The sequence below is a fragment of the Vipera berus genome, assembly GCF_964194415.1.
Source record: "Vipera berus genome assembly, chromosome: 9".
In the NCBI taxonomy this organism is placed as follows: domain Eukaryota; kingdom Metazoa; phylum Chordata; class Lepidosauria; order Squamata; family Viperidae; genus Vipera; species Vipera berus.
Genome location: NC_138212.1, coordinates 23,696,138 through 23,767,435, shown reverse-complemented (window position 1 = coordinate 23,767,435; position 71,298 = coordinate 23,696,138). Strand labels below are relative to the sequence as shown.

The window sequence follows — 71,298 nt, the reverse complement described above, 5'->3', positions numbered from 1 at the left end:
TCAGCTGCCGCAAGCTCAGCTCCCCGCTCCTTCAGCAAGGAGCTCGGAGGCGCTGCCCCGCCGGGGCACTCTTGGGCTCTGCCCGGGCATGCGCAGGCGTGGTAGCAGCAGGGAACACTACCTATCTACAGAAATGCACGTGATCCAAGATAAAAGCCCTCCAGAATATATATGGGTCAATATAAAAGGGGGGAAAAGTGACATTGCCATAGGGCAGGGGTTGGCAACCTCGACTCTTAGTCATAAAAGCTATGCTGACTCAAGAATTCTGGGAGTTGAAGTCCATGAGTCATAAAAGAGCCGAGGTTGCCTACCCCTGCCATAGGGTATACCACAGGCCACCCAACCAATCAGAAGAAATAGATGGGCTCTTTGCCAACCAGTTAACAAATTTATTTATTTATTTTATTTTAATTCCATTTATATCCCGCCCTTCTCCGAAGACTCAGGGCGGCTTATGTAGGAAGCAGTAGTAATGGTAGGGCGGAGGTACAAAAACTATCCATATGGTGTAGTAACAACAACTGCACCTAAACATCGGCAAGTCGAAAGAGATGGTGTTAGACTTCCGGAGAAAAAAGGAGGAACCTGCCCCACTTTACATCAGGGAGGACTGTGTGGAGAGAGTTTCCTTCTTTAAATTTCTGGGAGTCTACCTCTGTGAAGATCTGACCTGGAAAGTTAACACAACCCAGGTGGCTAGAAAGGCCCAACAGAGGCTTCACTTTCTTAGGGTCTTGCGGAAGAACAGGGTAGAACAACGGCTAATGACCCTCTTTTACCGGTCTACTATAGAGAGCGTCCTCTCGTATGGTATCGTGGTTTGGTATGCTGGCCTGACAGCCGCGGACAGGAAAGTATTACAGAGGGTAGTGAGCACAGCACAAGACATTGTGGGCTGTCTCCCCTGACACCACTGGATGACATCGCCAGGGCTCGTTGCCTTGGAAGAGTGAGGAAGATTCTCAGGGATGACTCACACCCTGGACGGTATATACTCCTATATCTGGTAGGAGATATAGGAGTAGAGCCAGCCGTACCAACAGGCTGAAAAATAGCTTTTATCCATGGGCTGTTAGGCTTTTAAATGGAATATAATCTCTGTGAACTTATGCAGAATTGACTTGGGAGGCCGGTGTGTGGTGTAGTTGGTTCACATGGTGTGGTAGGATGGAGGGTTTGTTGTCACTGTGTGTTGGGGGGAGAGAGCAGGGGGGGGGAGGTTCAGCTAATCTCAATGTACAGATGTTGTACTTTGACAATAAAGGTTTATTATTAATGGGAGACTTCAACTAGCCAGTTATCAGCTGGGAGACAAAGTCTGCAGTGAGTGGGAGATCAAACAGATTCCTAACCAGCCTAGCTTTTGGATGCAAAAGGTGGAGGGAACTAGATGTAAAGCTATACTGGACCTAATTCTTTCTAATAGAGAAGAAGTGACACAGGGAGTTGAAGTTGGGTGAAAGCGACCACGTCATACTGGACTTTAATATAATGCAAACACAAAGCTCCGTCTTAGGCCCAGTACTCTTCAATATCTTCATCAATGACTTAGATAAGGGAATAGAAAGGGAACTCATCAAATTTGCAGATGACACTAAGCTGGCAGGAATAGCCAACATCCCAGAAGACAAGCTCAGGATTCAAAAAGATCTTGACAAACTGGAACAATGGGCCCTATCCAACAAAATGAGTTTTAAAAGTTTTACATTTAGGGAGGAAAAACCAAAGATATAAGTACAGATTAGGTGAGACCTCAAAAACAGTAATTGCGAGAGGGATCTTGGAATCCTAGTGGACGATCACTTGATTATAAGCTAGCAATGTGCAGCAGCCGCCAAAAAAGCTAATACAATCTGGGGTTGTATAAACAAAGGCATAGAATCAAGATCACATGAAGTATTAGTACCGCTTTATTAAACCCTAGTGAGACCACACTTGGAATACCGCAACCAAATTTGGTCACCATACTACAAAAAAGATGTTGAGACTGACTTCCAGTTTGCTGCCGCGGATGTCTGGAAGGCAAGCTCTGTCTTCCAGGTCTATTTTCACTTCACTGGGGGACTCTGGGAAGGGTCAAAAGTCGAACTGTAAGGGTGACGAGCAAGGAGGGGACCCCCGCGTGATCTGGGGCAGCCCTCCAAACTGGCAGAGGAAAGACCAGCCATAGCAATATGGCCCATCATTAGGCTGCAGACAGCCGAAGTAAAATCTATTATTAAGCGCTTCGAAAGCAACACAGATGAAACTGGGTGAGATTTGATCTTCTCTTTACCCTAAGTATTTTTTTCCTTGCAAAAGCTGTTTGAAATATATATCCCCCTGTGAGGAGAGAGGGAAGGGAATTTCTATCCCACCCTCTAAGAAAAGCGGCGTTTGACTACCCAGGGGAATCAAAGCATTAAAAAGGACAATTTTAATCTAATTGGATTTATATGCTCCTGAAACTTAAGGAACAAAAATTTCCCTACTTTTATTGGAGACTTTTGTTTTTATCTACAAAAAAGAAATAAAATTGGAAAAAGGACTAGAACAATTTCCAATTTAAGAAACCTTAAATGACATCAGTGACATCCTGTGGTGAAGTTTGGTATTACAATTTGTTATTTCCTAAAAGACAATTTGAAACTCAAATACTTTGGCCACCTAATGAGAAGGAAGGACTCACTGGAGAAGAGCCTAATGCTGGGAAAGATTTGAGGGCAATACAAGAAGGGGACGACAGAGAATGAGGTGGCTGGATGGAGTCACTGAAGCAGTAGGCGTGAGCTTAAATGGACTCCAGAAGATGGTAGAGGACAGGAAGGCCTGGGGGAACGTCGTCAATAGGGTCACAATGGGTCGGACATGACTTCGCAGCTAACAACAACAAAAGAGACTTGGCGTGTAGCCCAGACCTTAGATAAGACTTTCCTGACCTTGGTACCACCTGTGAGAAACTCAGCTGTAAGCGAACAGCTGGGCAGCATAACTGGCCTACTTGAACTGTGAATGTAAACCCTTACTGACTTTTGCTTGGCAAACAACTTTTACTAGAAAGGCTACTTATAAACACGTGAAAGAGGTGGATGAAGATCAGGAAAAGATTCTTTCCATGCTGAAAGCAATACATTAAACCATTCTTTCTTTCTTTGTTAGCAATCTAAAAAAAATAGCGGTGACATGATAGCAGTATTCCAGTATTTGAGAGGCTGCCACAAAGAGGAGGTCAAATTATTCTCCAAAGCATCAGAGGGCAAGACAAGAAATAATGGTTGGAAACTGACCAAAAAGAGAAGCAACCTGGAATTAAGGAGAAAGTTCCTAACAGTGAGGACAATTAACCAGTGGATCACCTGCAGAAATCGTGGGCGGTCCATCACTGGAGGTTTTTAAGAAGAGAATAGACAATCACCTGTCTGAGATGGTATAAGTTCTCCTGCTTGAGCAGGGGGCTGGACTAGAAGACCTTCAAAGTCCCTTCCAGATTCTATTCTATTCTATTCTATTCTATTCTATTCTATTCTATTCTATTCTATTCTATTCTATTCTATTCTATTCTATTCTATTCTATTCTTTTTGGAATTCGCACCCGGCACCTTCCAGGCTGCCCTCCCTGCCCGTCCCCTAGTTTGAACCACAGCTGCAGGTCTTGATGGATTTAGGGCTGTGGTGGCGAACATATGGCTGTGGTGGCGAACATATGGCACACAGAGCCATCCCTGTGGGCACGCATGCCATTGCCGGGCTCCTCCCCTCCCCTTCTCCATGCCTGTGGAGTCTGGGCAGGGTGAGAGAACCTATAAAAGGAGCAGTTTTGGCAGGAAAGTGAGTGAACAGCCTTTGGAAGTGACCAGTGGTGGGTTTCAAATCATTTAACAACCAGTTCTCTGCCTCACCTTCCCTCCGTATTGGTCAGGCTGGGCTTCTTGGGGGGGGCAGGAGGGTGGAGGTCATTGGGTCCTGGCTGGGGGAAGGTTAGTAGGTCTAGCTTGGGACCTCCATGGAGGAAAGCTGCCCCCCCTGCCGGCTGAGCCTTTCATCCAGACCGGTCATGTAGGATTGCACAGAAGGGGCACCGGGCAGGGAGCTGAGGGGGCGGCTGGCAGTGGGGAATCAGACCCATCTCCCGCAGTGCAGCTCCATTGGCGTGGGCGGAGATGGCCCTGGTACAGCCGGAAAGGAGCCCTCACCTGGTGCGGACCCTTTCTACACGGTGACTCTGACGGGGGCAGCAGCTGCTGCTCCTGCTGCTGCTCCAAGCCCCTTGACCGGCCAACCACACAGGGAAGTAGGAGGCGGCAGTGATCCCCATGTGCAGGGGCTGATGGTGTCAAGCAGCAGATCCGGAAGTGAAGCCGTGCCACCCATCCTTGCACCGTTGGGGGTGGCGGCGGCAGGGAAGGCGGGATCTGGCATGCACCCACCCTTTGCCGTTGCTGCCCCATATCGTCCCACGTGTGCCTCCACTGCTGCCTCCATATCGTCCCACCTTCCTCCGCTGCTGCCTCCACCAGCATGAGTATGGGCGGCACAGCTTTGCTTCCAGATCTGCTGCTGGCCAGGCTTGGCGAGCAGGGATCACCGCCGCCTCCTACTTCCCTGTGTGGTTGGCCGGTCAAGGGGCTCGGAGCAGCAGGAGCAGCCACCGCCACTGTCAGAGCCACCATGTAGACAGGGCTCACACCAGGTGAGGGCTCCCTTCTGGCTGTCCCAGGGCCGTCTCCGCCCATGCACCGATGGGGCTGCCATGATGCAGGACAGCCAACAGGCTGTGGCTGCTGACGGACACCGTCGACCCCCATGCTCTCACTGGCCTCTGTGTGGGGGCCGATGGTGTCAGGCAGCAGCTGCTCGGGCCCCTGCCTCACCTTGCCCCATGGCAATTGGCACACCATGGCAATTGGCACACCTGCCCTGCCTCACCTCACCCCACTGGACGAGCCTCCGGCCCACCGCCTCACCCGACAGAGACCCCCTGGATCTCCCCCATCCCTGCCCGGCTCCCACAGGCATCCCTCCCCACAAGCATCATTGAGGTGGCCACACCCACCAAGCCAGCCACACCCACCCAGCACCTGGCGATAAATAAATGGGTTTTGGGTTGCGGTTTGGGCACTCGGTCTCTAAAAGGTTTGCAATCACTGGATCAGGTTTAGGGGCAGGAGAGTCCATCTGTCTCTTCTGCTGCTTTGGGGAAAACTCCCTGCACAGGCCAGCTGTTTATTCGGGAGGCTTTTGAGTGGGATCAAGCACACTTCTGGAACAGTGTCAGAATCCATTTATATCACATTTCATAAATGTATAGGTAGAACAATGCGCTTATTCTGGGGATTCTGCCATCTCTCCGAGGGGGGGGAGAGGATAGTTACTTAAGGCGATCTTCAAACAACAGGGAAATGGTTGAACTGGGGGAGGGAGGGGGAGACACAGATTTGGATCGCATCTTCATTTACAACTGAAAAAGGAAGAAGCAATAACAATAAAAACAAGGAGAGTTCCCTTTCCCACGGAAGGGCCTGACACCTAAGCAAATGATGGGAGCCTGACCAAATGGATGAGGGGAGGGGCTGAAATGGGAATGCTTTATATAGGATTGAAATGTAACTTTGTTAGATTCCATCTTGTATTGCCACAATCGATTCCATCCTAGTAAACATTTTCCTTTTGGACAAACTTGCATTCAAGAGTTCTTATTTGCTAAGATGTGGATTGAGGTGGGTCCTGACAAACAGCGCTAAACCCAGCTCTTATTTCAATCAGGCTCCCAATGAATGTAAACACAGAATCACAAGTGAGTTTTGACACATGCTGAAGCCAACAAACTGAGCCAAACCTGCTTCCTCTCCAGCCCATGTTAAGGAAATTGAAGAATGTTTCCCATCTCAGTGATGGGAGAGGGAAAGCAATCCAGGAGAATCCACCAATCCCTCTCTTGAATCATCTAGAGGACAGCACTGTTTGCCTACCCTCTGTCTGTGGCAGGATAGGCACTGTTAGTAGACTCAACTTTGTGTTTCTAATCCTGTTACCTGTTCAGAATTGCAGTTTGAGAACCATATAAGTTGCATCCATGCATGTTACACAGGTATAATTTTCTGCCAATTTCAGGACTGAGAGAGCATTTTAACCCAGGTCACGAGGAAGAGCCTAGAACACGGGTCAGCAACCCGCGACTCCAGAGCCACATGCGGTTCTTTCAGCCATCTCCAGTGGCTCCCAGTACTCCTCCGCCATGTCGAGTCCCGGAAAAAAAGTGGGACTAAAAAAATTCAACTAATCAATTCAAACTTCTCACGGAAAAAAACTCGCGAAGTTTGAATTGATTGGTTGAACTGTTTTGGTTTGTGGGACTGCCCACAAACCTCTTTTCTTCTTCGGACTGCACATGGCAGCGAAGGAAGAGACTAGAGGACTGCTGGAAAGGTGAGTGGGCCCTTTTTCTGTCTGCTGCACCTTCCTCGGGCTCCCCTCCTCTGAACACACCGCTGCCGCCTCGCCCAACTCTCTCCCCACCTCACTGGGCGAAACAGTGGAGGAGGGCAGCCCGAGGAAGGTGCAGCAGGTGGAAAAAGGGCCGGATGGCTCTGCTGCAAAAGAGTGGGGTGGGGAGGGAGTCGGGCGAGACGGGATGAGGGGAGCCTGAGGAAGGTGCAGCAGGTGGAAAAAGGGCCAGACGGCCCTGCTGCAAAAGAGTGGGGTGGGGAGGGAGTCAGGCCGTCCACTTTTTGTGAATGGAATGGAGAAGTCTGCAAAGCACACAAGCAGAAGCGGCGGTTCTAGGCCAGTGTTTTGGTCACATGGGCGTTTGTAGTTGCGGTGTCCCTGGTAACCCACCCTTTCCTCTCCCCCCCCCACTACTACCCTTCTCCCTGCACACTTAGTTGGCCTTGGAGCCGCTGCTGGGCAATGCCGTTCATGCACTACTGAAAGGTCATGATCTTGGGATATTGCTCGGTCGGTGAGTGGTGCTCTGCCTGGCTGGAGGAAAGTGGAGGTGGCTGTCCGTGGGAGGCAGCATGTGGCAAGAGATGCCGGGTGGCTGCTCTGCTGCAAGCAGTGCCCCAAGAGCTGGGCGTGGGTGGGAGTTGGAAGTTCGGCGGGGAACAAACTGAGCACTGTGGAAAAGGGAGCCGGCTGGGCTGGGCATGTGCCGAAGTGATGGCCAGGAGAGAAGCGGAAAGGGGACCGAGGGAAGGGTGGTGGGTTTGCGCCATTCCTGAGTGGACCAAGTCTGGAGGGCAACTCACGAGTCATATGGGGGTTGGCAGGTGTTGCGTGGCAGAGAGGCAGGGGCGATGGGAGTTTGCAGATGAGGGAGGGGAGGCGGGCGAGTGCCAGAACGCCAGGGAGATTTCCACCTTGGTTGCCTCTGTTGCTGGGCAGTAGCAGGGCGTGAAAGAGCAAGTGGTTGCCCGTGTGAAGTTGCAGAAGACACGAAGCGGGAGGCAACCCTCGGACCTCAGATCTGGATGCAGTGACTTTGGAGCGGTCTTATGTAGTAGTGTTAAGCTGCAAAGAGGTCCGGCTGCAAGGATTGATAAGAGTACTATTGACTACATCCATATTTTGGCCGCAACAATAGGGCATGCAGGCTTGGCTTGCTGAAGGATTTCCTGAAGAGAGAGGTGTGAGCTGTGAAGAAAAACTCCTCGCACTCCGATTCTTCCCAGAGAGGGAGAGCGCGGGGTGGTGGGAGAGCAGTCTTTTCCAAGGGGAGAAGCCAGGATGGCGGAGCCATCCATAACAGAGCTGGATGCATGTCTCGTCTTAGGCTCCACCCTTCAATCAAGCCCTGTTCTGTGCATGTGCACCTGCGCGCGCATGTGCATGTGCATTTTGCAGCTCCCAGGTTTCTTTTTTTGAGGGAACTCCTGGCCTAGAACCTTCCTTTCTCATTTAAAACCCAACAAAATAAAATGGGGAATTTAAGAGTAAAAGTATCACATACAGTTCAAATTTTAATTGGCATTTGCTGCCACAGACTGTGACACCTGACAACTGTAAAGGATTAGGCACTGTCAGAATCCATTTATATTTCATTTCTAACTATCTCCTCTGAGCTAACCCCAAATCTCATCTCCCCCTGGATTCTGCCATTCCGAAGGACAGGGAACAGGCATGGAGCTTTATGGCTTTCACTTCCTCCCTTAAATGTTTATTCCGCCTGCCTGCTATCCATCACAATATAATCAATTGCTTTCTCACTAGGAATTCCCTCTCATCTTACGGGCAACTAGGAAAGGGGGTGGAAAAGGGAGGAATGAAACTCTCCGGAATCTGGTTTGTTTCTCCCAATGAAGTGTGAGGGGGGTGGAAATGAACCTGCTGCAAACACTGTTATCTCTCCCATGATGGGCTTCCCACCTGGAGCTTGGCTGATCCGGAACTCCACTGTGGGGTGGAGTTTGCTTGGGGACACTTTAAAAATATCAATCTGTGAGGGGATTCCTCAGATCCTGTCTATTATGCCCGCTATCTCCTATTTCGTAGTAAAATCTTGGAAAATCTTGTCTCCAAGACTCCTTCTTTCTTAAGATGTGGGTTGAAGTGGGTTCTGACAGGCGCCCTCAGAAATGAAGAAGCCTTGCAGCCTTTGATACTAGTCAGCTAGGCAGGAAACAGCTACAGTTTCCAGCAGCAACAGCTCAATCCCAACAGCAAATAAGATGCAAGAATATTTAGGCCTTTCATCTGACCTAACATAATTTTTTTCTTTACTTAAGTCAATAGATTACAAAGCTTTTTATCAGATGATTGCACATGAATTGAAAAAAAAGTTGAGAAATTACTAAATGAGAACATTATTGTACAAATTTGTCAGTTTTTTTCTCTTCAGATTGTTTGCACCCAAGATCTTGGATATACTCAAAGGATTTGTATGCCAATTAGTATTTTCCTGAAACATAGGGCAAATAACATTGGAATATTCTTACGCTTTCCTCACACAGCTTGTTAAGGTGACTTGAGGTAATCAGGAAGTACTCACTAGAAAATCTAGAACTAGTTGTGCTACTTTATATGGACTCCCATATAAAGCTACCTGAATGATCAAACTCTTAGACCAGTTGCTAGTGGTGTCCCAACAAGAAGGGCCCTTGAAGAGTTTCAAATCAGTTCAATGTGGCTGCATCAGAATCCCACCAAGGACTGCAGATAGACAGGCAGCAATTTCATAAAATACTTCTATTTATTGATTTTGCAAATGGGATTGTCTGATTAGAACCAAGTCCAAAAATGTCATTATCCCACATGAAAAAACAAGATGTCCACCTTTTGGCCAGGGCACAGGTCGGCAACCTGCGGCTCCCAGTCCTCCGCCATGTGCAGTCCAAAAAAAAAAAGTGGGACTAAAAATGTTCAACCAATCAATTCAAACTTCTCATGGAAAAAAAAACTTGTGAAGTTTGAATTGATTGGTTGAAGTTCTTTGGTTTGTGGGACTGCCCACAAACCTCTTCTTTGGACTGCACATGGCGGCAGCGGAGGAAGAGACGGGAGGACTGCTGGAAAGGTGAGTGGGTCAGTCAGATGGGGTATGCAGGTGTGGTGGTGGTGTTTCTGAGCAGCATATGGAGTCTCGGGTGCTGCCAGATCCCCTCCTTCTTTTCCCCCTTCTCTCTCTCTCTCTCTCTCTCTCTGTGTCTGTGTGTTGGACCCACGGGGAACGGCTAGTAGGGAGGTGGCAGTCCAGCATTTTTCCCCCCTTTCGTTTGTGTGTGTGTGTGTGTCGCACCCGCGGGGAATGGCTGATAGGGAGGTGGGAGTCCAGTATTTCCGCCCTCTCGTTTGTGTGTGTCGGACCCACAGGTAACGGCAGGTAGGGAGGCAGCAGTCCGGCGTTTCCCCCCCCCCGGTGTGTGTGTGTCAGACCTGCGGGAAATGGCTGGTAGGGAGGTGGCGGTCCAGCGTTTCCCCCCCCTCCTGTGTGTGTTGCCCACGGGGCTCGACACACAGAGACGCAAACACTGGACTGCTGCTGCCTCTACTAGCCATTCCCCATGGGTCCGACACACACACACCAGACCGCCGCCTCCCTAGCAGACCTCCCCTGCGGGACATGCTGCCAGGAAGCCAGGCTGCCTGATGAGCGGACTGTGGCCCAATGGCCGAGGCTGGACCAGCTCCGTGATGCCGCCAGAACTTTGTTTACTTTGCCCGAACATACCGCTGCTCCTGCCGCCAGTCGCCAAAGATGGCAAGAGTGGTGGCTCCCCACTGGGGGGTTCCCGTATTCCGCGATCCCTTGGCAGTTGGACATAATAGCATGCAGGCACAGTGCTACCAGTCGCACCTGCCGCATACTTGTGAAGTAAACTGGACAGGGAGGCGAGAAGTGCCCGCCCGCTGCCACCAAGGGAGGCCGCGCCTGCCATTGGCTTCTCCTGCAGCGGACACTGGGCTAGGCAAGCTGGGAGGGATAGAAGCAGGGGCAGGGAAAGTTGCTGGCAGTGCCATGCAGTTCTCACTCGGCCTGGGAGTTTGTGCAGGACTGGCGGAGCCGGAAGCCAAGGCTCAAGAGATATGTAAGCTGATGCCGGCTGGGCAAGTGCGGTGCACGGTCCGGGACGAAGGGCTCTTCTTGCGTCCATGCCTTTCCTTGGCTGAGCTTCGCAGGCTGAAGTCTCTCCTCAGAGTCCTCGCCCTCCCAGCCCAGAATGCAGAGTGACAAGTCCGGTCTTCTGTCAAGTCCCAGGTTGAATCAGCTTCCCCCAGCTTACACCCGCCTGAAGGGGCAGGGAGGGATATCTGGCCCGACAGTTCAACCGCGTGCAGCTTTCCCTGGAAAGGCCAGCCCTGGGGCTGGCAGGCTTCGCTGTCCTAGCATGGAAAGTAGCCAGCGTAGGGCGAAGTGTGTGTGTGGGGGTTGTTCGGAAGCATTGAAGCGCCAGAACCTAGGCATGGAGCTTGTTTTTAGGGTGTGGCGCAGAGCTGTTCATTGGAAAAGTTGGAAGGGGATGGGATGATTAAGGAAAGCGAGGGCTTGCCGTCTGGCGGATGTGGTGGCAGGAGCAGCAACAGGAAGGCGGCAGTGGTTCCTGTTGGGGCGGCCTAGTGCCCTCACTGTGCCTGGCAGGCAGTACTCGGCAAGTGGGTGTGGGTGATGCGCTGGCAGCTCCCGCCCCTCCAAGTACCAGGCGGTGCTGCCTGGACACACCGCTGCTCCTGCCACAGCCGCCAAAGACAGCAAGCCCTCGCTTTCCTTAATCATCCCCTCGGCGGTGCTGCCCAGACACACCGCTGCTCCTGCTGCCACAGCTGTCAAAAATGGCAAGCGCAGCTGCTCCCACACTGGGCCTGGAGCACCTGCAGCGTCTCTCGATGAGGGCACTAGGCCGCCCCAACTATAGCTGCCGCTGCCACTGCCACTTTCCTGTTGTTACTGCCCGGCAGGCAGGCGGTGCTGCCCGGATACACCGCTGCTCCTGCCGCCAAAGACGGCAAGCACGGCGGTTCCCAATCTTTGCTTTTTTCACTCTTCAATTCAGTCTCCTGTTGTGCGCATGCACGCGCATGTGCACATGCTTTTTATGGCTCCCATTTTTTTGCTTTTGTGAAAGAACCGGTTCCAAGTGGCTCTTTGACCCATTCAGGTTGCCAACCCCCGGGCCAGGGGTATGAATTCTTGCAAATGGACTTTACTTTTTTTAAGTATTTTTAAATAGGCATGTTAAGAGCTTTACACACTGAAAATTATTGAGATATGTTGCATTATATTGAAATACGCAGAATGAGATGATTTCTTCAGATAGCCGTTTTTCGTTTACAAGACCTAGGGGAAAAAAGAGAACACTTTAGATGCTGGAGCAACTCTCTGGGAGCTTCCCATTACTTGCAGACATGAGGAGGCAGCATCGCACCAGAAAGAATCACAAATTTTAGGAGGACTCTATTCAATTCTATGGATCTATTCTCGGCAGTAAATTTAAATAGAGGAAAATTCTAAATTTTGGATAATTATTTAAATCATTGGAGATTCATTATGACTTTTTTTAATGGCAGAAGGCTAGCCGATGAATAATGTATTTGAAGGAACAGCCCCCACTCATTTTCATGAGCAGAAAGTATAGGAAAGTATCCAGAAGCCAAACCGTATTTGCCTTCTTGATGCTGCTGCTTTTCCACACAAGAGAGACCTTAGCAGGCCACTGACTGGTCAGGAAAGTCATGGACCAGGGCTCAGAGACTTACCAGCATCCTTGGCTTACGAGGTAGCAGTAACGATGCCCACCTTTTGGGCAGCTTCCTTCTTTGCTTGGTGAGCTTGTAGCACTGCCACAGCCTCCTCCACCTAGGATGGAGAAATTGCATTGATGGGAGGGATATACAGCTACCTTTACCCCCTTGTATGAGTACCCAGTGTGCAAACGTGGCTGAATAATTCAATAAAGTAAAGTGCTTCAGATCTGGTGAGGGTGTGCTACTGTTCCTGTCAGTGGCTCCCTGAAAGAGCTGCACTCGAGATCCGATGAGATCTGTGGCCCTCCCTGATGGTCACACTCCAGCAAGCCAGCAGAAGCAGAGGATTGGGGACCACTGGTGCTTACCTTGGAGCGGAGGGATTCTGGAGACTCCAGCATGTGTAGCAGCTCTGAGTTGTCAATCTCCAGCAGCATCCCAGTGATCTTCCCTGCCAGGCTGAGGTGCATTGCCTGGATCAGCGGAAAGAGACGTTCTCCTGAAGAAGCAAAAGTCAAGAGAGTTGATGACTATTTTATTGAGCATATGGCACCCTGACTCTACTCATAGTGAAGTAGTTTAAGCCAGGAGATCACAAGAATTGTCTGCTGCTGTTGTGGAAGAATTAGCCAACTCTGTGTCGTTGCCCAGGGGACACCTGAGTTTAGGATTCCTACACTTTTCAGGGAGGCTTCTTTCTTGTTCCCCTATCCATAACTATTCTGCACCTGTGGCTAGGAGAGAAGAGCCATGCAGATGCTGAAAACCCCCTAGATGCCCCAAGGGAGAGATGAGAGAGGGACTGGCTCACCCAGCATTTGCTTTTGCTCCTGAGGAGGTGCAGCAGCCAGCATGGATGCTGTCAAAGGCTCTTGTCCCTGCACGTGAACAGCAGGCTGTGGGGCCTATGAGGAAACCAGGGATTTTGCCATTAGCACAGCCCACAAAGAGATCACGGAAGCAATTCTACCAAGTTTAGAAGACACGCGAAAAATAAAATGCTCAAGAGAAGGGCACACTTTCCTCACCAAAGTAAAAAAAGGCTTCTGCCTTAGCTGAGGAAATAGCTCACTGAAGTGAAAGAGCAACATCAGGGATCAAAATATACTAAATGATTTGAGAGTGTTCCCTGATATTTTATCTAAAATGGCAACATCTACCAATCAGTTTACTTGAAAACTCCTAGGAATGACTTACAGCAGTTTCTCACATTTAAGACGGGTGGACTTCAACTCTCAGGATTCCCAAAGCAAGCAAGGCCAGCCAGTTGAAGTCCATCTGTCTTAAAGTTGCTGAGTTTGAGAGACGCTAACCTAGAGCCAAAACTGCTTATCTTCTGGGCACATTATGCCAGAGACAGTACAACACTAACAAGCATGAAATAATTCTTTGGATTACTAGGTGCAAAGCTGAGAGGTTTACATCTGCCAGAACATGTCTATGTGCATGGCAGCACAAAAGTCATCATTCTTTGCAAGAACAACTATGGCTTTGTAGGTCAGAATGTAAATTGCTGCTCAAATATCGAAAGCATATTTAGTTGGAGCCTAGAAAACCACTGCATTTTCACAGTGGAGAAAAAAAAACCGTGGAAGAAAGAAATATCATTCCCGTTTCTATCTGAAACCCAAAGACTTGGCCAGTTGAAATCAGGCACCCGACCTGCCAGGGTTCTTCCAAGGCTTTGCGTTACCTGTAAAGGCTGGACTGCTGGGTGGGGGCTGTGGATGCCTGCAGCATATTTGTATGGTGGAACAGCCCTGGGAGCTTTGGTGACTACAGGTGGCCGAGGAGCCAGATTTGGGGCTGTGGCGGCAACCCCTGTTTATAGAGAGAAATTGAGGAGTATCAGAAGCTCATCAGAGAAGTTTAACTTCATTAGCATGCATTTAATCCTGTTTCAGGAACCACAGACAAATGTTTTATTTCATGTAAGCATGTCTTAAACCGATACTAGCAATTGTCCAGGCAGTTTATTTGAATTCCAATCTATTATTTTCTTTACTGATATAATGCTTGAATCAAAAAGCTTCTGTTACAATATGGCAGCCTTGTTCAACAATTTAATACTTTCCCTAAATATTTGGGGAAATATCTCTTAAATATTTCCCTAAATATCCCCACTCTATACATACACCTCAAGTTCCCAATCAGCATATTAGCCGAGTTGGCTGGAAACTCTGGAAGTTGCAATTTCAGCACCTCCAGAGATTCTGGCATAGACAACTGTACAGGTGAAACTCGAAAAATTAGAATATCGTGCAAAAAATCATTTATTTCAGTAATGCAACTTAAAAGGGGAAACTAATATATCAGATAGACTCATTACATGCAAAGCAAGATAATTCAAGCCATGATTTGTCATAATTGTGATGATTATGGCTTACAGCTCATGAAAACCCCAAATCCACAATCTCAGAAAATTAGAATATTGTGAAAAGGTGCAATATTCTAGGCTTAAAGCGTCCCACTCTAATCAGCTAATTAAACCATAACCTGCGAAGGGTTCCTGAGCCTTTAAATCAGGGGTATCAAACTCAATTTCATTGAGGGCTGCATCAGCATTGCGGTTGCCCTCAGGGGGCCGGGTGGGTATGGCCAGGGTGGGCGTGGTCTACTGGGTGGGCGTGGCTAGAGTGCATATGGCCTACTGGGTGGGCATGGCCAGCTCTGCATCGTTTGCATCAAAGGTGCCTATGGGGGCCTGGGCAGGAGTGGGACAGATCTGAGGGTCTCTGGCAGAAGGAGGGTCTCTGGGCCAGGGCCAAGGCAGTGGGGGCTGTTCCCTCACTGTTTCCAGGATGGCTTCGCGGGCCACATGAAACCACTTTGCGGGCTGGATCTGGCCCCCGGGCCTTGTGTTTGACATGTCTGCTTTAAATGGTCTCTCTATCTGGTTCTGTAGGAATCACAATCATGGGGAAGACTGCTGACCTGACAGTTAGGCAGAAAACCATCATTGACACCCTCCATAAGGAGGGAAAGCCTCAAAAGATAATTGCAAAAGAAGTTGGATGTTCCCAAAGTGCTGTATCAAAGCACATTAATAGAAGGTTATGTGGAAGGGAAAAGTGTGGAAGAAAAAGGTGCACAAGCAGCAGGGATGACCGCAGCCTGGAGACGATTGTCAGGAAAAGGCCATTCAAAAGTGTTGGGGACTTTCACAAGGAGTGGACTGAGGCTGGAGTCAGTGCATCAAGAGCCACCACACACAGACGGATCCTGGACATGGGCTTCAAATGTCGTATTCCTCTTGTCAAGCCTCTCCTGAACAACAAACAACGTCAGAAGCATCTTACCTGGGCTAAAGAAAAACAGACCTGGTCTGTTGCTCAGTGGTCCAAAGTCCTCTTTTCTGATGAGAGCAACTTTTGCATCTCATTTGGAAACCAAGGACCCAGAGTCTGGAGGAAGAATGGAGAGGCACACACTGCAAGATGCTTGAAGTCCAGTGTGAAATTTCCACAGTCTGTGTTGATTTGGGGAGCCATGTCATCTGCTGGTGTTGGTCCACTGTGCTTCATTAAGTCCAGGGTCAATGCAGCCGTCTACCAGGAGATTTTGGAGCACTTCATGCTTCCTTCCGCAGACGAGCTTTATGGGGATGCTGACTTCATTTTCCAGCAGGACTTGGCACCTGCCCACACTGCCAAAAGCACCAAAACCTGGTTCAGTGACCGTGGGATTACTGTGCTTGATTGGCCAGCAAACTCGCCTGACCTGAACCCCGTAGAGAATCTATGGGGCATTGCCGAGAGAAAGATGAGAGACATGAGACTGAACAATGCAGAAGAGCTGAAGGCCGCTGTTGAAGCATCCTGGTCTTCCACAACACCTCAGCAGTGCCACAGGCTGATAGCTTCCATGCCACGCCGTATTGAGGCAGGAATTGCTGCAAAAGGGGCCCAAACCAAGTACTGAGTACATATGCATGCTTATACTTTTCAGAGGTCCGATATTGTTCTTTGTACACTCCTTGTTTTATTGATTGCATGTAATATTCTAATTTTCTGAGATTGTGGATTTGGGGTTTTCATGAGCTGTAAGCCATAATCATCACAATTATGACAAATCACGGCTTGAACTATCTTGCTTTGCATGTAATGAGTCTATCTGATGTATTAGTTTCCCCTTTTAATTTGCATTACTGAAATAAATGAACTTTTGCACAATATTCTTATTTTTCGAGTTTTACCTGTATGTGCATTTTCCCTGACCTGAAATTCTGGGCATTTAGGAAAGACTCCATTTGTAGTGAAAAGTATACTTTTACTAAAGCCAAGTGGTTATAGCATAAGCAAAGTCAGATCTGAATATTCCTGTGTAAACTTAAGTGTTTTTCCCTTCTTCCCCCTCCCCCCAGTCCTTTCGTAACTGTATAGTGGTATTCAAAATAGGTGTTTTGGTAACAGTCCTAAAGTTTGGCATCTCTTTGGTGGATGTTTGCATTTCGTTCTCACACTTGTGTTCTTGGATCTGTCAGAATCCATTTATATCACATTTCATAAATGTATGGTTAAAATATTGTGCTTATTCTCGGGATTCTGCCATCTCTCCAAGTGGGGGGGAGAGGATGGTTATTCAGATTGCAGTAGGCTGTTTTCAAAGACCAGGAAAGCTTTTGATCTGGGGGGGAACAGGGGGGGAGAGAGAGATCTGGGTTGCATCTCCATTTGGAACTGAAAGGAAGAAAGCAATAACAATAAACACAAGGACATTTCCCTTTCCCACGAAAGGGCCTGACACCTAAGTAAATGATGTGAGCCTGACCAAATGGATTTGAGGGGAGGGGGTTGAAACGGGAATGCTTTATATAGTACTGAAATGTAACTCAATGTCAGATCCCGTCTCGTATTGCCACAACCGATCTCATCCTAGTAAACTTTTCCTTTTGGACAAACTTGAGTTCTTATTTCCTAAGATCTGGATTGGGGTGGGTCCTGACAGGATCTGCCAGGTTCTGTTCCTGGTTGGCACCTGTCATCCTATCATCCCCTTACTCCTCCCTCCCTCCTTTTATGGCAGGATGTCATTTATAGTGAAGCAGGGCTGAAGTGATGCGTTGACAAACTGTAAACTTCTCTGAACAGGAATTCACTTATGCTTTATGTTGCTCCTGTCACCTAATCATCACAATCATCCTGTCACATAATCATCACAATTATGACAAATCACGGCTTGAAGTATCTTGCTTTGCATGTAATGAGTCTATCTGATATATTAGTTTCCCCTTTTAAGTTGCATTACTGAAATAAATGAACTTTTGCACGATATTCTAATTTTTTGAGTTTCACCTGTAGTTTTCATTCATTCATTCAAAAGATTTGTAGGAAATGTCAGAAGGATCTGTCCAGCGGCTACTGGATTGCTGGTAGGTATATCAGATCCATCAGTTAATCAACATTAACTGATGCTTCTGTGAGGCTGTGTGTGTGTCTACATGTCTGTCTAAACCTAACAAATTATAAATTCAGAATTGTTTAAATTATACATTTGTTTAATAAATAAATGAAAAGATTCCATGGGAATATCTCTGGGCAACGTGCTTACCAATCCTCTGGGGAGCACCGGGCAAACCACGTGATGCTTGAGCAGCGCTTGTGGGAGCCAAATGCCGTAGAGGGGGCCGCGGCCCAGACTGGCGCATACTGTTGGGCATACCTTGGAAGCCTAATTTGGTTTTCAAGAAATGGGGTGGGAGGAGAGAAGGGAACAGCAAATTATTGGCCAGTTACATTTAGAAGAGCCTTATCAAGTTAAAACTGGATGGATGGTCATCCCTGGAAACAGGCCTGTGTGAGACCCCACCTCCCTAGAAAACATCCTTACTTGCCTTTTAGGATAACATGGCATTCTTACACAGGTCTTGAGAGAGAGGGGTCAGGGCTTACCAGGGCAAACTGCTCTTCCACACATACCTTGAGGCCTTCCGCCTGGCTGCCAGCGTGGACTGGGTCTCATCTGAGTTATCTGGTTAGGTGCATAGTACGTGGCTCTGTTCTGAGCCTGGAAAGTAAAGGGGGCCGCAACAGGATCAGTCCTGCAACATTTTTTCATTGCCCTCTTACACTACTACTGCCTTAATCCCAGGAAAAAAGCAGAAAAGTGCTAAATTGTATATCATCTCATCTCACAGCACAAGACATTGTGGGCTGTCCCCTGACACCCCTGGATGACATCGCCAGGGCACATTGCCTTGGAAGAGTGAGGAAGATTCTCAGGGATGACTCACACCCTGGATGGTATCTCTTTACTTTCCTACCATCCGGTAGGAGATATAGGAGTATAGCCAGCCGTACCAACAGGCTGAAAAATAGCTTTTATCCATGGGCTGTTAGGCTTTTAAATGGAATATAATCTCTGTGAACTTATGCAGAATTGACTTGGGAGGCCGGTGTGTGGTGTAGTTGGTTCACATGGTATGGTAGGATGGAGGGTTTGTTGTCACTGTGTGTTGGGGGGAGAGAGAACGGGGGGAGGCTCAGCTAATCTCAATGTTCATATGTTGTACTTTGACAATAAGGATTTATTAGTATTATTAACTCTTGGCTTAATGTCATGGTCTTCAAAAGAGCTTTGAGGCACTGTTTACCTTAAAGAATCTTTTATTCAAGAAACAAAGTATCAGCACTACATAGCTAAAGCCAAAAACTGAATTCCCCTCCCCTGGGCACAAAGTAACAAAGCACAATTCCCTCCTCCAAAAAACAGTCATAAATCACATTCCCCAATTAGCTTGAAGCACAGGCTTTCTCCCCAGCTCTCCAGCCTGCCAAATCTTTATCAACTCTGGGCGCAACAACCTTGGATTCCCACGGCTGAGTTATTATTGTTATGACTAACTGGACTCTCATCCACATCCCCCCTCCCAGCACCAACTAACTCTAAAAGCTAAAGAGAAAAGATGGCCGTATTTCCATCTGTTGTCAAAGCAAGAACATCTGATGTTAGCAGCGTTGACATCTATCTTGTGAAAAAAAAAGAAAGAAAGCTATAAAGGCCCCAAGAATCTTAGTCCTTCTGGGAAACAGAAACCACCTGCTTTGGTAGGGGTGGGGGGGGCAAGACCCTCCCCCCCAGGACAATTGTAAGGAGGACTCACCTGGGGCACTGCCGGCATGAAATACCCTCCAGAAGTTGGTTGGAACTGGCTGACAATGGTGTTCGCTGGCAGAGCTCTCATGCCAGCGATGCGCTGCAGGTACTGGTTGGTGAGGTGGGCCTTGCGCTCCTCCTTCCTCTGGGCCAAGGCCACATACAGTGGCTTGGAGCCTACAATGCGCCCGTTCATCTCAGTTACAGCTTTGGTGGCTTCTTCTGGAGAGGAGAAGCAGACGAAGCCAAAGCCTTTGCTTCGACCATCTTCCAGCATTACCTAATGAAAGGCAAGGACTGAGAAAAGGGCTGGCAGTTCTTAGTCCTTGGTGCTGATGTTCCTTGCCTCACCCGGGGAAATACTGCAGGAAGAGAAATACCCCAACATGGACTTCCCAGAGCCGGCTCTTCTTGCCCAACATCCAACAGCAGCACCGGGCATCCCCAAAGCAGCTTTTGCATTCCCCAGACCCACAGCTCCTCCCTCTTTCTTGGCCAGTTATGGGAACGGCATTGGCCCTGATCGGTCCCCAGCCTCATTAGCACAGAAGGCCAGGTCAGCCCTGGAAGACTGGGTGGTCTCCCCTTTCCCAAGCACCTGGTTCAATGCCCAGGAGGCTACCTGTAATGTTGATTCTTAACTGGTAAGACTACCCCCTTGATACATTTTAGAAATGTTGTATTGAAGGTGATTATGCCCCTGATGGGAAGTTATGATGGACACCCTCTCATGGTCACATGCTCAGCAACTGGGCTGCATTGACAGCCATCTGCAGCATGCTGTAGCCATGTGACTGCATTTTACAACAGTTTTGCTGAAAACTAGCATTTACTTCTGATTTTAAGCAAAACCATGTGCATAGTGAACTGTCAGCTTATATGGGGTTTGCTTAATGACCCTTGCAAAAAAGGTCATAAAGATGGGTTAGTCACATGACCCAAGTAAACTTATTTTAGAACCATCACAACTTACAATTGTCATAAGCAGGTTCCATTATGGTCATAAGTTGAGGACTACCTTTTGCTGAACTGGTATGTCTGTTCAAATTCTTATTCTTGTCTCTGGGGCCCAGCTGCTTCATTAACTATGGTGGCAGAACTAAATTCCCTCATATATTTTTTACATCTGATTTCCATTTACATGCTTTATTTCTACAAAAGATTCCAATTTTACACTTCCATCCATTCACTCATTGTCACAATAGTTCTAAAGCCTTATTTGGGCAAATGGCTTAAAAGTGAATCCCATGCAGGTGCGCAAGTCTTAGAACAGTTCAGGCAATGCTTGGTTCAACTGGAGGGATTCCTGGCAGTGGGACCCTTGCTCAATGTCTGCTTAATCCCCTGCTGTCTTTACCTTAGCACTTGTGATGGACCCAAATGGACAGAACTCCTTTCTCAGCTTCTCGTCATCAATTGTGTCATCCAGGTTCTTGATATAGAGATTAACTCCCTGAAAGGAGGACAGAGATGTTAGCATGAGTTGACAACAGTGCAAAATGTGATGTTTCGGTTGATTATGAGCAAAGCAGGATTTTCTTTTCTATCAGCAACCACCCCCACACATGCCATTAATTACACAGTCATTCGGAGTTGGACAGCCTAGACATCTAACAAATGAAAAGTTGCAGGATCCAATTTGGGTCAGTTTAGTTTTCTAAGCTTTCAGACTCATGCTGAAGCCCATCCTCCGGGAACTTCTCTCTAGCAGAATGTGGATCCTCACCCAGATTGGATCCTGCAATATTACTCTGTGACACATATATTTGCCTTCATTAGTAATAACAAATTAGGAATGCCATGTCCTTTGCAGAAATAAACGCTAAATGTTTCAAAGCCGTAGAGACAAGTTTCTTTATAAGAGAACTTGCCTGGATTTGCTGTGCATTTCTGTAGCACCATCTGTCCCCAGGCCTGCACTGCACAGCCAGGATCAGGAAAGATTCAGGTGCATCTCCCACCATGCCATTCCTTGGTCCTGTTTCCACTCCCTCCCTCTTGAGGGAGTTTGGAGAGTCCTACAGGAACTCAAAATTCACCGGGCTGCTAATCCAGAAGCTTCAGGTTTCAGCAGAGCACAAATTCATGACCTAACTTATCCCAACAACAGTCCCTCAAATTCACACACACTTTGTAACTTGGGAGCACTTTCCTCCTTCTAGAGCAGAGATGTCAAACTGCCTGCCTGCGGTCCGGACGTGCCATGAGGAAACCGCACCCACCCTATTGCCGGCAATGGGGTAAAAGCTCCGATACGTCGTGTGACGAGAGTTTGACATGTCTGTTCTAGAGGCAAAATACCTGGTAACGACTGATCCTCTCTTGCTTCAGCTGCTCAAACCTGCGTTTCAGCTCTGCCTGCCGTTCCACCTTCTTCTGTGCACGACCCACAAACACAATTTTCCCATTGATATCTTTTCCATTCATTTCTTCTACTGCCTGTAAAAGAATTAAAAGCAGCAAATCCCTTGCAGACATAGAATCTTCCTTAGACACATGGTGCTGACTATTATTATATTTTCCGATGTTAATTTGGGATTAATAATAATTTAGCACTCAACAAGCTAAAACCTGAAGCAAGTTCAAAGTGTTGACACAACCTTGGATAAATCTGGGACTTTCAGTTCTTTTCTGAATCACAGGATACTCTACTGCTCATTTAACTGAACAGCATTCACAGATCTCCCATTGAAAGGCAAGGCTAAGGCCATTCCCAGTCTTAGCTGGTTTGTTGAGCTGTTGCCTTTTGGTAATAAAATGGGAACTATCACTGACCACAGACTTGCCCTTTGCTTTATCCCAACAGGCATCTAACAGAAAATCCAAAACAAAGGGATTTGCTCTCATTTTATTTCTGCAACATTCACCAGAGCTCCATTTTTCAGTTCAAAAACAGATCATGCTGGATCCACATAGTAGCCTCACAGTTTATACCTTGCTGGCTTCTTCATGCTTTTCAAAACTCACGAAGCCAAAACCTTTGGATTTCCCAGCTGGATCAGTCATCACTTTAACACTGAGGGTCTTACCTGTTGTTGGAAGAACAGGGTTAGCAAATATTACCCAGAGCAAAATTATAAGGAGAGCTCTTCAGAAGGAAAAATATTACTGAATAGATCATTACATTATTGAAACTAGTCCACATCAGGATGCCCACCAGCCCACTGTCTGGAATACTAGATGGTGTCTATGCACTGACTCTTTTTCCCTTAATTACCTCCAGAGCAGAATGACATACTCTCTTAATAATGTTGCTAAATTCTGTTTAATAGCTGGCAGAATTCATTAAAACCTTGCCAGCAACAGTGTCAACGCTGTAACAATGGATGTTCCTGCTCTGACAACTGATGGAAATCGCAGCCATTTTCCTTTTGCTTTTTGTTCTGTTTAGAGATCAGGTGTTGAAGGGGGGATGGGGTGAATGCTTGAGCTCAGCTAGCCGTAGCAACAATGCATCTCCGTGGGAACTCAAGGACACAAACTGGTAACGTTTTGGCGGGCTAGGAGCTGGGGAGGGGCTAATTGGAGAATGTGAATTATGGCTGCTTTGGGGGGGGACTTGCAATTTGTTACTTTGTATCTGGGGGAAGGGAATCTAGTTTTGGGTTCAACTATGTAGTGCCAATACTTTTGTTTCCTGAATAAAATGTTCTTTAAGGAAGAATTCTTGCCTTGAAGTTCTTTAATGGGTTTCATCTATCGGAACCCATATGATAGGATTATGACTTTATTTGCCTTTAATCTATTTTATTTTGTTAAATCTTATTTTAGTACCGTTATTCTGCTCTGTTACCCGACTCTGATCGATGGTGAAATATAGGTGGTCCTGGGTTAATGACCCTAACTGGAACTGGCAACTTCACTGCTAAGTAAAGTGGTCACTAACTGGTAAATCATATGACTGTGACTGTGCTTTCCAGCGGGAAAGAGACGACTCAGTTTCATACCATCAACTTTTGTTGTTTTTTTATCCCATTTATATCCCGCCCTTCTCCGAAGACTCAGGGCGGCTTACAATCTAAGAAGCACAAATCAATGAGCTTAGCAATAGCCTTCATTCTATGTATATGTCTGCTTATTAGGGCTTTCAGCCTGCCCCAAGCGGCATTTTTTACAAAGTCAGCTTATTGCCCCCAACAATCTGGGTCCTCATTTTACCTACCTCGGAAGGATGGAAGGCTGAGTCAACCTTGAGCCTGGTGGGATGCGAACCTGCACTAATTGCAGGCAGCTGGTGTTACTTAAGGAGGCATTAGCCCACTGCTCCACCAAGGCAGTTTGCCTCCACCACCCACTGGAATGCTCAAGTCCCTGCTAATAATCTTGCACACATTGAAAGCAATATGATTGTTCTGGCAACAGGAGATGATCAAGCAAAGAAACTGCCTACAGAAATTGCTTGCTATTTTTCTCCTCCCTCCCTCCCTCAGCTATGATTGGAGAGAAAAAGATATCACTGTATCTCTTGAATAACACGCTTGTGACTCCCAGCCTTGGGTGGCCAGCACAACTGCATTGCTTTTGGTGTATAAAGGAGGAAAAAGGTTACTCTCTTGCAATAAGCCCTTTCTCTCCAACCTTTCTGCTTTCCAGGGATGGGGAGAAGAAGAAGAAAAAAAACCACAGATCAGGCACAGTGTCAACACTGCTAACATCCCCCCATTGATTCAACAGAAGTTACAGGAGAATTTAGCCTACCCAATGAGCGAGTGCACATGGCTGCCTTACGGCCACCTGGCAAGCCGCTTATCCCCAGCGAGTTCCAGGACCTAGCGGAGGCATTTAGTGAAGAAGAATGCAACACCTTGCCTCCTCACCGTCCCAATGACTGTTCCATTGAACTGTTACCAGGGGCCAAACTCCCCCGACCAAGAATGTACGCTATGTCCCCCCTTGAAATGGAGGAGATGCAGCGATATGTGGATACAAACCTAGCGAGGGGATTCATCGAACGGGCCAAGTCTACTGTGGGAGCCCGTGTTGTTCAAAGAGAAAAAAGATGGGTCTCAACGTCTCTGCGTGGACTATAAAGGCCTAAATGCTGTGAGTGTGGAAAATAAATAACCTCTCCCCCTCCTGAAAGACTTGCTAACCCACCTGGCAAAGGGGAGCGTCTTCACCAAATTAGACCTGAGAGAAGCATATTACCGGGTAAGAATAAAGGAGGGAGATGAGTGGAAGACAGCCTTCAATTGCCCCTTGGGAAGCTACCAATTCAAAGTGATGCCATTTGGACTGCAGGGCCCCCCAGCTGTATTTATGCAGTTGATTAATGAGGTCCTACATGAACACCTATACAAAGGGGTCCTAGTATACCTTGATGACATCCTGATATACAGCACGAATATGACTGACCACATAAAACTGGTCAGAGAAGTGTTAAAGAAACTATTGAATGCCAAACTTTATGTCAAATTGTTGAAATGTGAATTTCACCAAACCCGATTAGATTATCTTGGCTATAGAATTTCCAATGAGGGTATTGAAATGGACCCAGCCAAAGTAAAAACCATAACTGAATGGCAGCCCCCCCAAACCCGCAAACAGTTCCAGAGCTTCCTAGGTTTTGTCAACTTCTACCATCAATTTATTCCTTCTTTTGCCAAGATTGTTCTACCTCTTACAGAACTACTCAAAACGGGCAAGGGAAGGAGAAAACCGCGACCTGGCCAACCACTAGCATGGACTATGAGTTGTCAGAAAGCTTTTGAGAATTTAAAGACTATTTGCGGCTGAACTGGTTCTAAAGCACCCCTGCCCAAGGGAGCCCTTCATAATTCAGGCAGATGCCAGCGACATAGCAGTCGGAGCGGTGTTATTGCAAAAGAATAAAAGTGGGGTCCTGCAACCTTGTGCTTACACTTCTAAGAAATTTATTGAAAGCGAGAGAAGATGGACAGTCTGGGAGAAGGAGGCCTTTGCTATTAGGTGGGGGCTATTAAACTGGCAGCACTACCGTATTTTCCGGCGTATAAGACGACTTTTTAACCCATGAAAATCTTCTCAAAAGTTGGGGGTCGTCTTATACGCCCAGTCGTCTTATACGCCGGAAAATACTATTCACCTCTCTGATCTTTTCTCTTTTCTGCTGGACGGCGGGATCGCTGGGTGAATGGAGGTAGGCGATGGTGACCCGTGGTTAAGCAGCCGATGGCGAACGGGTGATGGAGGGCAAACTCTCGTCAGCTCCTGGGGCGGCTACTGCAGCCGCCGCCATTGCTCTCTGTAGGACTGGCCATGCTGGCGCTTCCAATGCTGGCTGTCAGGTCCCCGAAAAGAGGAGGGGCAGGCGGTCCCCAGAGGCGCGCTGCTCGACAGTAGGAAGGGAGCACCTTTGCTCCTGCCGAGGCACTGCCTGACCCGCGCCGACCGGAAGAATTGCTTGCCCGGTCACGGAGTGCGGAACAGCGGTACTTGGCGCCCCTCTTGCCCACAGACCATGCAGCGGCCCTCGCCAGCCAGCCTCAGCATGGCCGCCCCAAGCCCGGCTCTCTAGCGCGTCTTCCGGGCCCGCCTGGCCAACTGCCTCCTGGGCGCGGCTTGGCTCCAGACGCGGCGGCTGCTCCGTCTGCAAATGCTATCTCAAAGCCGGATTGCGCTTGGCTGTGCAGGCTGCCGAAAGTTCCTGCGGTGGTTGCGGCTTCTGGTGTGCTGTTTGCAGAGTCTGGCCTGGAAGAGCGCGTCGTGTGAATGCAGCTCTTGCGTGTATTCCAAAGGGTGGGTGGAAGGAAAAGGAAAAGCCCCTTTGGGCTTCAAAAAGGTGGCTTTGCACCATTTGCATCAGACGGGGTTGAATCGGGCTTGTGTCAGACACTTGGTAACTGGCATGTAAGTATTTTCCGGCGTATAAGACGAAAAATCGTGAAAATCTTCTCAAAAGTCAGGGGTCGTCTTATACGCCCAGTCGTCTTATACGCCGGAAAATACGGTACTTAGAAAGGAGCAAGGTGCCTTTTGAAGTATGGACAGATCACAAAAATTTAGAGGCACTAAAAAGTCCCCAGAAATTGTCCCTAAAACAAGTACGATGGGCACAGTACTTCAACCGTTTTAACTTTACTCTAAAGTACATACCAGGGAAAAAAAACCTCCTAGCTGATGCGCTCTCCCGATTGCCACACTACAAAAGCGAACGCGAAGAAGTTCACGAGGCAATTATCCTCGGTCCACAAACTGCAGCCCAACTCACACCTCACAGGACCCCTAATCCTGATGACCCTAGGGTAAAGAAAATAAAGCGAGAACTCCTCATTGATCCATGATTTAAAGACAATCAGACATCCCTAACATACAGGGATGGTCTGGCTTACAAGGAGGGAAAACTGTACTTGCCTGAAGCTCTTCGTCTTAACGCCCTCAAACACAGCCATGATGTCAAACAAGCTGGACATTTCGGATATCTAAAAACTCTAAATCTCACTCGCCGGCCATTTTGGTGGCCGGGACTAAAACGAGACGTAGAAAACTATGTCAAGAGCTGTACTGTATGTGCCACCATGAAAAGAATCCCAGGAAATACCCCTGGGTTACTGCAACCATGGGAAGAAATAGCTATGGACTTTATAGTAGACCTACCTGACAGTGAAGTGGGCCTTAGAAAAGCTGAGCAACAACAAAGCTAGTGGAGGTGACAGTATTCCAGCTGAGCTATTCAAAATCTTAAAAGACGATGCAGTAAAAGTGCTACACTCAATTTGCCAGCAAATTTGGAAAACTCAACAGTGGCCACAGAATTGGAAAAGATCAGTTTACATTCCAATTCCAAAGAAAGGCAGTGCCAAAGAATGTTCAAACTATCGCACCATTGCACTCATTTCTCATGCTAGTAAAGTTATGCTTAAAATTCTACATGCTAGACTCCAGCAGTATGTGGATCGAGAACTACCAGAAGTACAGGCAGGATTTCGAAGAGGCAGAGGAACTAGAGATCAAATTGCTAACATACGCTGGATCATGGAGAAAGCTAGAGAGTTCCAGAAAAACATCTACTTTTGCTTCATTGACTATGCTAAAGCCTTTGATTGTGTGGATCATAACAAACTGTGGCAAGTTCTTAAAGAGATGGGCATACCAGACCATCTTATTTGTCTCTTGAGAAACCTATATGCAGGCCAAGAAGCAACAGTGAGAACTGGACACGGAACCACTGATTGGTTCAAAATTGGGAAAGGAGTCCGGCAAGGCTGTATACTGTCGCCTTGCCTATTTAACTTATATGCAGAGCACATCATGAGAAAGGCAGGGCTAGAGGAGTCAAAAGTTGGAATTAAGATTGCCGGAAGAAACATCAACAACCTAAGATATGCAGATGATACCACTCTAATGGCAGAAAGTGAAGAGGAACTAAAGAGCCTCTTGTTGTGAGTGAAGAAGGAGAGTGCAAAAGTTGGGTTGAAACTAAACATTAAGAAAACCAAGATCATGGCATCTGGCCCTCTCAATTCCTGGCAAATAGATGGGGAAGAAATGGAGGTAGTGACAGATTTTATTTTCCTGGGCTCCAAGATCACTGCAGATGGGGACTGTAGTCAAGAAATTAAAAGACGCTTGCTCCTCGGGAGGAAAGCCATGGCAAATCTAGACAGCACACTAAAAAGCAGAGACATCACCCTGTCAACAAAAGTGCGTATAGTCAAGGCTATGGTCTTCCCAGTTGCAATGTATGGCAGTGAAAGTTGGACCATAAGAAAGGCTGAGCGCCAAAGAATTGAAGCCTTTGAACTATGGTGCTGGAGAAGACTCCTGCGAGTCCCTTGGACTGCAAGGCGATCAAACCGGTCAGTCCTAGAGGAGATCAACCCTGACTGCTCTTTAGAAGACCAAATACTTTGGCCACCTAATGAGAAGGAAGGACTCACTGGAGAAGAGCCTAATGCTGGGAAAGATTGAGGGCAATAGAAAAAGGGGATGACAGAGAATGAGGTGGCTGGATGGAATCACTGAAGCAGTAGGCGTGAGCTTAAATGGACTCCAGAAGATGGTAGAGGACAGGAAGGCCTGGAGGAACATTGTTCATAGGGTCACGATGGGTCGGACACAAGTTCGCAACTAACAACAACAACAACCTGACAGTAGAGGAAATACTGTCATTTGGACTGTGATAGACCTATTTTCAAAACAGGCTCATTTTATCACCTGCAAAGGACTCCCATCAGCCCAACACCTGACTAAGTTGTTCCTAAAACATATCTACCGACTACATGGCACCCCTAAGCGAATAATTTCAGATAGCGGAGTACAGTTCACAGCAAATTTTTGGAGGAACTTTCTTAAATTAATTGGATCATCTCAAGGCCTATCAACCGCTTTTCACCCGGCTACTAATGGAGCCGCAGAATCCGCTAACAAAATGGTGGAGCAATATTTTAGATGCTACGTCTCTTACCCACAAACAAACTGGATCGACCTCCTCCCTTTTGCAGAGGTGGCTTACAATAATTCAGTACATAGCAGCACCGGCTACTGTTGTGATTCAGGGTCAGCCTGTGGGTTCGGCAGTTGGGTCAGACGACTCAGAGGAGGAGGGGGGTGTTGAAGAGCTTGCTGATGAGAGCCCTCAGCCAGGCCCCTCCCACCTGGTCACGACGGAGACCCAGCTGTGTGAGCCTGACAGCGTGGATGAAGATGACCCACAGCTGGCCCTGTTCAAGGATGCCCGACGCAGGAGGCAGTCAATCAGGAGTAAACAGAGGAAGACAATGGGGCACCTCGGAAGGAGGCAGAGAGAAGCCACACCCTGAACTGTATAAAAGGGGAATGCATGGGAGGGCTGGTTTGCTGAAGGCAACCGCTTGAATAGTTCCTGTTTCATAGCTCCTGTTTCATGGTTGGTGTCTTGTTTTGCTCTGTTTTATGTTAATAAATTTGGCAGGCTTAATTCCAGCCTCTTGCCGTTTGTAAAGGGGTTGTCCCTGCCTTTTCTGCAGGGCCGGTAGCAGGCTGGTACAGAACAGCTACACTCCTTTCCGTGTAGCTACAGGGAAAGAATTCAACCCCATACCGGAATAACCTGTTACCCTCCGCTTCCTAGACTCTTAATCATGGGGTGAGGGGTTGAGAAGAAGTTTGGAAAAATACAAAGGTGGCCTTAAAAAAGACTTTTGAGACCTACAAAAAGCAAGCTGATAAAAAGAGAAAGAACATTCCAAGTTGGAGAAAAGGTCTATTTGTCGACCAAATACTTACGCCTCAAACTACCCAATAAGAAATTGGGACCGAAATTCTTGGGGCCTTTCCCCATTGTGAAAATCATCAACCTGGTCACAGTAAAATTGAAACTAACCAGACTTTTGGGAAAAATTCACCCGGTGTTCCATTGTAGCTTGCTGAAACCTTTTCGAACCTCCACTTTAAGACCTCCCCCTAAGAAATCACCTGGACCCCTTGTGATAGCAGGTCAGACCCATTATGAAGTGAAACGTATTCTTGACTCTAGAATCTTTAAGGGAAAATTACAATACCTAGTACAATGGAAGGGCTACCCATTGTCTGAAGCCATTTGGGTGAAATCTACTGACAGATTTATGAAAAGGTTTTATGAGAAACACCCCAACAAACCAAAAGCCAGTTCCTAACTTGTGTTTTGTTTACATTACAGGATCTGTCCGTTTTGTAAGGGGGCCCCAGATGTCAACGCAGCTAACATCAAACATTATTGCTTGACAAGAGATGATGAAGTAGCCATTTCATATGTTAAACTTGTGTATTGCTTTAAGACAGACATGTCAAACACAAGGCCTGGGGGCCGGATGCGGCCCGCGAAGTGGTTTCATGTGGCCCGTGAAGTCATCCTGGAAACAGTAAGGGAACGGCCCCTGCTGTCTTGGCCCCAGCCCAGGCTGGCCAGGAGCCAATGTACAATTTCATGGTGGTCATCTATGCTGAAATACATTCAGTCTTAGCTCCACATGGCCATCTGGAAAAAGCGAGGGACCGGCCCGTGCTGTGTCGGCACTGCCCCCTCGGCGCATGCCGGGGAGGTATCACCCTTTGTGAGGATTGAAGAAATGCATCATTGCCTGGAAGTGGCCAGCACATGGCCCTGCCTACTTCGGGCAGGCTAGGGGTTGGGCAGCATTGTGCTTCTCTTCAGATTCATGCTACCCGGCTCAGCCTCTTGGCACTGTGAGGAGAGCACCCCGCTACCTGCCAAAACTGGGCAGGCTAGGGGCTGGGCAGCATTGCGCAGGTAACATCGACTCTCACGCTGCTCTTGGCATCCCCTCCCATAGAGCCCACCAAGCTGGATATGTGAAGTAGGCGAGGGCCATGTGCTGGCCATTTCTAAGCAATGGTGCATTTCTTCATTCCTCACGAAGGATGACACTTCCCCAGCTGTGTTTCTTGCCTGTTTTTCTCCTTCCCTCATCTCAAATATTTTCCCACCACTCTATTCTTTGGAAGGAAGTAAGATATCGTCTTAATACAGTCCTGAAGGCACGTGATTTTTATTCTAATGTATTGAAAGCAGGCTCACCGCCATCTTCAGAAGTTAAAAGAGGAAAAGAAGGAGAGCGACAGTTACAAGAAATAGAGCAAATTTCGGAAACCGTGCAACCCCTGGTTTTATTAGAAGAATCTAAGACTCAGAGAGTGACATCTAGACGTAAGGAACAACAACAACAACAGAAACAGTGTTCTATAACTACAAGTCAGGAATCTACTTCTAGTGAAGCAGTGGGAGGAGCTAGGCCAAAGAGGCAGATGCTTGTGGATTTGCAAGAAACACTCCGAAAGCTTCAAGATGGCGACAAAGTTAATGGATTAAATTCACCACAAAAGAGAAAGAAAGTATTTCAGTATTTGAAACAATTTAAAAATGATGTTATATGTTTGCAAAAAAATTTTTTAATTGAAAAGTTTTATAAAAGTTACAATATAAACCCCAAAACCAACCCCCCCTAACCCCCCCTCTCCCTCCCCCACTTCCCAGAGCTGAGTACAGGGTTACAAATATAATAATCAGAATAGGGCTGCGGGACTTCCGGGTGGCAAGGCTCCGTTGCCGGCAGCCATTTAGGCTGTCAGCCCCCTCGTTCCGTAGAACCGCCGAAAACAGCGCCGATCAGCTGTTTTGGCGGCTCGGAAGCCCGCTCCTCGGGAGAAGAGGAGGGGGTGAGCGCCCAGGCAGGGGTAGAGCTCTCCCAGACCGCCAGAGTTGAAACTCTGGTGGTTGAAGGATTGAGCCCCCCCGAAGCCTGAGTTTGCTCCGGACCTCGGGACGCCTCTGCTCCAGGGCTTTGGAGCAGAGCAGGACGCAGCAACCATCCCCGCCAGCGAGAGTGAACTTTGGATTACTTGGATGCAGGCAGAGCAGTACAGGAGAATCATGTCAGAGCAAGTATATGATCTTTAACTCAGTGGATTTCGTGGAGATTTTTAAAAAGCGAAAGTGCGCAACAGAATTGAGTGGGTGAAAATGGCTGCCAAATCATCTAAAGTTCCTAGAAGTGCGGGGGCTTCCCCGGTGCAGCAATCCTCGTTACAGGCTTTAATGCCCCCTCCCCCTGCACCTGCACCAGCTTCGACAGTAAAAGATTTGCAGGATGTTTTGCAAGAGGCTATGAAAAAGCAATCCCAACAATTAGTTGAACTTATGGATGAGAAGCTTACAGAACTTATGGATGAGAAGCTTACAGAAATGAGGGCAGACATCTTACTTGCATTTCAAGGCATGGCCGATTGCATTGAATGTTTGGACGAGAGAGTGGAAGAACTTAGTCAAAATAATATCAGATTAGATGCTAAAATGATGGATGCTGAAACTGTGATGGATAAGATTGATGACGATTTAACCATGGTGCAGTACCATGAGATGGAGTCTGCTGTGAGAATTAGGGGCTTAAAAGAGGATTCTAAGGAAAATTTGAAAAAAGTAGTTTCAGAAGCCCTGGAAGGCATTTTGGGGCGTTCAGCAGAAGATATTATGGTGGATATAGACAAAATATTTCGTGTTAATTCATGGATTGCAAGACAAAGGAAATTACCTAGAGATGTGGTGGTTTGTTTTACAAAGAGAGCAATTAGAAACGAGGTTATTCAAGCTTTTTATAATAGTAAATTTCCAATTGCAGAGCAAGAAGTTTTGATTTTAAAAGAGATCCCTCCAAAATTTTTAAGAAGAAGAAAGGAGTTTGCTTTTTTGGCAGAAGAATTAAGAAGACGGGATATCCAGTTCAGATGGGAGATTCCAGTGGGTATGGTGGTGATGTATGCAGGCACGAGACATCGTCTTCTTACAGTGTTACAGACACGTGACTTCTACGCCAATGTTTTAAAGGCAGTCCCTATACCACTTTTGGAATCTAAAAAGAAGAATGGTGAGGGAGAGCGTCAATCACAAAGTAAGAATGCACAAGGTGCTGAAGGAGTTATGCAGTTGAAAGATGGAGAATCCCAGAAAGTTACAGGAGTGGATCAAATTTCAGTATCATCGGAGGAGGTTAGAGACCAAAGAATGACACGTGCTGCTGCTAGACGAATGAGACAAGAGCAAGAACAGCAGAGAGTTATGACGGCGCCTCAAAAACTTACTTACAGTGAAGCAGTGGGAGGAGCGTGACCAAAGAGAGTGCAGGTGATTTTGGAAGAGGCGCTCCAAAAGCTTCAGGTCGCAAAAGATGGCGACAAAGCTTCTAACCTGGAATGTTAATGGTCTAAATTCACCACATAAGAGAAAGAAAGTATTTCAATATTTAAAGCAATTTAAGAACGATGTTATTTGTCTACAAGAAACACATATTAGAGCTACGGACCAAAAGTATTTGTTAAACTCGAGGTTGGGTACACAGTTTATTGCTTCTGCGACTGATAAGAAAAATGGAGTGGTTATTTATGTTAAGAATACTTTGACAGCGACTTTAATTGAAGCAGATAAACAAGGAAGATATGTTATGATTGAACTATTAATAGAAGGCAAGAAAACGCTTTTGGTTGGATTATATGCTCCTAATCAACAACAAGGAGATTTTTACAGTTTATTACATAGCAAGATCATCCAGTGGGATTATAAATCTTGTATTCTTATGGGAGATTGGAATGGTGTTTTGAATGTACAAATGGACAAGGGAGGTCTTTTTAAAAGCATCCCAAGTCATGCTAAACTGCCTAAATCTTTTTTTGAAATGTAGGATGACCTGGAATTGAGAGATGTTTGGAGAGAAAGGAATTTGCAAGAAAAAGACTTTACTTTTTTTCCTGATAGGCATCAATCTTTTTCTAGGATTGATTTTGTATTAATTACTAATGATTTTTTTTCTAGGATTAAGAAGATCAAGATTTGTCCAAGAACTATATCTGATCATAGCCCAGTATGGTTAGAGATAGAAAAAGATGATAGAGATAGACGGTCTTGGCGTTTAAATGAAAATTTGTTTAGATACCAGGAAAATGTGGAAGAATGTAAAAAACAGATGAAGGAATTTTTTAAAATTAACATGCATAAAGGTACTTCTATTGAGATGGTTTGGGATGCAAGTAAAGCTTATATGAGAGGTGTATTAATATATTTGAACAATAAACATAGACGTAAATTGGAATTTAGGAGGAAACAATTAGAGGATGAAATTAAGGAAAAAGAAAAGGCTTTAATTCTGAATCCATCTGATGGGAAGATTAAAGAGGTAATTACTTTATTAAGGGGTCAGTTTGATAAGTTAATAGCAGATCAAGTGGCAACTAATTTACGGTATGCTAGACATAATACCGTATTTTCCGGCGTATAAGACGACCCGGCGTATAAGACGACCCCCTACTTTTAAGAAGTTTTTTAAGGTTTTGTCTTATACGCCGGAAAATACTTACATGCCCTGCCCGTCGCAGAGGAGGCGAAGGCCCGACTGGCCCCACCGGCCCTCCCGCTGCTCCCGCGCTTCTGCCGGCCCCCGAGGCGCAGTGTTTCCCGGGCGGCAGGCAGCGCCGGAGGGCAGCCACCACCCCGCCACGGCTGGCGCCCATCCTGCTTCCCCCCCAGGCCTTGAAATTCTCCCATTGGGCGCAGGGCGGGGCAGCTCCGCCCGCAGCCTCTTTTTTAGAACTCGTGCGCTTCCCTCTCACTGTCAGCCGAGGCGCACTCAGCCCGGGCTCCCGGTCCCTCTTCCCGGCCGGCTTCCCACCCTGCCCCTCATGGAGCTGGACTGGGCGTGCAGCCTCTCGGTGTGGCTGCTTTTCCTGGGCACCTTCTCCTCCCCCCGCGCTCCGCTCCTTCCCAGCTCACTTGCTGCCGGAAAGCATGCTGCTTGGCAGCGGCCTGCAGGAACCCTACAGAGGGCGCGCGCAGGCGCAGAGCGAGGCCCCACCCTCCCCAGGGACTTGTAGTGCAGCAACCAGATTGACTTCTGATCAGCGCTTCTTCGGGGCACACATGGCCAGGAAAGTGCGTCAGAGTCCCAGGTACCTGTAAGGCGATCAGCCTGCTTCTCCCCCATTGCCCCGCGTGAGTGCCTCGCTGGCCACCGAACCCTGCCTTTTGAGCAGGAGCGGCCTTGCCCTGCTTGCCCTTGGCCGCCTCCGTGGGTACCACTCTGGCGCAGAGCAGGCGAGGCCAGTCCCTGTTTGGCCCGCCAGCTCTGGGAGAGCTCCGCACGAGCGCCTCGCCGGCTGCTGAACCCTGCCTTTTGAGCAGGAGCGGCTGTCAAGCCCCGGGCTCGACAATCAACCGAAGTGGGTGGGGAATCCGTGCAGCAACCCGGCTACCTGGCCTGCCAGCCGCTCGTTGCTCCGCTGATCAGCTGGGAGGCTGAGACTCCGGATTTGAGCCACCGACAGAGCACAGCACAGGGAAGACGTGCCAAAGCTCATCCCAGAGCCTCCCGCTGCTGGAAGCCTGCTTGCAAAAAGCAGGGCGGGCAGTAGCAGCTGCTCACGGCGCCTCCTTCCCCCCTCCCGCCGCCCTCTCGCCTCACGAAACGGCCTCTTAGACCGGCCTCTTAGTCCGGTGCGCAGCTCCGATCCCGGCTGCCTGCTGGCTCGTCTCGGTTGCGCTGATGTGCCCGAGCGGCTGCTTCTCCCGTCCTCGGCGGCTCGCACTCCTAGTTGCAGCGCATTGGAGTAAGCGCCGGCAGAGGCTGCTCTTCGGTCACCCGCCGGGAAACTTGCCAAACCGGGAGAGTGACTGCCGCGCCCACACCCCGCCTGGGACGCTGCGCCTGCCTGCCTCTTAAAGTGCCCACCCTGCATCCCTCTGGCCAAGGTAAAGGCGGCTGATGAGGACACCGACCTCGCTCCACGGGCGGCGGGAAGAGCTGCCACGTCTGGGGACTCCTCCTCCTCCTTCCCCCCTCCCGCCGCCCTCTCGCCTCACGAAACGGCCTCTTAGTCCGGCGCGCAGCTCCGATCCCGGCCACCAGGCTGGCTCGTCTCCGACAGCACCGCCCGGCGGAAGCGCATCCCCGCAGGGGGTAGAGCGGTGCTGGTGACAGGTGAGTCCGGCGGGCGCGAGGCCCTCCCCTCGGGCCAAGAGCCAACGGGCAGCGCCACCTTCGCGTGGGGAGAGCCGCCCGACGCTCCCGCCCAGCCGTGTCTCGGAGCCGCGCCGGAGTTTTTTTTCCGGCGTATAAGACGACCCGGCGTATAAGACGACCCCCCAACTTTTGAGAAGATTTTCAGGGGTTCAAAAGTCGTCTTATACGCCGGAAAATACGGTACTTTTTGTAATGCTAATAAACCAGGTAGATGGCTAGCTTATTTGTTAAGGAAGAAGCAAAGGGCTTCTAATATAGATAGAATAGAGTATAAGGGTAAAGTAGTGTACCAGCAGAGTCTTATTAAAAAGACTTTTGCTGATTTTTATTCTAAGTTGTATGCTAGAGATAAGATTAGAGATGTAGATATAGACGACTATTTGATAAAAGCTAAGATTCCTGTTCTTACACAAGAACAAAAAGAAGGGATGAATCAATTGATAACTGGTGAAGAAATTCTTTTAGCAATCAAACAATTAAAAGTGGGTAAAGCCCCGGGTACTGACGGTTTGACTGCCATGTATTATAAAAATTTACAGTTAGAAATGTTGAAACCTTTAAGGGAATTGTTTAAGACAATTCAAATGGGAGGAGGGGTACCTCCATCTTGGAAGACTGCTTTTATTTCATTGATTCCGAAGAAAGATCAGGATGCTACTCAAGCTAAAAATTATAGGCCAATATCGCTTTTGAATACTGATTACAAGATATTTGCAAAAATTTTAGCTAATAGATTAATGAGGGTATTACAACAAGTGATTCATGGTGATCAAACTGGATTTATAAGTGGTAGACAAATGAAGAATAACGTGAGACATATTGTAGATTTATTGGAATTTTTGGAAAGAAACAATCAGATCCCCGCAGCTTTGATCTTTTTGGATGCTGAAAAAGCCTTTGATCAATTGGATTGGAAATTTTTGATCAAAGTACTAGAGAAAATGGAATTTGGGGACAAATTTCTACAAACAATTAGGGCAATATATCAAAAGCAAACAGCCCGTATAATAGTCAATAATAGTTTGACTGAACTATGTAATATTGAAAAGGGCACAAGGCAGGGGTGCCCGTTGTCACCTCTATTATTTGTTTTACCATTGGAAATATTACTGATTAAAATATGTGACTTGGGAAAAATTAGGGGAATTCAAATAAGAGATCAGGATTATAGATTGAGGGCGTTTGCAGATGATCTGGTTGTTACAGTAACTCAGCCGGATTATTCAGTTGTAGAATTGATGGAGATAATAATGCTATATGGGAAAGTTTCTGGATTTAAGATCAACATACAAAAGACTAAAATATTGTCTAAAAATATGACAGTATCACAAAAGGCTGTTTTAGAAGAGCTAACGGGATTTGAAATAGTTAAAAAAGATTAAATATTTGGGGATATATTTGTCAGCCTCAAATGTGAAGTTATATAAAAATAATTATGAAATGTTATGGGGAAAAATACAAAAAGAATTAGATAGTTGGAAAAAATTACAATTATCCTTATTGGGAAGAATTGCAGCAGTGAAAATGAATGTTTTGCCAAAATTTTTATTTTTATTTCAAATGATACCTATACTCAAAAAGAACTTAAATCTGGAGGAATGGCAAAAAGGAATTAATAAATTTGTCTGGGCAGGGAAAAAGCCACGAGTTAAATTTAAGATAATGCAAGATACGCGTGAAAGAGGTGGTCTTAAAATGCCTAATTTTAAATTATATTATGAGGCTGCTGCTTTGTCAGCGATAAGTGACTGGTTTAATTTAACACAAGGGAGATTATTAAATCTTGAGGGTCATGATTTGTTATTTGGTTGGCATGCATATTTATTGTATGATAAGAAGGTGGATAATGTGTTTAAGATACATATTTTAAGGTATGCTCTGTTGCGGGTTTGGAAAAAGCATAGACATAAGTTAAATTATAAGATACCCATTTGGGCAATACCTAAACATGCAATAGAAAATATAAATGTGGGATTTAAACATGATGTGACTACATATAAGGAAATTTTAAGTTTAGAGAGGAATGTATGGAAACTAAAGTCATATAAAATTTTAAAAGAAGAAAAAATTGTACAAACTTGGTTTCAGTATGGGCAATTACAGGCGAGATGGAAAGAGGACCAGAAAGTTGGTTTTTCGATGACTGATGAAAATTTGGTAAAACAAATTAGAGATCAAGGTCAAGCACATATAAAAAGGATATATAAATGCATTGATAGAAATTGATTCAGAAACGGAACTCGTTAAAGACTGTATGATAAAGTGGGCTCAGAATTTTCAAGAAGTTATAACAATGGATACTTGGGAAAAGATCTGGGTTAGAAATGTAAAATTTACACAAGCCCAAAATTTAAGAGAGAATTTTTATAAAATGTTTTATAGGTGGCACCTAGACCCTAAAAAATTAGCAAGTATGTATCCGAATTGCCAGCCCAAATGTTGGAGGTGTTGTTGTGAGGATGCAACGTATTTTCATATATGGTGGACTTGTAAAAAGGTTAAAGCTTTTTGGATTAAAATTTGGTGGAATATGCAAAAGATATTTAAGAAAAGAATAAAGTTTTCTCCGCAATTGTTTTTATTGGGTATTATTACAGATACTACTGTTATAGATGTTAAGTTGATGTTGAATTTAATTACGGCAGCGAGACTTTTAGTAGCTCAATATTGGAAGAAGGAAGAAGTGCCGATTATAGAAGAATGGACTTTAAAAGTTTCTAACTTGGCGGAAATGGCAAAGATTTCAGCGTATTTAAAAGACCAATCGCAACTGAGATACATTGTGGAATGGAGGAGATGGATTGAATATATTCAGAATAAATATGGGACTAAAAAGTTTCATTTAGCATTTGAATAAGTAGTGGATCTATATGATGTATAATTAGTTAATAGTTATGTTATTAATAATTTGACGATGGAGAGTTAAAGTGCGATAGAACTTAATGTTTTATTGTTGTTAGCATATTTTAGATTATGTTTGTTTGTATTTTTATACCCTGTATTCAGCTCTGGGAAGTCGGGGAGGGGGGAGGGGAGGGGAGGGAGGGGTTGGGGAGAGGGGAGGGGGAGGAGGGGGGTTGTATTTAAAAATGTATTGTAAAACTTTTCAATAAAAAAATAATAATAATCATAATCTAACTAACATTAAACAACTATATAAATAACCAAGTCCATAATGCGCTTTAACTCCCCTTTAACATGAATATAGATTAAAAGTAAACATAATAAAAACATAAACAAATTAATATCCTAATTATTAAATACAATATCCAAATTATTAAACAATACTAATACTTAAAATAATATCATATAATTAAAACTAATAAAATTCCACTATAATAAACTATTAATAATAATAATACTCTAAAATTTACTCATAGGCTAAATGGAACTTTTTACTCCCATATTTATTCTGAATATAATCTATCCATCTTCTCCAGACCGAAATGTATCTTTCTTGTGAATGATCCTTCAAATAAGCAGAAATCTTAGCCATTTCTCCTAAATTTGACACTTTAAGCGTCCATTCTTCTATAGTAGGCAAGCAATCCTTCTTCCAATATTGCCCTACCAATAACCTTGCAGCTGTTATCAAATTCAACATCAAGTTAGTTTCTTTATTATCACAATCTGTAATAACACCCAATAAAAATAATTTCTTTCTCTTGAAAATCTTTTGAATGTTCCACCAAATCTTAATCCAAAAAGCTTTTATATTTCTACAAGTCCACCAGATATGAAAATAAGTAGCATCCAAACTGCCACATCTCCAACATTTGGGCTGTAAATTAGGATACATACAACTTTTTAGGATCCAAATGCCATCTATAAAACATTTTGTAAAAATTTTCTCTTACATTTTGGGCCTGGGTAAATTTTACATTTCTAACCCAAATTACCTCCCATATATCCAATGGAATCAGTTCTTGAATATTTTGGGCCCACTTTACCATGCAATCTTTAACTAATTCCATTTCCATTTCCGAATCCGATTCTATTAAAGCATTATGAATTCTCTTTATATGCGCTCGATTTTGATCTTTAATCTGTTTTACCAAATTCTCATCCATTAATGTAATACCAACCTTTTGATCTAACTTCCACCTAGCTAACAATTGAGCATACTGAAAACCAAGACTGTACAATATTTTCTTGCTTTAACTCAGCTAACGATTTTAATTGCCAATCGTTCCCTACCAATCTAAGTAATTCCTTATAAGAAATCCTATCCAAATTCACACCCATAGATACACCCTCTATCGCGTGTCCAGGAATCCCCCAGATTGGTATTTTATAATTTAACTTATAATAATACTTTTTCCAGACACGCAATAAAGCACTTCTCAAAATATGAGATTTAAAAGCCTTATCAACTTTATCATAAATTAAGTATGCATGCCACCCATATAATAAGTCCCATCCCTCAGGATGAAGTATACTTTTATTTGTTAAATTAAGCCAATCACTAACCAGTGTTAAAACCACCGCATCATAGTATAATTTCAAATTAGGCGCCTTAAGTCCTCCTCTTTCCCGTGCGTCTTGTAAAATCTTAAGTTTAATTCTTGGTTTTTTCCCCGCCCAAATAAATTTATTAATACCCTTCTGCCATTCATCCAAATTGGCATCTTTTTTCAAAATAGGTATCATTTGAAACAAGAAAAGAAACTTTGGTAGAACATTCATTTTAACAGCTGCAATTTTCCCCAACAAAGATAGCAGTAATTTTTTCCAATTGTTAAAGTCCTTTTGTACTTTTAACCATAATGTCTCATAATTATTTTTATACAATTTTACATTAGAAGCTGTAATATATACTCCCAGATATTTAACCTTTTTCACTATTTCAAAACCTGTCAATTTAACTAACATTTCCTTTTCCTTCATAGTCATGTTTTTAGATAATATTTTAGTCTTATTATTATTTACCTTAAAACCAGAAACTTTCCCATACTGAGTTATAACTTCCATCAAATCTATAACCGATTGAATCAGTTGAGATAATGTCACAACCAAGTCATCCGCAAAAGCTCTCAACCTATAATCATTCTGTTTTATTTTTATTCCCTTTATTATAATTGATTCACGAATTTTGATCAGTAAAATCTCCAATGTTAAAACAACCCTTTTTCAATTTTAAATGTCTCTGTTAAACCCCCATTAATTATGATTTGTGCTGATTGTTGTTGATATATAGCCCTAATAGAATATAAAAATTTATCCCCAAAATTCATTTTATCAACAACTTTCAATAAAAATTGCCAATTCAACTGATCAAAAGCTTTTTCAGCATCCAAAAATATCAATGCCGCAGGGACTTGGTTGTTCTTATCCAAATACTCAATTAAATTAACAATTTGTCTTACATTATATTTCATATATCTTCCAGTTATAAATCCAGACTGATCACTATGAATCATTTGCTTCAAAATTTGCATTAATCTATTTGCCAATATTTTTGAAAAATTCTTATAATCTGTATTCAAAAGCGATATAGGTCTATAATTCTTAGGCTGGGTAAGGTCTTGGTCCTCCTTTGGAATCAGCGATATAAAGGCCCTTCTCCAAGACGGAGGCCCTTCTCCTCCAATCTGGATACTATTAAAAAGTTCCTTTAATGGTTCTATCATCTCTACAGATATTTTATAATAAATTGCTGATAATCCATCTGTGCCAGGAGCCTTACCCACTTTTAACTGTTTAATTGCTAAAATAATTTCCTCAGAAGTAATTAAACCATTTATCTCCTTTCGTTGTTCATTTGAAAGTCTAGGAAAATATGCTGCCTGTAGGTACTTATCTATATCTAAAGCTTGTATATTTTCACTAGCATATAATTTTGTATAAAAATCGAAAAAAATAATGTGAGACATATTGTAAATTTATTAATTTGGAAAGAAATAATTAAGTCCCTGCAGCGCTGATTTTTTTGGATGCTGAAAAAGCATTTGATCAATTGAATTGGCAATTTTTATTTAAAGTTTTGGAGAAGATGAAGTTTGGTGATAAGTTTTTACAACCTATTAGGGCAATATATCAAAAACAAACAGCTCAAATAATAATCAATGGTAGTTCAACAGAAGCTTGTAAAATTGAAAAGGGTACAAGACAGGGTTGTCCGCTGTCGTCATTATTGTTTGTTTTAACATTGGAAATATTGTTGATCAAGATATGTGATTCAAAGAAAATAAAGGGAATTAAAATTAAAGATCAAGATTATAGATTGAAAGTGTTTGCGGATGACTTGGTCATTACATTAAGCCAACCAACTGAATCGGTTATAGATTTAATGGAAATAATTTTACCATATGGACAAGTTTCTGGATTTAAGGTAAATAGGCAAAAAACTAAAATATTGTCTAAAAATATGACTAAAGAACAAAAGGAAGTTTTAGGAAAACTAACGGGATTTGAAATAGTTAAGAAGATTAAATACTTGGGGGTATATCTTTCAGCTTCAAATGCGAAATTATATAAAAATAATTATGAATTGTTATGGTTAAAAATACAAAAAGAACTAGATAGCTGGAAAAAATTACAATTGTCCTTATTGGGAAGAATTGCAGCTGTGAAAATGAATGTTTTACCTAAATTCTTATTTTTGTTTCAAATGATACATATACTTAAAAAAGACTCAAATTTGGAGGAATGGCAGAGAGGTATTAATAAATTTATTTGGGCAGGGAAGAGACCGAGAGTTAAACTTAAGATAATGCAAGATGTACGTGAAAGAGGTGGTCTTAAAATGCCCAATTTTAAATTATACTATGAGGCTGCAGCATTATTATCAATTAGTAATTGGTTTAACTTAACACAAGGGAGATTATTGAATATTGAAGGATATGATTCGTTATATGGTTGGCATGCTTATTTATTGTATGACAAAAAAGTGGATAATGTTTTTAAGACACATATATTAAGATATGCCCTGTTGCGAGTTTGGGAAAAATATCATTATAAGTTGGATTTTAAAATTCCAATTTGGGCAATACCTACCGTAGTTTCCGGCGTATAAGACTACTTTTTAACCCATGAAAATCTTCTCAAAAGTCAGGGGTCGTCTTATACGCCGGGTGCTGAAAATTTAGGGACAGGGCTGGCTGGAAAACCTGGAGCGGATCTCCCATTTAGTCTGCGCAGGGAAAGCGGGACCAATTGGAGAAGAAGCTGCAGTCTGTGATTTTTTACAGGCTGGGGTCTGGGCGTCTTTTCTTCTAAAGTTGAAGAGCAGCTGTAGTATATCCCAACTTGAAAGGCAGGTGGGAAAGGCAGCAGCCAGAGCAGCGGCTTAGCTCTAAGGACACATTTGACTCAGGAACTGGGCGGGCTGGCTGGAAAACCTGGAGCGGATCTCCCATTTGGTCTTTTTTTAAAAAAAATCCCATTTATATCCTGCCCTTCTCCGAAGACTCAGGGTGGCTTACAATTTAAAGCACAAATCAATGTGCTTAGCAATAGCCTTCATTCTGTGTATATGCCTGTTTATTAGGGCTTTCACCCCCCACCAAGCAGCATTATTACAAAGTCAGCTTATTGCCCCCAACAATCTGGGTCCTCATTTTACCTACCTTGGAAGGATGGAAAGCTGAGTCAACCTTGAGCCTGGTGGGATGCGAACCTGCACTAATTGCAGGCAGCTGGTTTTACGTAAGGCTCTGCACAGGGAAAGCTTTAGAGTGAATTAGGAAAAGTGAAAAAGTGAATTAGGAAAATAGGGAATGGTTGCTGGAATCAGGGGCTGCCACAAAGAAGAGGGAGTCAAGCTATTCTCCAAAGCACCTGAAAGCAGGACAAGGAGTAATGGATGGAAACTAGTCAAGGAGAGAAGCAACCTAGAACTAAGGAGAAACTTCCTGACAGTTAGAACAATTAACCAGTGGAACAACCTGCCTCCAGAAGTGGTGAACGCTCCAACACTGGAAGTTTTTAAGAAGAGACTGGACAGCCATTTGTCTGAAATGGTATAGGGTTTCCTGTCTTAGCAGGGGGTTGGACTAGATGACCTCCAAGCTCCCCTCCAACTTCTTCTTCTTCTTCTTCTTCTTCTTCTTCTTCTTATTATTATTATTATTATTATTATTATTATTATTATTATTATTATTATTATTATTATTATTATTATTATAGTTTAATCCACTTGCACTGTTTTATGTTTACATGTTTGATGACAAACAGCCTTATGTTTATAAGTGACAGTTTTCCTACTAAGCACCTGCATGTCATAAGCATTTGAATTAAAATTACCATATTAAAATCAAATCTGATTTTTTTAATTTTTATTTGGTGTGCGTTGGAAGAGGGGTAGTCTTATACGGCGAGTATAGCCCAAACCCTATAATTTAACAGGAAATGTAGGGGGTCGTCTTATACGCCCAGTCGTCTTATATGCCGGAAAATACGGTAAACATGCGATAGAAAATATAAATGTGGGATTTAAGCATGATGTGATTACATATAAAGAAATTCTTAGATTGGAAAGAAATGTATGGCAATTAAAGCCATTTAATATTTTAAAAGAAGAAAGGATAGTACAAACTTGGTTTCAGTATGGGTAGTTACAAGCTAGATGGAAACAGGATCAGAAAATTGGTATTTCTATAGTAGATGAAAATTTGGTTAAACAAATTAGAGATCAAAGTCCTGCACATATAATGCATTGATAGAAATAGACTCAGAAACGGAACTTGTTAAAGATTGTATGATAAAATGGGCCCAGAATATTCAAGAATTAATAACGATGGATACTTGGGAAACAATCTGGGTCAGAAATGTAAAATTTACACAGGTACAAAATTTAAGAGAGAATTTTTATACGATGTTTTATAGATGGCACTCAGATCGTAAGAAATTGGCATGTATGTATCCAAATTATCAGCCTAAATGCTGGAGGTGTGGTTGTGATGATGCAACGTATTATCATATATGGTGGACTTGTAAAAAAGTTAAAGCTTTTTGGATTAAAATTTGGTGGAATATGCAGAAGATATTTAAGAAAAAGATAAAGTTTTCTCCACAATTATTTTTGCTGGGTATTACTATAGACTATACTGCTATAGAAACTAAATTGATGTTGAATTTAATAACGGCAGCAAGACTTTTGGTAGCGCAATATTGGAAGAAGGAGGATTTGCCTACTATAGAAGAATGGACTTTAAAAGTTTCGAACCTGGCAGAAATGGCAAAAATTTCAGCATATTTGAAAGACCATTTGCAACAAAGATATATCTTGGAATGGAGAAGATGGATTGATTACATTCAGAATAAATATGGGACTAAAAAGTTTCATTTATACCTGGACGGTATCTCTTTACTCTCCTACCATCCGGTAGGAGATATAGGAGTATAGCCAGCCACACCAACAGGCTGAAAAATAGCTTTTATCTGTGGGCTGTTAGGCTTTTAAATGGGACATAATCTTATGCAGAATTGACTTGGGAGGCCGGTGTGTGGTGTAGTTGGTTCACATGGTGTGGTAGGATGGAGGGTTTGTTGTCACTGTGTGTTGGGGGGAGAGAGCACGGGGGGGGGGGGAGGTTCAGCTAATTTCAATGTACACATGTTGTACTTTGACAATAAAGGTTTGTTTATTTATTTATTTATTTAGCATTTGAATAAGCATTAGATTTATAAGATTTATTATTATTTAGTTATTTTTAAGGAGAGTTAAAGTGCGATAGGATTTAAAGTGTTATTATAGTTAGTTAGCATATTATAGTTTAAGATTGTTAGGGTCAATACCCTGTATTATGCTCTGGGAAGTCGGGGGGGATGGGGAGGGAGGGGAAATTGGGTGGGGGTGGGGGAGGGATGGGTTTTATGTTTAAAATGTATCTGTAAAACTCTTTAATAAAAAAAGAAGGTAAGACCTTGGCGGTTCTTTAAATTAATTGGAGAATATGATTAATGACAAAATTAGAAAGGTGGAGAATTATGTTTTAATATATTGTGCAAGGGGCGGAGATTTCAGATTCCAGCTTCCTTTCAGCAAGCATTTGCCGGTGTATTAGGCTAATAAAGGACTTTTACGGTAAACAATCCCCTTCATGGATTACTGCCTTGTTATGGCGAAGGGGCTTGCGTAATTCAATGAAGCTATGAGCTATGCTGTGCAGGGCCACCCAAGACGGAAAGGTCACAGCAGAGAGTTCTGACAAAACGTGATCCACTGGAGAAGGAAATGGCAACCCACTCCAGTATCTTTGCCATGAAAACCCTATGGACAGTACCAAAAGGTAAAACAATATGACGCTGGAAGATGAGCCCCTCAGGTCGGAAGGCGTCCAATATGCTACTGGGGAAGAGCAGAGGGCTAGTACTAGTAGCGCCAGAAAGAATGAAGCGACTGGGCCAAAGCCAAAAGGACGATCAACTGTGGATGTGTCTGGTGGTGAAAGGAAAGTCCGATGCTGTAAAGATTTTTTCTCCATAGGAACCTGGAATGTAAGATCCATGAATCAAGGCACGCTGGACGTGGTCAAACAAGAGATGACAAGACTGAACATCGACATCTTAGGTATCAGCGAACTAAAATGGACAGGAATGGGTGAATTTAATTCAGATGACCATCAGGTATACTACTGCGGGCAAGAATCCCTCAGAAGAAATGGAGTAGCCTTCATAGTCAATAAAAGAGTAGGAAAAGCAATACTGGGATACAATCCTCAAAATGACAGAATGATCTCAGTTCGAATCCAAGGCAAACCATTCAATATCACAGTAGTCCAAGTCTATGCCCCAACCACCGGTGCTGAAGAGGATGAAATTGACCGGTTCTATGAAGCCCTACAGCACCTTATAGAACTAACACCAAAAAATGATGTCCTTATCATCATGGGGGATTGGAATGCTAAAGTAGGAAGCCAAAAGATAACTGGAATAACAGGCAAGTTTGGCCTTGGAGTACAAAATGAAGCAGGGCACAGGCTGATAGAATTTTGTCAAGAGAATACGATGGTCATAGCAAACACTCTTTTCCAACAACCCAAGAGACGGCTCTACACATGGACATCACCAGACGGTCAACACAGAAATCAGATTGACTATATGCTCTGCAGCCAAAGATGGAGAAGCTCTATACAGTCAGTAAAAACAAGACCAGGAGCTGACTGTGGCTCAGACCATGAGCTTCTTGTTGCAAAATTTAGGCTTAAACTGAAGAAAGTAGGGAAAAGCACCAGGCCAGTCAGGTATGAATTAAATCATATCCCCGTTGAATATACAGTAGAGGTGACAAATAGATTTAAGGAATTAGATCTGATAGACAGGGTGCCTGAAGAACTATGGACAGAGGTTCGCAACATTGTACAAGAGGTAGCAACCAAAACCATCCCAAAGAAAAAGAAATGCAAGAAAGCAAAATGGCTGTCTGAGGAAGCTTTGCAAATAGCTGAGGAAAGGAGGGAAGCAAAAGGCAAGGGAGAAAAAGAAAGATACGCCCAATTGAATGCAGAATTCCAGAGAATAGCTAGAAGAGATAAGAATGCCTTCTTAAATGAACAGTGCAAAGAAATAGAAGAAAACAATAGAATAGGGAGGACCAGAGATCTCTTCAAGAAAATTGGAGAGATGAAGGAATGTTTCATGCAAAAATGGGCATGATAAAGGACCAAAATGGCAGGGACCTAACAGAGATTAAGAGATTAAGAAGAGATGGCAAAATTACACAGAAGAACTATACAAGAATGAGCTTAACGTCCCTGATAATCACAATGAGGTGGTCACTGACCTCGAGCCAGACATCCTAGAATGTGAAGTGAAGTGGGCCTTAGAAAAGCTGAGCAACAACAAAGCTAGTGGAGGTGACAGTATTCCAGCTGAGCTATTCAAAATCTTAAAAGACGATGCAGTAAAAGTGCTACACTCAATTTGCCAGCAAATTTGGAAAACTCAACAGTGGCCACAGGATTGGAAAAGATCAGTTTACATTCCAATTCCAAAGAAAGGCAGTGCCAAAGAATGTTCAAACTATCGCACCATTGCACTCATTTCTCATGCCAGTAAAGTTATGCTTAAAATCCTACAAGCTAGACTCCAGCAGTATGTGGATCGAGAACTACCAGAAGTACAGGCAGGATTTCCAAGAGGCAGAGGAACTAGAGATCAAATAGCCAACATACGCTGGATCATGGAGAAAGCTAGAGAGTTCCAGAAAAACATCTACTTCTGCTTCATTGACTATGCTAAAGCCTTTGATTGTGTGGATCATAACAAACTGTGGCAAGTTCTTAAAGAGATGGGAGTACCAGAACATCTTATTTGTCTCTTGAGAAACCTATATGCGGGCCAAGAAGCAACAGTGAGAACTGGACACGGAACCACTGATTGGTTCAAAATTGGGAAAGGTGTCCGGCAAGGCTGTATACTGTCGCCTTGCCTATTTAACTTATATGCAGAGCACATCATGAGAAAGGCAGGGCTAGAGGAGTCAAAAGTTGGAATTAAGATTGCTGGAAGAAATATCAACAACCTAAGATATGCAGATGATACCACTTTAATGGCAGAAAGTGAAGAGGAACTGAAGAGCCTCTTGTTGTGAGTGAAGAAGGAGAGTGCAAAAGTTGGGTTGAAACTAAACATTAAGAAAACCAAGATCATGGCATCCGGCCCTCTCAATTCCTGGCAAATAGATGGGGAAGAAATGGAGGTAGTGACAGATTTTATTTTCCTGGGCTCCAAGATCACTGCAGATGGGGACTGTAGTCAAGAAATTAAAAGACGCTTGCTCCTCGGGAGGAAAGCCATGGCAAATCTAGACAGCACACTAAAAAGCAGAGACATCACCCTGTCAACAAAAGTGCGTATAGTCAAGGCTATGGTCTTCCCAGTTGCAATGTATGGCAGTGAAAGTTGGACCATAAGAAAGGCTGAGCGCAAAAGAATTGAGGCCTTTGAACTCTGGTGCTGGAGAAGACTCCTGCGAGTCCCTTGGACTGCAAGGCGATCAAACCGGTCAGTCCTAGAGGAGATCAACCCTGACTGCTCTTTAGAAGGCCAGATCCTGAAGCTAAAACTCAAATACTTTGGCCACCTAATGAGAAGGAAGGACTCACTGGAGAAGAGCCTAATGCTGGGAAAGATTGAGGGCAAAAGAAGAAGGGGACGACAGAGAATGAGGTGACTGGATGGAGTCACTGAAGCAGTAGGCGTGAGCTTAAATGAACTCCAGAAGATGGTAGAGGACAGGAAGGCCTGGAGGAACGTTGTCCATAGGGTCACAGTGGGTTGGACACGACTTCGCAGCTAACAACAACAACAAAGGTAAACAATGCCTCAGAGTCACTTGAAAAGCCCATACGTCGGAAACTTTACACACAGAACATTGCATGCTGACTATAATGGCAATCGTGATTGAGGGATGCTACAAAGGTTGTAAATAGTTGTAAATGATCATAGAGTTATTTTTTCAGCCCCATCGTTACTCTGAATGGTTGCTGAATAAACAGCCTGTGAGGAATAACTGTACTTTGACTTTCACTAATCTTAAGACCCCAAACATATACATTTCCCAAAAGGGGGGGAAAGGTTATTTCCTGAAGGATCTTCAATTTGCACAATTTATTAAATTCCCCCTCCATTCATAAATAACCTGTTATCCTTTCTGATCTGGTAGAGCGCATAAGAAATAGCCTTGAAGGACAGGAAGATGAGCCACTATGAAAAAAAGCTTGAAAATAACTTGAGAAAATGTCAAAGACAAACCCCTCCCTAGTTCACGTGATGATAAAGTGAGGGAGGGGGAAGCACATTTAGATTTGCAAGGCTGATATCAGCCCACCTAGAAGCCAATATCCTTTAGCTCCCAAACTATTTTTATTGGAATTGCTCTAGAAACAGATTCTCACAAGATTAAATGAGCTTCTCCCTCCCTTAACTTTATGTGAATTAGAGAGGATTTTTCTGAGAGATTTTCTCAAGTTATTTCTTGACCAGGCTCAAGCCCCTGTTCTTGCCATTGGCTGGAAAGGCCATTCCTTATGCCCCATTCAAATCTTAAAACATCCAATCAGCCATCATTTATAAAGGCTTCAGTTGTCAGACGTGAAGATAAAATATCACTTTCTGGAAGACCCACCGTAGTTGTTGAAGAGACCCTTCAGCCTCTCGTCATCCATCTCATCCCCAAAGTTTTTAATATAGACGTTGGTGAACTCCTTGGCTTTGGCTCCCAACTCTGCCTCACGTTCTTTATGGGATTTAAATCGGCCAACAAATCTGGGTGACAAAGCAATGACAAGCCCTGGTGAATGCTCTGTTCCTGCCCCCCCAGGAGGAAGGCAAGGCAAGGTTTCAGGGAAGAAAGGCAAAAGCAAGCAGCCGCAGGGGGTGGAGGGGCGGCTGCAAAGGAGGACACAAGACCAAGCTGAAGAATCCCCTGTCCTGAAGCAGAGAGGCAGCAGGCCAAGGGAGCCACTCACTGCTGGGCAGGATAAAGCTTCAGGGAGTTCAACCCAGCCCACAGCGGGGAGGCATCAAGTGGAGCCAGACCCCCAGGGCAGGGGTGTTGGCTGTGGCTCGGGCAGGGAAACTCACCAGCCCTGGAGGAGACAGGCAGCAGGCCAAAGCTTGGGCCAGGAGAACCAGCAGCCCGGTGGGTTAATACTGAGATGCATCATGTCTCAGCTTCTGGCTGAGACACTCACACTTTGCGGTCGTTCAGCAGCATGCCGTTCATCTTCTCAATGGCGCGGTCTGCAGCATCTTGTGTCTCAAAGTGCACAAAAGCATAGCCCTTGGAACCATTCTCATCACACACCACCTGTAAATGACTGGGGTTGATTAGCCAGCATCAACAGGTCAGTTGACTTCACATTAACTGTTTCCCAAGGACAAATGGAAGATGCAAATTTTGCATCATGGTTGGCACCCCCATTGTGAATGCAACTGTAAATCACTACAGTTCAACGTAAGGTGATTCTCAAAGGCTTTATTTATGAGCTCAGTTCCTCAGCTATTACTTCACTGCTGAGAAAGAAGCCATCAAAGAAAAAAAAATGGGTGTCCCCACCTGCTTTCATCACTGGCCATATCCACCATTTACTCCAGCCCCTAATTACTTTGCAGATTTCCACGTTTTAGAAGTACCCAGTGTGTCACTGAAACATTTTGCAAAGCGGGATTAGCTCCAAGAAACTCTATAAAGGCAGCAGCTTAACTCTGATCTAAAGCAAGGATTGACAAGATGTTCCCGAGAGTGTAAAACCCATCAAGTGATTATGTGAAATGCTGGATGGAATCTCAAGAGAGGGGGGGAGGGAGAGAGGGAGAGAGGGAGAGAGGGAGAGAGGGAGAGAGGAGAGAGAGAGAGAGAGAGAGAGAGAGAGAGAGAGAGAGAGAGAGAGAGAGAGAGAGAATGAGAATCCATTTTGCCTGGCTCTGTTACATAAACTCACCTGTGCCTGATGCCACCAACCCAATCTTATCTGACATACATGGAGAATAAGGCCCAGTCATTTGCAAAGGCCAAGGTTTCATGCAATTCAGGAAACAGAACTGGCCTATGACTCACCTTGCAAGAAAGAATATTCCCAAAAGCAGAGAACGTGTCATAAAGTGCTTTGTTGTCTATAGATCTATCCAGATTCTTGATGAAGACATTCCCTATACCCGATTTCCTCAAAGAGGGGTCCCGCTGAGACCACATGATGCGGATGGGCTTGCCTCTGATTACATCAAAGTTCATAGTATCCAGGGCCCGCTCAGCTGTAGCACAAAGAGCAAGAAAAAGACGGGAAATTTTATCTTGAAAAAAGCAAGTAAGACTCCCATTGGGAATTCCCCTCTCAACACTTTCTCCTTAACCACACTGCAGATTCAGAGAGCATTCTCTCCGGACAACCTTGAGCTGAGAGGTATATGGCATATGTATGTGCAGACATACACAATGATATCAGTGCATTATGAACTAACAGCCCTGGGAAACTGAGGCTAACAAGTTGCTTTATAACACCTAATAAATGCATGACAAAAAAATAACCTATTCTAGAGAAGATTCTGCCTGCCTGGATGACGCAGACAAGCACTAGAGAAAAATACCTGTTGGTCTGCCCCCTCAAGAGCCGGCCTTGCATCCAGGTAATTTGGATCATTGTTATCCTATCTCCAACCTTCCCTTCTTGGTGACTGAGAAGATTACAGTTTACAGCTCTAAAGAGTCGTGGAAGAAGTGAATTACCTGGACCACGTCTGGTCAGGTTCAGACTAGGATACAGAAAGCTTCGGTCATGCTTGATATTCTGTGTGGCAGGCTCGGGATATGAGTAATGCACCAATCCTGGCCCTTCTTGACTTTCAGCCAACTTCTCTACCACCGACCATGGGTTCCTTCTGGACCACTGTAGGGGGTTGGGAACGATGGGGTGATGCGCCTCCTCCCCCCAGGGCCAAATTCCAGTTGGTGATAGAGGGGTGAGGAATCTAGTCTTAGGCTGCTGCTCGGTGGGCTGCCTCAAGTCTGGGGAGTTGAGGAAGAAAATATTTTGGCTAAACGGTGCCAAGACAAAATGGCTGTGAGTCTGGGGCCCCAACAGCCCTAGAGAGATTTTATCTTTGACTCTGTATGGGGTTATTCACCAGTCCTTTCAGATTTAGCCTACAATTTGGAGGTTACTCCTGGGCTCACAGCTCCTGCTCAAAAGGTGACAGCTGTGAACAGGGGGCCTTTGCCCAACATTGTCTTGTATGCCAATTGTGTCTCTCCCTGGATCAGAGGGAACTGGTAACAGCCACTCACCCCTTACTCAACTCCCAGCTGGATTACTGCCATACTCTCTACATGGGGCTGCTCTTTTTTTTAATAAATTCAATAGTAATCATTCAACAAAATGTTTTGTCCGAGTATCTTATTCACTAACACAAATTAAATTCCTAATCCCTAAATCTTTTCTCTAACCATTGATAAAATAGGCCCCAAGTTTGAAAATGTTCTGTTTCTTCTTTTTCTTTCAACCTTAAAGTAAGTCTGTCTATTTCCTCAGTCTAGTATTTTTTTTTTAATTATTTCTTCTTCTGGTCGTGTTTCTTCGTTCTTTCAGTATTGTGCAAATATAATTCTTGCTGCTGTTATCACATGTAAAATCAAGTATATACTTTGCTTAGCAAGTTTTTCTGGCATTATACCTAGTTAAAAAAAATGCAGGTTTATAGTCTATGCGTTTGAATTTGTGAATTTTTGTCCAATATCTCCTTGAGGCTGCTCTTAAAAGACCATCTGGAAGCTTCAACTGGTCCACAATGCAACGGCACGGACAGTTATCAGTTATTGGTATTTCTCATGACACCCAAGTGACCCCTCTGCTTCCCTATGCACATCCGGGTGATATTCAAAGCAATGAAGCCTCACATGGCACAGCACCAAGTTACAGGCAGTTCTTGACTCACAACAGTTCACTTAGGGACCATTCAAAGTTACAAAGGCACTGAAAACAGTGAGTTATGACCATTTTTCACACTTACGATGGTTTCAGCATCCCCAAGGTCACGTGATTTACATTCGGATGCGTGACAACTGACTCACATTTATGACGGTCGCAGTGTCTCGGTGTCAAGGATCCCTTGTGTGACCTTCTGACAAGCAAAGTCAACAGGGAAGCCCAATTCACTTAACAACCGTTACTAAGTTAACAACTGTGGCGATTCACTTAACAACTGTGGCAAGAAAGGTCATAAAACGGGGCAAGACTGTATTTGTAGAACTGCCTTCTCACAAGAATATCTGCCCACCCACATATATTTATAGACAGATACACAATGTTTGTATGTATGTGTGTGTGTGTATATGCCATCTTTGTTACTTTATAAGTAACTCAAGGCAGCAAGCATACATAATCCTCTTCCCCCTCCTATTTTCCTCACTATAACAACTTTGTGAGTAGGTCTGACATGCTCCAAAAGACAGGATACATTCTGAATCCTTTCTCTGAAATCATGTCATCCTGGGGACCCCAGGAAGCCTGTTTCCTTGCTACCAGCCCCTGCCATTGGGAACTATCTCCCCCCACAGAAGCTCCATAAACATTGGGTCCGGAGCCTGCAGGCCGTGTGTACTTGCACCAGGATGAGTTGTAGTTGGTGACATAGCCTATTTTAGTCCTGAACATTTTTAATTGCTTTATATTACCTCAGTGGTATATGTTTTATGATTTATGATTTATGTCACTGTTCACCGCCCTGAGTCCTTAGGGAGAAGGGCAGTATACAAATCAAATCAAATCAAATTAATTAATTAAATAAATAAATAAATAAATAAATAAATGTTGGGGGGGGGATTTTATACAGAATCACAGCATTTGAGTTGGACAATTATAATAAACATGTTCTAAATAAATACATGTTCAAAGCTCACCATTTTCTTTGCAAGCAGACTATCCTAAGTAACTTTCCACCACAGCCAAGTGAGCTCCAGGCAAGTGTCTCACTTTCTAGAGACCTTCTGCAACTGAGACACTCAGATTTGCCACTCATTCTTAAGGATTCTATTTTTATACTGAGCAGCATATTAAAAGCGGTGACATATGCATACCAGATCCTGTTCACAAACTTCAGAAGCTTAGGAGTAAGTCCCACAGCAAGGACTACCTTGAATTGTGAGAGAAAGAGATTCGGAGGGTGAGGAGGGAATGCCTGATGCCAACAAAAGATTGTATTCATTGCTCAGGTCAGCCTGGACAGGTTCAGAAAAACTAGCAAAGGTCGTGGCATTCTGGTCTAACGCTTAAGGCACCGAACGAGAAAGCCAGATACTGTGAGTTCAAGTCCCCCCCTTAGTCGTGAAAAACAGCTAGGTGACCTTGGGCCAGTCACCCTCTCTCAGCCCAGCCCACAAGGTTGTTGTTGTGAGGAAAATAGGAGGATGCTGGTGCACTGGACATGTTCACTGTCTTATTCATAAAAATAATAAAAGCAGGGTACAATTAAATTTAATTACATTAGTGCCTGACAAGGGAAGACAGCTTGAGTAATAAGTGGCAGATAAGGAGACAAAATACAGGACTGGCTGGGATTTTAAAAGATTAGGATGCCATTGATGCCAAAAAAAGCAGCTGCCAAAAAAGCCAATGAAATCCTAGGCTACATCAACAGTGGTGTAGAATCAAGATCACGTGAAGTGTTGATACCACGTTATAATGCTTTGGTAAGACCACACTTGGAACATTGCATCCAGTTTTGGTCGCTACAATGTAAAAAAAGATGCTGAAAGAGTGCAGGGAAGAGCAACAAGGATGATTACGGAGACTATGAAGAACTGGGTATGTCTAGTCTGGTGAAAGGGAGGACCAGGGGCGTCAGGATAGCAATGTTCCAATATTTCAGGGGCTGCCACAAAGAAGAGGGTGTCAACCTATTCTCCAAAGCACCAGGACAAGAAGCAATGGATGGAACTAATCAAGGAGATAACCAATCTAGAGCTAAGAATAAATATCCTAACAGTGAAAACAATTATGGCTTCAGAAGTTGTGGATGCTCCATCACTGGAGACTTTTAAAAAAAGAGACTGGACAGCCATTTGTCCAGAATGGTATAGGGTTTCTTGCTTGAGCTAGGGTTGGATTAAAAGACCTCTAAGGTACCTTTCAATTCTGTTGTTCTGTTACTCTATTATTCTTATGCCTATATGACAACAAAGTTACCAATATGGCTTCTTAACTAAGGTTGAAGTCAGTATTTCGGAAACTTGGACACCTCCTGATTTTAACTCTTCCTGAAACATGGAAAAACCAAGCAGCTCTCAGGAGTAAAAATGCTACACAGCCAACTCTCATCAGTCACACAAAACACAATTCTTAACTGATCCAGCTCTAATTCAAGGCAGAGGAAGTGGAAATGTTCTCTATCAATACCTCCCAGTCTCTTCCTAATTCAACAATTCAAACATGCATCCTGCATTACCTAAACAGGGTTTGTCACAAGTAATGGACAAGGATGCAGCCAACGTTGGTGGTGTTTTGTTCCAAGAACTGTCCAAGACCATACTGGACATAAAGTGGTGGAAGAACCGGTGTAACCTGTGCTTCCCAAGATGAAATGTCTTTGGTTTCAAGCCCTTGTTCCCTTCCCATGTGGATCAAGGTTTTAGTTGAGAGACAAGGCTCAGTTGTCTTTCTTTATCAAAAGTAGCATCCATTTCAAATGGCACTTTAGTCAGCTAGTTAAATCAGGCAACATTTATTTATAGCAGGAAGAAGTGTTCCAGACAGAGATGCATATCTTTTTGCAATTGAAAGGGAAAAGCAATTTGAAACTGAAGCAAGTAATGCAATTTGGGGGAATCTTTACCTGCACAGACATTTCTCCGATACTCATAGTTACCTGCTAATAAAAACTACGAAAGTAAAGATGGTTTTGGTTTGAGCTTTGGGACAGATATGGTAGAAGTCATCCGATACTGTGAAATGTTCTACCTTTATGAAACACTATCAGAAATTAGCTTTGCTGATAATGGATGCAGATGCATATATAAAATTTCTATCCCATCTTCTGAATCAAGAAAGTTTCCTCATAGGTCCATTATAGTGTTCATTCCATACTTCTGTGACGTCTATGATGGTTCCCGGGTAATTTATTCCCCACCTTTCAGCAGTCTACAGTTCCCTCGAGTCATATTATTATAGCAGAACAAGAAATAATGTATCGATCCATTCATGTCCCAGATGGCTAATGAAAGACCATTTCAGGGCTGAGTAGAAATCCCCAGAACAAAATCCTGTGAAGTAACATGGAACACACCTTACATTTCTGGTTATATGGGAAACACCGAAACGGAAGGTAAGCTATAAACTATGGTTTACACACCACACTGGCAGGGTTCACACAAAATGTTATGTTGAAAGAAAAAAACTCAGTGGGATGTGTGACCTAATTCCTGAGAGCAGATGGAGTCCAACCCTGAATCTCAGCTTCACTTTAGAGGTGGAACTTGGGAGATGCTCCAAAATAACATTATTCATTTATGTTCAGCCTAGAGACGCCCTTTTCATGAAACTGTGTGAGCATCCTTTTAGAATTGGGACCAATCTTTAATCTGAAACTCACAGTTGGGCACAAAGTTTAATTTAAATTTATACACTCATACAAGACAGCAGCCCTTTCTCCACTGTGGGCAATTTAGCTACGTGTTGCTTCTCCATTGCTCAGGCAGTCAGAGAGCAGGAAGGCTCTTCATTAAGACACCTCCTCTGCCTGTCTCAGGGAGTTAGCAGCTCACAACAGGAAATCATCTGTGGAACCACATTCCGATAAATCCATTGGACTCTTTTGGGGGGCATCCACTACATTCGTCAATTAGTCAACTTTCAAACATAAGAGAAGGACCTGCCCTAAGACACCCAGGTGAGATCACACCCTCTCTCTCAAAATACCCCCCTTTTCAGTACATGGTCCCTGGATGACCACCCTCAACAAGGGCCCTCCAGTCCTCTTCAGGGACAGGAACGCGAATGGGCAACGACCAGAAGCTAGCGGGAACCCCAGCGCCACAGACTGGCTGGCTGGCAAGCTGAGGAAACACCCTAGAAGGTGGCACGAGGAAACCACATTTCCTTTGCTGCCAAGGAGCCCGCCTGGAGGCCCTAGCAGGCCAGCAAACAAGACACCGTGAGCTGGCCTTGACTGTTACTATTGGAGATGTGAAAGGCCTGTCCAGGGAGGGAGCCCGGTGCAAAATCTGGGCCTGCAGCTCCTACAGCGGTTTTACCCCCACCTCAGCTAGTTTAAGGGGGGGCTCCGCCTCCCAAAATCCCCCGCAGCATGCTCTGGGGCCCGCTCACGCTGCCTGGGGGATTCTGGGAGTCGGGGGTCCGGCGGTCGCCCTGAAGCCCACCCGGAGGCCCCGGGCCGCAGGGGCGTCGGGGAGACTCACCGTCGCCGGGCTGCTGGAAGTTGACGTAGGCGTAGCCCAGCGAGCGCCGGGTGATCATGTCCCTGCAGACGCGGATGGAGAGGACGGGCCCGGCGGGGCTGAACTTCTCGTAGAGCAGCGCCTCCGTCACCTCGGGGTGCAGGTCCCCCACGTACAGCGATGCCATCGGGTAGCTGCTCCCGGCGGCGGCGGCGGCGGCGTTCATATCGGCGGGCAGGCGCGCTGCCGTCCCGGAGAAGCGCGGCGAGCGGGGCAGGGCCAGCCTCGGGGAGGCCTGCGGGCGGGGATCCGGGCCTCTTCCTTGAGCAGCTCCTCCCCTCCCCGCCAAGCTGCGGCAGAGGGCGCCCCCGGAGGCCTGCTGGGGCCGCTCCGAGGCCGCCGCCGGGCCTGCAGGGGCTGCCCGCAGGAGAGCCGCGGCCGCAGCGGGCGGGGGCGGGGCTGGGCAGCGCCGGCTCCCGTCTGGCAGGCGCTGCCTTCGGGTCCGGCTGCTTGAGGGTCTCGGTTTGGTTTCGGGGCTTTCTTGATAGCTCCATTGTACAGATAAAGCTGATACAGGTAGTCCTCGAGTTATGACAACAGTTGAGCCCAAAATTTCTGTTGCTAAGTGAAACATTGGTTAAGTGAATTTTGGCCCATTTTACAACCTTTCTTGCCACAATTATTAAGTGAATCACCGCAGTTTTAATTTAGTAACATGGCTGTTAAGTGAATCTGGCTTCCTCAGGATTCAAATGTTGACCACATGACCCAGGACACTGCAAACGTCATAAATATGAATCAGTTGCTCAATTCTGGTTGTAAGTCGAGAACTACCTATAGTTCAGAAATACATGTAAAAATTTAAAACTAAAAAAGTGCATAAAAAGAAAAAAAAGGTAAAGAAAAAGAAGAAATTCCAGCTTCATCCTCAGCAAATATAGCCAACATCAACAACTTATTGTAAAATACAACCAAACATCTCAATCCAAACCTGACAAGGCGTTGCACACTAGTGATTGATGGTCCACTTCCTTCTATCCCTGGACAGATTTACGTGACTCCATTCTTGTCCTGACCTGATCTGGCCCCTTCAGATCTAGGGTCTCTTAAGTCTTTCGGTCACATTGCACATTAGACCTTTTATGAAGTTTGAAAAGCACCTCATCGATTTTATATTATTGCTAGCATATGTTTTAGAAAATAAATATTTGCTGGACAAATGCTGCAACTGAAATAACACTCTGTTTTGCAGCTTTTCACCTTCAAGACGGTCTGACAGTCCGTCCTCCTTCTTGCCTTTGACCTCTGTTTTGATTTTCTATGTCTTCCTTTGCCCGATCAGAGTACCATGGCTCTGGCAGCCTCCTGCCCACTCTGCTCCAGGCTGCTGGCATGGAGAAACACCTTCATGATGTCTTTGGGGCACTGAGGTCTGGCCCACGGGTGGAGAAGAAATGGGATCTGGAGACGTTTTTACTATATCTTTGGTTTTATTGTCACCCCTATTGTTTTATTTTGCAGTTGTCGGCTACCCAAACTTTGACTTTACAATGGATATTGTTAAGTATTCGGTTCTTGAAGGCATTAAGAGAGACAAAGTGTTCAAACAGCAACAAGTTTATTCTCAGTCAGAACGTAACAACATAAGCAAGCTAATAGCTGCTGTGCAGCTATTTATACGGTTGGCCTCTAGGCGGTGACCAATAGATTTGAAGGAGCAGTTTCCCGCCCCAAACCTACTTAACTGCCCGGAGACAGCAAATCTAGCTCAGCCCAGTAACCGTTACAACATACAGAAAGTAAGTCAGTGATTAAGCAAGCAAATTATACATACAATGCCAATACATTACAGATATACCAGGGGTCGGCAACCTAAAAAAGAAAAAGAGCCACTGGGAACCGGTTCCATCACAAATTAAAAAAAGAGGGAGCCGCGTGCGTGTGTCCATGCACGCGCATGCGCAAAAAGGTTTTTTGCGCATGCGCGGACGCACGCGGCTGCCATTTTTTAAAAAATGAGATGGAACCGGTTCCCGGTTGCCCGACGGCGACGGCCCGTCTGCAAAGCTGCCGCTTTCGGCAGCTTTGCAGACGGGCCGTGGCAGCTTCCTCAAAGAGCGGCGCCCCTGCCCATTCCGAGAGGTGCGCGCGCACCTCTCCGAACGACCGGAGGTGCGCGCGTACCTCCGCGCGAATGGGCAGCGGTGCCGCTCTTTGAGGAAGCTGCCGCGGCCCGTCTCAGCTTCCTCAAAAAGAGAGGCGCCCCTGCCCATTCCGAGAGGTGCGCGCGCACCTCTCCGAACGACCGGAGTTGCGCGCGCACCTCCCCAAACCTTTGGGGAGGTGCGCGCGTACCTCCGTGCGAAGGGGCAGCGGTGCCGCTCTTTGAGGAAGCTGCCGCGGCCCGTCTCAGCTTCCTCAAAAAGAGAGGCGCCCCTGCCCATTCCGAGAGGTGCACGTGCACCTCTCCGAACGACCGGAGTTGCGCGCGCACCTCCCCAAACCTTTGGGGAGGTGCGCGCGTACCTCCGTGCGAAGGGGCAGCGGCGCCGCTCTTTGAGGAAGCTGCCGAAAGCGGCAGCTTCCTCAAAGAGCGGCACCGCTGCCCCTTCGCGCGGAGGTACGCGCGCACCTCCCCAAAGGTTTGGGGAGGTGCGCGCGCAACTCCGGTCGTTCGGAGAGGTGCGCGCGCACCTCTCGGAATGGGCAGGGGCGCCGCTCTTTGAGGAAGCTGCCGCGGCCCGTCTGCTAAGCTGCCGCTTTCGGCAGCTTCACAGACGGGCCGCGGCAGCTTCCTGAAAGAGCGGCACCGCTGCCCATTCGCGCGGAGGTACGCGCGCACCTCTCCAAAGGTTTGGGGAGGTGCGCGCGCACCTCCGCCCATTCGGGGAGGTGCGCGTGCACCTCTCCAAACGGGCGGTGCCACTCTCCATTTGGAGAGGTGCGCGCGCACCACTGCCCGTTGGAAGAGGTGCGCGCGCACCGGGCGGCTGGGAGCCGCAAGAGACGGCTCAAAGAGCCGCATGCGGCTCCGGAGCCGCAGGTTGCCGACCTGTGAGATATACAAATATCTTAATGAAACAACGTCTCTGACCTTCAGCATAAGAAGACCTTCCCCTTGTTTCCCTCGCTAGTCCCAGAACATGGGCAGAATGAAGGTTGTGCAGGGAAAGTATGTGTTGCCTTCCCAGAACTGTGCTTTGAATGGCACGTGGGAGGCTACTGTGGTTGGTGCATCTTGCTCAGAAGCCATCCCACATGGACATACAAATTGATCCCCAACTTTCAGTGCTCTGAGTGGCCTTCCAGGGCAGTCCTGTACCTTGCAAGCTTCCAAAAGAGAGGTAACTCGGGTGCATGACTGAGCACCCCTTGTCCAGAATTGGAGATAGTTGATGTCCAAGATAAATTGTCAGTGCTGCCAGCTGCTCTTCAAGACGTTTAAGTGGTTTGTTACAAATAAAAACAATAACTGAGACAGAAGTCATACCATTAGAAACTGAACATGTAGAATTGTAAATTGTAAGAATTAGGTGGTAAATTTATATTTTTTGTTATTGTCAGTGTAACTGCTGTTGCTGTTATTGCTGTTGTGATTGTGGATCAATTTGTGGCTGTGAAATACTGTGAAATAATCATGAGGGGGTGGATTCTAATTCTAATATTACTGAAGACAAAACACCAGAACAGCCTGGGAAATAAAGATAAAACTTTGTTTGTGGGATTTAAAGGTAGATGACAATCATGAAGCAGTAATGGATATTGCAAAAGGAATCAGGAAAGTGGCTAAAGCTCCTGAACATATGAAAATATGTGGGGTGATTGGAGTTGGTTAACTAATTGGCTTCTCAATTTTGGATGGCTAAAACAAATATGTGTAGGACTTATGTGTTGTGCATGTCTGCAATGTATTCCTTTATGTGCATCTACTTTAAACAAAGCTGTAGCAAAAGCTTTTAGGAAAGCCTTAGGAAGAGAAGAAATTATACATTTAATGGTTATAAGATTTTCTAAGCATGATAATGACCTTTCAGTGTAATAAAAATTAAAAGGGGGGATTTGATAGAAGTAAATGAAAGGTCTTCAAATTTTAATATTGAAAGAAACATTTAAAACTGAATATGCTCCAGTGGAAATTTACTAGGTGAATGGAGAAGATGAGAACCAGGAAAGGAGAGCACAAAGAAAGGATGTAAGTGAAACACGTAGGCAAAAATTAGCTGGGTCTTAGAGTGGGAGAAGAAGACAAGCTATAAAAACGTCCGTAAGAGAAGATAAGTAGCAAAACAGGAAAGAACCTATTTTTTTCTAAAAGGTCATAAAAAGGAGGCTAGAACTCAAGCAACTGCGCATGTGCAATTAGTTGATTAATATTAACTGACACACCTTGCATAAATTATCTCCTAATTTTAATGTACATGGGATGTATGATTTAGTATGTAGCAGGAAATATGTAGGAGGTGGTTGGAAAGAGTGCAACCTCATGGTACCTCAGCCAATGGGGAAAGAGGAGGGATGTGCGGCTGGGGCCAGGGATGTATAAAAATGGGAATATTTTGGGTTGAAACTTTGGAGAGAACCAGGTTTTGATAGCTTCTCTCCCCGTTTATTGCAATAAATGAAACAAAGGTCCTTCACTGTGTCTTGGCTGGTTATTGGTCAGGCGAGCTTATCCCTGGTCATGAAGGAAAGTGGCCAGGAGTGCATAACACTAAGGAGCTTGGTAAAGGATGGGCAGCTAAAAGATGGGCAGTTGTGAATAATAAATACTAAATTTCTCTTCCTGCTTTGCTCCGAGCTACCTAATTTGTAGAAATCCTCTGAGTTTAGGAATGGTTTGAGAGAAAGTAGCAGGCCACTTTCCAAATTCCCTGGCAGTGCCTGCAAAGTATATCTGTGCTGGGTGAAGCAGGTGAGGGGTGCTGAATGCAATTTCATGCACATGGTTAGGAGGCTTTTCTTTTCTACCTGCTGCCTGCCACTTTCAGCAGAGAAAGGGTGGTGCATCCTTGCAATGCTCTTCTTTACTAAATTGTTTGTGCAGGCTGTCCACAGATACTGTAGACCAGGGCTTTTTTTGTCATAGAATGCCCAAAATGGAGTTCCGGCACCTTTTTTGGATGGAACCTTGTAGGGTAGGCAAGGGAGTTGTAAGACATGTGTGAGTTCCGGCACCTTTTTTTTTTTTACAAAAAAAGCACTGCTTTTTTGTAAAGTCAAAAAGGCGACCAGGATGATGTAATCAAAGCTCTGCTTGTGTCAGAATCCATTTATATTTCATTTCTAACTATCTCCTCTGAGCTAACCCCAAATCTCATCTCCCCCTGGATTCTGCCATTCCCTAGGAGGACAGGGAACAGGCATGGAGCTTTATGGCTTTCACTTCCTCCCTTAAATGTAACCTTTGTTTATTCCACCTGCCTGCTATCCATCACAATATAATCAATTGCTTTCTCACTAGGCATTCCCTCTCATCTTACGGGCAACTAGGAAAGGGGGTGGGAAAGGGAGGAATGAAACTCTCTGGAATCTGGTTTGTTTCTCCGAATGAAGTGTGAGGGGGGTGGAAATGATCCTGCTGCAAACAACTGTTATCTCTCCTCTCCCATGATGGGCTTACCACCTGGAGCTTGGCTGATCCGGAACTGACCAAATGAACTTTGGGTGGAGTTTGCTTGGGGACACTTTAAAAATATCAATCTGTGAGGGGATTCCTCAGATCCTGTCTATTATGTCTGCTATCTCCTATTTCTTAGTAAAAGTTCCTGCTTAGAAAATCTCGTCTCCAAGACTCCTTCTTTCTTAAGATGTGGGCTGAAGTAGGTTTTGCCAGCTTGTTTTTAAAAGCATCCATAGAAGGTAGATGAAAGATTGTGTGTGTGTGTGTGTGTGTGTGTGAGAGAGAGAGAGAGAGAGAGAGAGAGAGACAGAGAGAAAGAGAAAGAGAAAGAGAAAGAGACTGGTAGTCCTCAACCTACAAATACTCATTTAGTGACAAAGTTACAATGACAATGAAAAATGTGACTTATTACTTACACTTTCTTCCTACGCTGGCCCTCCCCCGGCCATTCTCCATGGCCAATGGGCCCCTGCCCCATCATCCCTGCCCCTTCGCCCAGACACCGTTTGACCCAGGCCTTTGGCTGCACAGGACAAATAGCCCGCAGCCAATCAGGTGGCAGGCAGAAGCAGTGGTGCTGTGGGGGCAGCATGCAATGGATAATCACAGGGGCTGTTAGGTGGGCAGTATGTGATACAAGTTTTTTTTTAAAACAACAGCTGCGGCTGCTCCATAAGTTTTTTTTTTAAAGGGGCTGCACTTTCTGACTAATTAGGTGGCTCCAGAGCCATGGTTCTGGCAGATGGTGCCAAGGGGGATGGGGGCCTGAGTTATAAAAAGGTGGCAGAGGGTGGCAGACAGATGAGAGTGTGTTGGGGGTGAACAGGAAGGGAGGGGGGCATCTCTAGGGGGCTTCACAGAGACGGCTTGGCTCGCAACTCAGCCAGCTCCAACAAAATGGAAGGGGGGAGGAAGAGCAAGCATGGTGCAGCTTCTGGCATTGGGAGGGGGGTGCGGTAGGTGAAGGAGGGACATTTCAAGTAAGATTGCTCCACCCAGGAAAAAGGAAGAAAAAGGATATTCCCTCATTCAGTTTGAAGAGGAATGGGGCAGATCAGAGGTTTTTGGACTTAAGGTCCTAACAAGAACCCCTGATGGATATATAAGTGGGACCTCAAAATGAAACTGTCATATAGGAGCAGGTAGAACATCAATGTAAGGACCTGCTTCAAAACCTCATCCCAAGAAAACAGGACTCTTGGAACAGTTTCTTTGAGGGTTGCAGGGGTTTTAGGTATTTTGTGGACAGATACACTTCTCCCCCCACTTGAAACTGTTTGGGTTCACCTCATTTTTTTTTTTTATTGAAAAGTTTTAAAAATACAGTTTTCCTTTAAGAAACCCCCTTCCCCCTCCCTCCTCCCCTCCCTACCTCCCCCCTTCCCCCCCCTCCCCCCCTCCCTCCTCCCCCCCCACCTCCCCCCAACCCCCCTCCCCCCCCCCCGGACTTCCCAGAGCTAAATACAAGGTATATATATATAAAAAAGCAATCATAAACAACCATATACTAACAACTATAAATTCTAAAATCCATCACTCTCTAACTTATATAGGATCAAACAAAACTTAGCATTATTAAATATATATAGAAGACAAAATAAAAAAAGAAAAAAGAAAACGAAAGAAGACTTATTCAAATGCTAGATAAAACTTCTTGACCCTATACTTATTCTGGATAAACTCAATCCATTTTCTCCATTCCATAATATAATGTTCTTGCGAGTAATCTTTCAAATAGGCCGAAATCTTCGCCATCTCTGCCAAGTCGGAAACCTTTAAAATCCACTCTTGTATAGTCGGCAGTTCCTCTTTCTTCCAATATTGACCTATCAAAAGTCTTCACCTCATTTTTTATCTGCCTGGAATTTATAAGCTTCTCTAGCTTCATTTAAAGCCTTTCTTACAACCGGCCAGGTGTAACTTCATCCAGCCACCTCATTCTCTGTTGTCCCCTTCTATTGCCCTCAATCTTTCCCAGCATTAGGCTCTTCTCCAGTGAGTCCTTCCTTCTCATTAGGTGGCCAAAGTATTTGAGTACAGGAGTAAGTCAGTCCAATTGTCTTGCTGGTAATTAATGAAGCATCTTAAGTACTGTTCCAGTACTGAGTTCAAGCTTTCAGTCCCCACCATTCATTTGTGGATGATGACTAGATGACAGCCCCTGAGTGGTCCCCAAAAGTCCCAGGAATGCTTTCCAAAACTCTGACATGAATTGCACTCCCCTATCTGATATGATTTGTTGTGGAGCCCCATGAAGCCGATAAATATGTTGAATGAATAATTTTGCTAGTGTCTTTGCATTGGGGATTTGGGGGCATGGGATAAAATGCACTTGCTTAGAAAATAAATTTGTCATGACCCAAATGACTGTTTCCCCCGCTTTCTGGTAACTCCATGATAAACTCCATAGAAATTTTTTCCAAGACACTGACAGAGTCACTACTGTTTGCAACAAGCCTAGGGTTTTCCCATCTCCTCTTAGCTGCAGCACATATCGGCCAACTAGCCACATAGCTTTCAATGTCCTTTTTTATCAATGGCCACCAAAACTGCCATTTAACTAGGTGTAGAGTTTTCACAAACCCAAAATGTCCAGCTGATTTTGAGTCATGGCAGAGCTGCATGAAAGTCAGTCTCTGGATTTTTGGAATGTATAGTTTCCCTCCCACGCATGGTAGTCCATCAGTTATTGTGCACAGGTTCTTGTGGCTTAGGAACCATTTGTCAGTCTCTAGTTTTTTTTTTAATTCAATCCTGGCTTGGCTCGCTAGAGGCTTCTGGATTTTAGCTTGCGCTCAGGTGGTGACTTGCACTGCCACCTGTTTTGATGGCATGAGTGGGTCTGTTATTTCTGCCTTATTGCTGTTGTGTTGTGGCAATCTAGAGACCAAGTGCCCAAACTGAAACCCAAAACCCACTTATGTATTGTTGGGTGCTGGATGGGCGTGGCCCATTGGGTAGGTGTGGCCAAATGTGTGCATGTGACCCATTGGGTGGGCATGTCTGAGGTGGTAATGGCAGACTGGGTGGGACGAAAAAGTTCAATCAATTCCAACTTTGCGAGATCTTTTTTTTTCCCCGCAAGAAGTTGAAATTGATTGATTGAACCTTTTTTTTGCACATGGCGGCAGAGGCCTAAAGCAAAAAGGTTTTATGAAACCCAGCTGAAGGCCTAGGACTGGGGCGATGGTGCGCATGCCATTGGTTCGCCACCACAGGGCTAGGGCTTACCAGCATGAAAGAATTTATTAAAATGCTGTCTTTAATACCTCAGAAGAAAACAGGCAATTGCCAGTATTTGCAAGACTTCCTAAACAAACTGAATACATTTTTTGGAAGATTTGAGGCATGAAATAGCACTCCTGCTAGGAAAGCTGTCCCCCATCCTGACAAGCAAGTGCTAAGCTTTGATGTCACCTCTGTCCAGAAGACACTGCAGAAAGTTAACATTCAGAAAGCAGCAGGCAGCAGATAACATCCCTGGACATGTCCTTAGGGAATGCCCAGATGAGCTGGCTTGTGTGCTCACAGATATTTTCAATCTCTCATTGCAGCAGGCAGTGGCCCCATCGTGCTTTAAGACAGCCATCATCTTGCCAGTGCCAAAAAAGTCCACAATTACAGGCCTCAATGATTACCGTCTGGTTGCACTGATGTCCACCATTATGAAATGCTTTGAGAAGCTGATAAAAGACATTATCGTATCCAGCCTCCCGCTAGCATTTGACCCACTTCAGTTTGTCTACTGAACAAATCGCTCTATGGAGGATGTTATTTCTTCCATTCTCCATCTGAGCTTGAAGCACTTAGAGGAAAGAAATACTCACGTGTTTGTTGTTTTACAACTTCAGTTCGGCGTTTAACACAATCATTCCCCAGCATCTAGTAGACAAACTGGGCCTTCTAGGCTTAAACACTCCTTTGTGCAACTGGATTCTGGATTTTCTTACCAACAGGCCCCAATATGTGCAAGTTGGAACAAATACCTCTAATACCATTTTCTTGAGCACAGGTTCTCCTCAGGGCTGCATCCTAAGTCTGCTGCTGTTCACCCTGTTGACCCATGACTGTTGTGCTAGGTTTGCTACCAACCATATTGTGAAGTTCGCAGATGATACAACAGTAATGGGCCTTATTCATGATGACAAGGTGGAAGTTTACCGCAAGGAGGTTGAGGGGTTGGTGAACTGGTGTAAGGAAAACAGCCTAGTTTTAAATAACGGAAAAACCAAAGAGATCATTGTTGATTTCAGAAAAGGCAAGCACAGCCACACTTTTCTGTGCATAAATGATTCACCTGTGGAGATGGTTACCAGCATCAAATTCCTGGGTGTGCCGCTAATGAGTAGGCCCGCATTTTCTGTGTCACATGAGAAAAACATGTCTTCCTTCCCCTGCCCTGACCACTTTCTACAGGGGGATGATTGAGAGCATCCTGTCATACAGCATCACAGTCTGGTTTGGAAGCATCACTGCTTCAGACAGGAAGGCTGTGCAGAGAGTGGTGAGGATGGCTGAAAAGATCTTTGGCAGTTCCCTCCCTCCCATCCAGGATATAGCACAGAACTGTTGTTTGAACAGGGTTCGTAAGATTATCTTGGACACTACTCATCCTCTTCACGACCTGTTTTCCTTGTTACCTTCTGGGAGGAGGGAGCTTGGTGGTATCCACAGCAGAACATCCAGATTCAGCCATAGTTTCATTCCATACAGCATTAACCTTGTGAACTCTCAAGCTTCCTCCTTCCGTTACATATTTAAGATGGACAGTATTTAATATCTAATATTTGTTATGTATATGTAGGGGTGTGGGTCTATACATATATGTATATAGTATGGTTAGGTGTGTGTCAAAGTGTGTGTTCCACTTTGAGAGCGGGCAACTAAATTTCATTTTTGATGTGTGCCATTGTGCCCATTGTAAAAAAAATGACAATAAAAGTTATGTTATCTTATCTTAAATGAAAGTTGTAAAACTCTTTCTCTCCTTTTTCCACCAGTAAAAAGTTTAGACATTAAGAAACTACCTGCGTTCTCTGCAACCAATGGTAACTCTTTCAGATCTCAGAATCAAATTGCTTTATAACTGTTAAGACCCTTAAAGTTTTACTCAACAAAAATTAATTGCATAACAGACGTCTTTATTGTCCAGAAGGTTTAAGCAAAAGACTCACATTTTGCAGGAAAACATCCCGTCATCACAACATATGAAATGTTGGCGTCTGTTCATGTGGATGCTTTGGAGACAACTTAGGGATCTGCTCCACGTGTCCCACTCTTGCTTGTGCCCTGGTGGAAGCGGCTTATCCCAGTCTGAGGCATGTTGGGAGAGTGAGCACAGAAGCAGCTTTCCTTGGACTGTTATGGGTGCAGCAAAACCTAGAGGGTCGAACAGGCTGTTTACTGTGGACAAGACTCCTCTTCTTGTGAAAGCGTTGTCTTTTGCCGGGGTTCTAAAGGTGAAGACGTGGGATGTTCTCCCATTACTGAGAATAGAGGTCGTTGAGATATTCACCTGGGTTTATTTATTTATTTATTCGGTTTATATACCGCCCTACTCCCAAAGGACTCAGGGCGGTTTACAAGGCAAAATTTAAAAACAATACAATATAAAATTAAAATAAAATAAAATTAAATCTAGCCCCAAAAAATTAAAATCACAATTTAAAAACATTAAAACCCCTCAGTCCAGACCAGATAGCTCAAAGAGCCAGGTTTTTAGGTCCCAGCGAAATGAACGAAGGTCGGGGGCAGTCCGGAGTTCCATTGGCAGTTGATTCCATAGGGCAGGCGCACCCACAGAGAACGCCCTCCCCCTGGGGATCGCCTGTCGACGATCCTTGACTGGCGGTACCCTGAGAAGGCCCTCCCTATGGGAGCGCACAGGATGATGGGAAATTGATGCTGGCAGCAGGTGCTCCCTCAGATAATCCAGGCCCATGCCATTTAGGGCTTTATAGGTCATCACCAGCACCTTGAATCTCACCCGGAGGGCAACTTCAAGGCGGCAGGGAAGATACCCTCCCTCAAAGAAGCAGTTATTACTGCCTGGAACCAGCCTCGTGTCTCCTCCTGGGCTGCATATACCAGCCAGGAGGGGCACGGGTCCAATAAACATGTGGCAGAACTCAGTCTCCTCATGATCCTGTCCACCTCATCTGGAGTCACAGGATCGAATTCACTCCAGGTAACATTCTCTAGACCGCTCGATTCCTCCCCGTCAGTCTCTGCCCAGTCAGAATCCAAACCGGCTCGAATCTGAGCGATTTTGTCTGTCAGATGATAGCTAAATTTCTCGGCCCGCCCCCGCAAGGGCTCCTCCCTCACCTCCTGATTAAGTAGGGAGCAAGTCACCCTAAACAGGGCGGCCAGGTGATTATCTGCGGACGCGATGAGGGCAGCAAAGTAATTAGACTTCACTGTCCTCATCGCCGCGAGATAAGACCTTGTAAAGGTTCTTAACCGCAATCGGTCAGACTCAGACCGGCTGGATCTCCAACAGCTCTCTAGACCTCGTCTTCAATGCTTCATCTTCTGGAGCTCCACAGAAAACCGTGGAGCCCACCGGGATCTGCGCCGGGTCAGGGGTCACAAGGGTACAACATGGTCGAGCGCCTCAGTGGCAGCCCTTTCCCAGGCATCCACCATGGTGTCAGCCGGGCTGTGAGTGAGGGGGATAGGTATAGACCCAAGCGCCATCTGGAACCGTTCCGGATCCATTAGGCGCCTGGGGCGGAACCACCTGGTCGGTTCCGCAGCCCAGCAGTGGGGGGTGGCATGGCGGAAGACCAACTGCAGGAGGTGATGATCGGACCATGACAGGGGGACAATAGTTGGATTACCTCTGAACACCAAGAATCTCCGCTAGGCAGGGTCCACTCTGAAGACCAGATGTGATCCCATTCTTTTGGTCTCACCTCCGTCACTGGAGTCACCGAAATCACACTCTCTATTGGGGCAATGGCCTGTGCTCCACCCACCGATGAAGAAGCTGTGGTTACGGTGCTGGTTCTTCCCTGAGTCTTTTTCGTCCTTCCAAAGCTTTGGGTAGGCAACCAGAGCTCAGGACCCCATGGAATTTAATATAAAAATGAGTCTTGAGTTAATGTCATGGTTCCGACATATGAAACCATTTAAAAGAACTTCAAGGCAAGGCTTTCTTCCTTAAAGAACATTTTATTTAGGAAACAAGATATCTGCACATACAAAGGTGAACCCAAGACTAAAAGAGCCTTGGTGGAGCAGTGGGCTAATGCCTCCTTAAGTAACACCAGCTGCCTGCAATTAGTGCAGGTTCGCATCCCACCAGGCTCAAGGTTGACTCAGCCTTCCATCCTTCCGAGGTAGGTAAAATGAGGACCCAGATTGTTGGGGGCAATTAAGCTGACTTTGTAATAATGCCGCTTGGGGTGTGTGTGAAAGCCCTAATAACCAGGCATATACATAGGATGAAGGCTACTGCTAAGCTTGTAAGCCGCCCTGAGTCTTCGGAGAAGGGCGGGATATAAATGGAATAAAAATAAAAAATAAAAATAAATAAATATCCCTCCCTCAGGCTACAAAGTTACAAGTTGCAATTCCCACCTCAAATTGCTTTCATAAATCACATTCACCAATTGTTTCAAAACACAGGCTCTCCTACCAGCACTTTAGCCCGCCAAAATGTTATCAGTATTGACCTTGATTCTCACACACAGAAGTTGTTTTGGCTAAGTGAAAACTACACCTTCCCTCCCCTTCTTCATCTAGGTAAAATCTCTAAACTAATATGTGACAATGAAGACAAAAACAAAAATGGCTTCAGTTGTCTTTGTCACAGCGTTGACAGACACTTTGGAGGGGAGAGCAATGACCAACCCCCACCCCGTGGCCAGAAGAGATGGGAGGGGTGATAATTTCCCTCAAATGATGGGGGTGTGTGTGTCTGTCTCTGCTGGCTCATCACAATGCTTCAAGCTGGCCTCTGCCATGCAACTAGTGATAAATGGCCTTTTGCAAACAAGGAAATGTTGCAAGGGGGTCTTTTCACAAGGCTTCCCCGGGCATCGTCAGCCATTCCTGCATGCTGCACTCAAGAGAGGGTGATGCGTGTCCAGTTAACATGGCATAGGTCACAAGAAAATTTCCCC

At 45.1% G+C, this 71,298-nt stretch overlaps 1 protein-coding gene across 5 annotated transcripts; it reads right to left on the bottom strand.

Moving 5' to 3' along the window:
* Positions 1-11,620: 11,620 nt before the first annotated feature.
* PABPC4 (poly(A) binding protein cytoplasmic 4) lies at positions 11,621-57,861 on the bottom strand. Of its 5 annotated transcripts, XM_081335332.1 has the most exons (16): positions 57,571-57,658; positions 56,022-56,415; positions 51,223-51,416; positions 50,357-50,472; positions 49,789-49,928; positions 22,192-22,286; positions 21,559-21,696; positions 20,615-20,710; positions 19,265-19,537; positions 18,081-18,168; positions 17,713-17,832; positions 13,856-13,983; positions 12,974-13,067; positions 12,531-12,661; positions 12,175-12,274; positions 11,621-11,755 (listed from the first exon to the last, which is right to left on the bottom strand). In XM_081335332.1, exons 3-15 carry the CDS (start codon positions 51,394-51,396, stop codon positions 12,188-12,190), a joined length of 1,680 nt encoding a protein of 559 aa, XP_081191458.1. In that variant the 5' UTR covers positions 51,397-51,416; positions 56,022-56,415; positions 57,571-57,658; the 3' UTR covers positions 11,621-11,755; positions 12,175-12,187. The 5 variants fall into 5 exon arrangements, 4 of the variants coding, with proteins under 4 accessions (XP_081191458.1, XP_081191456.1, XP_081191457.1 ...); XM_081335330.1 differs by lacking the exon at positions 56,022-56,415 and having other exon boundaries at positions 57,571-57,858; XM_081335331.1 differs by lacking the exons at positions 56,022-56,415; positions 57,571-57,658 and adding an exon at positions 55,602-55,696.
* Between the last annotated feature and the right edge of the window lie 13,437 nt (positions 57,862-71,298).

What these genes read in the sequence shown, in the direction of transcription:
- PABPC4 (XM_081335330.1), bottom strand. Translation starts at nt 57,775, where the DNA reads ATGAACGCCGCCGCCGCCGCCGCCGGGAGCAGCTACCCGATGGCATCG. An exon ending in CTGCTGAACGACCGCAAAGT is followed by an intron (nt 49,929 to 50,356) that starts GTGAGTGTCTCA and finishes TTTGTCACCCAG; the next exon opens with ATTTGTTGGCCGATTTAAAT. An exon ending in GCCAGGCGGAAGGCCTCAAG is followed by an intron (nt 17,833 to 18,080) that starts GTATGTGTGGAA and finishes AAACCAAATTAG; the next exon opens with GCTTCCAAGGTATGCCCAAC.